This window comes from Artibeus jamaicensis, unplaced genomic scaffold (assembly GCF_021234435.1).
Source record: "Artibeus jamaicensis isolate MK-2021 breed Jamaican fruit bat unplaced genomic scaffold, CSHL_Jam_final contig_924, whole genome shotgun sequence".
In the NCBI taxonomy this organism is placed as follows: Eukaryota; Metazoa; Chordata; class Mammalia; order Chiroptera; family Phyllostomidae; genus Artibeus; species Artibeus jamaicensis.
In genome coordinates this window covers 1,077,233-1,149,321 of record NW_026522015.1, presented here as the reverse complement: position 1 = coordinate 1,149,321, position 72,089 = coordinate 1,077,233, and the positions used below count along the sequence as shown (strand labels likewise).

Genomic DNA, 72,089 nt, shown 5'->3' with positions numbered 1-72,089 from the left:
GAGAGGAAAAAACTTCAACAAAAACTAAAAATAGATGGAGAAAGAATCTGAGATTACCTGGTGATGGTAAGCTCCCCCAGCATATCCACAATAAGAAAAACAACATGAACAGTGGAAGGCATTTACGAAGGTGAGCCCATACCAGCACTGCTTTCCCGACAGCTTCATGTGTAGCAGACCCTAATGCCTCTTGGGTCTCTAAGAGGGTGAGAAGTGCTAAGGGGAGCAGGCCATGCAGCACCCAAGATTTGAATGAGAAGCTGCAGGGTGAGACCTTTGTACCCAAAGGCATAGTGTGGAGTCAGTAGCAGTAGGTTCAGATCTCGTTATTACCCCAGCCCTTCAGAGGAAGAGGCCAAATCCTAGAGATAAGCAGAGCAAAGAGCTGGAAGTTTGAGAGGATGTGGAGGGTGGCAGACACTCCCATTCCTCCCAGGTGCATTGATGCCACCCTGGGAACAAGACAAGGAAGAGTGAGAAACACACACAAAAAATGTACCAATAGAGACTGAATTAACTGTAAGAGACTATTCTAAACTGAAGAAAACTATTTCATTATATATGATGGATAGTATCTTGTTTAACAACATGAATTCCAGTGTTAAACCCTGTGTTGCAAATTATTTTTCTCCACATACACCCATCAGGCTTGAGACAAGATGCCTGCTATGTCAAAGCCTCCGTTTCTCATCTAAAAAAAAGAAGAGCAATATTAACAACACCCACTTAATAGTTTCTTTGAAGATTAAATTAGATAATGGGACCAAAATGTTTATAGTACATTGCCTGCCACATTGAATGTTTTAATTATCATGAGCTATAAATGTTATAAGAAGGAAATGCAATAAAATACTTATTTCCTGAAAGCATTTAAAGTAATAAGTAAAAGATAAATTCTAACTTTGTTTACCTCCTTTTTTGAAAGTTTTTTTCCCCCAAGAATGTTTCTAAAATGGCCACTTATGTTTCCTTTTGTCTCATAATGTTTAAAACCTTGTCCTCAGTTTAGGGAATTTCCCACCTTATAAGTGTTGATGAAAGAATAATTCCATATCCCACTATAGAAATGAAAAATATCAGGTAGTTTTTCTCAGGCTTCTTTGAAGCTAAAATCAACCAATTTAGTGTGAACTCAACCAATTAGAAACATATACAACAGCTGCCTGCCACCCACACATGGATGCTGAAGTTGTTGGATCCGGAAGGAAACATCTGGCAGTGATGGAGGAGTGAGAGACTTATATCAGGGGTGACCATGGCTTCCTAAGCAGTGGCATCACCCAGGCCCCAGAGCAAGCCCTTGCAGCAGCACTGGCTTGGACTGCAGTATTGGTGTCCTGCTCCTCCTCCTTCTCATTCCCAGGATGCACCTCTGTGCAGGAAAAGAGCCACAAGCTTTCTGGTCTACAGCCCTCTACGTTCTTGACATTCAACTTTCCAGTGCTGTTGTCCCAAGAGGGAAAATAGGGCAGCTGCCTCAGAAAAAAATCTAGCCATAGTGAGCTAGCTTCTTCCTCTCTTTTCTTCTTGAAAACACCCAAACTACTCTGAGTTCACACCTGCTCCACACAGTATATTACAGGGCTGGACAGAAATTTCAGGGACAACTGCTGTCCAAGGTTCAAGAAGCTCCAATACATTCAATGATTTCAGAGAAAACCATAAAGAATGAGTTGACAGTAGAGGGAAGTTGAATTCTCAAAAAATGATAGTCGCATTAACAGTAATGTCTAACAATCACTGAAAATGCACTATATGCCAAAATCTGTCCAAGGTACTCAATTATTTCATCTGCATAACCTTTTGAGATAGGCATTATTACTGCATCCTTTTTCAGGTGACAAATCTGAAGCACAAAGAGATTAAGAAATTTGCAAAGGGTCAGGCAACTTCTAGGTGACAGAGATGAACAGTGATTAGCTGCAGACATTAAAAAATGTTTCAGTGGCATGGACAGTGGCTCAGAATATAAGGTGAACTAAAAGAAAGAGAATGCAAAACCCTGTACACATTTCATATGTAACTTAAATATATTTATTATCCACAAAAATCATACTGCTATCCTTATATATGCACAGAAGAAATCTACACACTATCACAATAATGATATAGATTTGGTCTTGATGATATAAATACAGTTATGTTTATTTCTATCTTAACTTGTTTCTTAGAGTCTCATTTTTTATTGTTATTCAAGTACAATTGTCACCATTTTCCCACCACCACTCTGCCCACCCCAGCCACCCCTACTTCTCACCCTTGATTCTATCCTCCCTTTGGCTTTGTTTATGTATCCTTTATGCATATTTCTGACAAACCTTCCCTGCTTTCCCCTGATTATCCCGTCCCACCACCCCTCTGCTTACTGTCAGTTTATTCTTAATTTCAATATTGCTGAGTTTCTGCAATAAGCATCTATAGCACCATATCCCAAGGTGCCTCCAAAAACCCCTCACATTCATGTCAAAGAGCCCTACAGAGGCCAGCTGTATCTTGAGATCATAAGGCCCACAGAAAGGAGTAACCTGTGACCAGCAGCTGGCACTAAAGGCCCATGGTCCTGCTGAGCCACCACTTCCTTCCCTGTCCCCAGTCTAGGCTACACCCAATTACTCCTTACTTGAGTTGCCCTGCCTCCAGATCTCCACCTACATGCTTCTCTTTTTCATGCAGTCTCTTCACAGGATGCCCTCAGTGGAAGCATTTACCTTCTTGTCCTTCTGGGCATGTGAGTAACAGTTCTTGACCATTTCAGTCTAGGTTAGTAAGTAAAGAAATTCTTTAATGTTTCTTATATTATCAGAATTTCATTGGAAATTCTCTTCTCTTACATACAGTCAGACTTGGGTTATCAAAATTGGAGCAGTCTTTTATACCTGTTTCCACAGAAGTAAAGTGCTTTCATACTTTGCAAGGTACCAAGCACATATTTTGAAAACAACATCATTCACTAGTACCAGCAAAAACCCAATTAAACTTTGAAGCATCTCACTTAATATGACCTCAACATTTTTCCCAACAGTGGCAACCACAACCAGCAGCCCCCTCTCTAGCTGGGCTTCTGGCCTCAGCCTCACCTTATCTGTAGCATTTCCTGAGCTCTCCGGAAAGCCATCTTCAGTTATACTTGCACAGAGCTCCCAGTTAGTCCATGGATTGTGCTTCTAAATCTTTTTTTTGAAATATTTTCTTTATTTATTTTTCGAGAGAGGGGAAGGGAAGGAGAAAGAGTGGGAGAGAAATATCAATGTGTGGTTGCCTCTCATGTGTCCCCTGCCGGGAACTGGCCTGCAACCCAGGCATGTGCCCTGACTGGGAATCGAACCGCGATACTCTGGTTCGCAGGCCCGCGCTCAATCCACTGAGCTACGCCAGCCAGGGCTGCTTCTAAATCTTTATTTGACAATGCATCCCCAAGATTTAAGTCTTGTGTGGGGATGGAGAGCCCAGGCTGTGTCACTCTCCACCATCTCACCACCCAGTGACTCTCAGTAAGTGGTCAAAGTTTCAGGCTGAGAGAGGGAATGGATAAAACCATTACTATTATGAATACTCAAGACAACCCCTTTTGCAATAAAACTATTATTGGTCCATTTTACAACAAAAATTAAACTTATAGAATTTCGGCTTAAGGATCAGGCAAAGACAAGAAGTCTGTGTTTTTTGAACTGGACTGTGGGACCACAATAATAAGTTCAAGGATTCAATATTTTAAGTGAACATTAGGGTGTCTGGAGTAAATTAGGGATGGAGCAATGTCATTTTGGGGGGAGGTGTGAGGAACATATTTCCACCAGCATGATGTCACCAGACCAGAACTCTGAAATCACTGGAGATGTTAGATGAACCCACTATTTCTGATAACCCTAGATTTTGCCAACAAAAATGGAGAGAACCTGTCATGATCCACAGAACTAACAGTATGTATTGTGGATGGGTTTGGAGTGGTCATGGGGTGTGTGTGTGTGTGTGTGTGTAAGTTGCTAGCTTATGGTCTCAATTCTTCAAATATATTAGCTGCTTTAACTCATACTACATATACATCTGTTCTGTTACCAAGTATGTTTGACTCAGGAGGTAAGGGAAGTACTAAGTGATTCAGTCATTTGTTTAAGTCAAGCAGCTGACTTGTAGACAAGTTGGCAGAGCAGGGTAAAGACCAGATAATATGGTTCCTCTTGACTGTTACACTGAAATCTTTCCAACTGCAAGATAATAAAAGGAAGAATACACTATTCCCATCCCCATAGAGGAGACAGAACTAATCATTATGAGACATTAACTGACACAGTTTATCAACGTCTGCTGAAACATGTGCCCAGGATTTGAGTGACTGTGTTTCCTTACAGAATAAATTAAATGTAAGCAAATTATCAATTGACTTTTAAATATAAAACAATAAAAAGATCCTTATTTTCAATTTCTAAAAGTAGTGTCTGTAGTGGGCTTCTTTAATGCTATGTCCCTTAAGTTTCCTATACTTACTCCTCACCTTGTTAAATATTACCCAAATAAAATCAATGTGCCTATTCTCTCTAGTCCCTATTTCAATGACTCATAGTCTACTATTTAATTTTGAGATGTACCTGAAAGGAAATAAGGTAATTTTCAGGTAAGGCCAACTCAAGAGATGGAATTAGACATGTGATCTATCAGCCCTCTCCCACCTCTGGTGGGCTCATATTTCATTGATTTACATGGAGACCAACACTATTTATGACCAGAACAGTATCTTAGTAGAAGTAGTGTTACCTTTTTAAGCCTAAATAAAACCTCCCTAGTTCTTTATATATTTTAGGCAAGGAAATTAGAAAACAATCTTGAGTGGCAACATCACATGTGAGAAGAACCATTTCCAAAAGGAATTCATGGAAGGTATAGATCTTCTCAAAATATCTTTGCTAACACATAGATAGCACTGTTCTTTGGCATATATTGTCTTCAGAGAAACACATAACAGGAAGCAAATGTTATAATAGCTTTTCAGTATGACTCAGAAAAAAATTAGTGATAAGTTTCCTCAATAAAGTAAAGACGGCAAATAATTTATGGTGCATTCAAAAAATAGAATATTACAAAGCTATCAAATAGCAATTTGAAGATTTATTAAAAATGAAATAGTTCACATTTACCTATGAAAACATACAATATATGACTGAGAATACATTAAATCTCAAATATGTAAATGTTTAATTGGTAGAAGAAATCAAATGAGGGAAATATATCTTTTTTTCTGTTTTAAGATAAAATTTTTTCTTGATAGAGTAGATGAGTTATTTTCTTCTTAATACTTTCACTGATTTTTACACACTTAAAGAAAGACTACAAGAATTTTATAATTAAAATATTATTTATAAGTTAATTTTCTCTGATTTTTCAACAATAATAAAAACACAACTTGAAAACATCAGAATAGGGTTACTATGTGCCAGACACTATGTATACTTTATATTCATTCTCATTTTTAGTTTGATAAAGTATCCTTCTTAAGTCTGTGAAAAATATTTATTTAGGCTGTTAGAGATGTAGAACCTGAGACACAGAGAGATTAAATAATTCAGTCAATGCTAGAAATGGTAGGTAAGTAGTGGAGCAGGGTGCTTATTTTCATAGATCATTTATAATAATAGTCACATAAACTTTAAGAACCTGACATGTTTTCAAAATATAAAATTAACTGGGAAAGATGGCAGAGGAGTTCATGGAAGCCACACTAACTTCCTCCCAGGACCAATCTGGAATTACAACTAAACTGTAGAGAAATCACCCAGAACAAATAACTTAGCAATAGTGAGAGGGAAGCCTTATAAGCTTGGACAGACAGAAGAATCAGCTTAAGCACAGCCTGACTGGTAAGGAGTGGAGTGGAGACTTGAGAGGGCTGGCTGGGCAACCACAGGTGGCAGTGCTGGAGGGGTAATTAAGCAGCCAGTTGGATCCCCCTGAGAAGAATGGGGTCTAAATCCTTAGCTAGGATCCCACCTTCTAACACCAGAGCACAAAAGTACATGATACCAACTGGAGGTGAAAAATGGTAGCGTTGTTCTCTGCCAGATAGCTGGAGATGCAAAGAGCCATTTATAGGGCCAATGCACAAATTTTCATTTGCTATCACTTGCCTGGGGTTCTGGCAAATGTGGGAGCAGAATGGCTAGAAATGCCTGAAGAGAGCCTGGGGAAGGCAACTTTGGGGAGAGAGCTGAGACAGTAGCCACAGGGATCCCAGTGCTGAGTTATCTGCCGCATGGCAGCGGCCACCATGTTCAGGCAGACCATACCCCTCAGAGCAGCTAAGGGTAAACAATAGCTCCAATCCCAAGAGAGACTCTTGTGGTACTTAGGCCTGACTGCTAAGTTCAGGGCGACTAGGTTAACAACTGAAGGAGACAACCATAGACAGTACAGTCTTGACAGTCTCAGAGCAGGCTGCCTAAAGTCTGAGGGGGTCAACATCTGACGTCACCAGAGGCAGATCTAGAAATAAAAAACAGTGACAAATACTACAGGCTATGGAGATGAAATCTACTATGGTATTCTCCAAGATTAATGATATTTTCTTTCTTGCATACATTTTTAGCATTCATTTCATGTCCAACAAGTTTGTGTATTTTAAATCACTAGAATTTATAACAAAGTTTGTTTCTCTCTCTTTTTTATCATAGTCTTAATCTCTTTACACCCTTATTAATACTGGTTTACTTGCTTTTGATATTGAGATGGGGGGGTATTTTTGTGGGTGTGGGTTTGTTCCATGGGCTTTATGGTTTTCTTCTGGAAGCACCTGCATAACAGCACACAAGATGTGGTGGGTGAAGTGACCTTCAGTCAACCAGCTAGAAGAAAGGATTCACGAAAGAATCATCTAACAACAATTAAAGCCCAGTTAAATTCAGAGAGCCAACATAGATGACATTCCATAAGCATCAATTTCAGGAGAGGCATCCCTGAATGATGCTTAAAGGGTATCCAATAAGCATTAATTTCAGGAGATCAATGAAATTTCGCCACTGAATCTCACAGGTCTCCTACCATAGATGTTCACACCACAAACTCAGGGAATCAGAATAGGTCAATTTAAGAAGCAGAGGAAAACAAGGAGAGTCTCATAAATAAAGGGAAGACAAAGAAACAACCCCCAATCAAAGGAAAGGAAGAATCTTTAGGAAGAGTACTAAATGAAATAGAGACTAGTCAATTACCAGATATTGAGTTCAAAACACTGGTTATGAGGAAGCTCAATGAGCTCAGTGAGAATTACCAAAAACTATAGGGAAGCTACAAGGAACTTACTGTGAATTACACCAGTATGAAGAAGGACATAGATGCTATCAACAAGAGTGAAAAGGAAATGAAGAATACAATTTCTGAATGGAAAAACACAGTACAAGGAATTAAAAGCAGGCTAGATGAAGCACAGGGTCAAGTCAGTAAGCTGGAGGACAAGTTAGAAAAAAAACTCCCAGAAAGAGCAAAAGAAGGAAAAAGAAACTTAAAAAAAAAAGAAAAAAGAAAAAACCAAGGAGGAACTAAGGGAACAGCAGGAAAACATGAAACACAACAACATTTAAATCATAGAAATACCAGAAAGAGAAGAAAAAGAGCAAGGGATAGAAAACCTGTTTGAAAAAATGACAGAAAACTTTCTGAACTTGGAGAGGGGAAAAACCATGCAAGTTCAGAAAGCACAAAGGGTCCCAATGAAGATGAACCCAGAGAGGCCTACTCCAAGACTCACCATAATTAAAACGCCAAGTTTTAAAGATAAGAGAGAATTTTAAAAACCAGCAAGGGAGAAATAAGAAATACCATACAAAGGAGAAGACTAGCAGCTGACTTCTCAACAGAAACACTTCAACCCAGGAGAGGATGCCAAGAAATGTCCCAAGTAATGAAAAGCAAAGGTCTGCAACCAAGACAATTCTACCCAATGAGGCTATCCATTAAAATGGAAGGCAAAATAAGAAGTCCCCAGGCAAAAGAAGACTGAAAGAATACACCTTCAGCACACCAGCACTGCAAGGTGTGCTAAAGAGACTGCTATAAGATGAAGAAGGAAAAGTAAAAAAAAAAGTGCAAAACAGGTACAAAGGGGTAAAAATTAATCAGTAACTATCAATAAATTAATCAGTAACTATCAATATAACCTTAAATTATAATGGCTTAAATGCTCCAAGCAAAAGATATAGGGTAACTGAATGAGTAAGAAAACGTGACCTGGTAGATGCTGCCTACAAGAAATCTACCTAATAACAAAAGACCTACACAGACTGAACGTGAAGGGTTGGAAAAGAATATTCAAAGCCAAGGGACAGGAAAAAATACTGGGGTAACAATACTCATATCAGACAAAATACACTTAAAAAAAACTGCCACAAAAAGAGACCCAGAAGGTCACTTCATAATACTCAAAGGAATCCATCAAGAAGACATAAACAGATTGGGAACATGGCGATGGAGTAGGATGGAGCAGATTCCACTTCCCCACACATGGGAGAAAAACCTGGCTGATCTATGGAGGAAAAGAGCAAACAGCCAATAGTACCCCCAGCATATATGAAAATAAAAAATTGTAGCAGACACTGAAAAACCAGATAGTAAGAAGACTGCTGCAGGACAATAAGGTCCCAGGGACCAGCGCAGAGACAGGGGTAGGGCAGGGCAGCCTGGTGCTACGCCAGGTGCCCGGCACTAGATCTACCACAGACTCTTTGGCAGCCATGGGCCTGCCACAGAGTCCTTGGAAGAAAGCTGGGTCAACTGGTCCCTCCCTCCAAGGCCAAGCAGGGTTTGAGCAGCACCAGGAAGACCTGGTTGCTTGAAGTTGCAGAGAGGGAAATAAGGACAAAGAGGCAAACACACAAGGGACATGATCACCCATAGAGTCTGTGGTTGCGGGCTTGGGAGAGTTGAGAGTCACAGTGTCAGGTTCTGACCCCAATAGTCACTGATCTGGCTGGAGAATTGGGCTGTACTGAGCTGCACGCTTGAGTAGGAGAAATTTCTCAAAAAGTAAAACTGGTTGGGGGATTCTCCTGTGACAGCTGCTTGGCCTACTCTGAACTCAGTGAAGCAAAAGGCCCTGTTTTCCCCCATAGCACTGAGAAGGGTTCCCACCCAAGCCCTTGGGACCCAAGCAGCTTGGCCAGGTACATACCCCCTCACCCCAGCCCACAGTGATGACCTCCAGGGAAAGAGTGCTCTGAAGAAGACCTGTATACCCGGCACAGGGCGCTAGAGAGAGGAACCAGACTAGCTCTTGGGACAGTGCTCACAAGATTGGCTGAGTACACAGCTGGAAGGGAGAAAGGCCACACCAATCACCCCTCAGCCCAGCAAGGGGGCTACAGCCAGCAAGACCAGAAAAACCAGTTTGGCCAGTTTGAAACTGATACAGGGTGCAGACAGGGGGGCCCCCCAAAAAGATTTAGAAAAGTGTCCAGAATTCAAAGTGTATAGGAATATTGGAGAGACATATAAGATGTCCTCACCCCCCCCGCCCCCACAGGGGGAAGAAAGAATGGAGCCAGGCCATTGAGAGCTATTTTGCATAGCAACAGTTTTGGAGCTAACCTCCGGAGGAATGGTTATTTAACATATCTATAACCTTTAACTGGTTTCAGAGATATGTTAAATAGCTGTGGCCAGGTTTGGAGCCAAGGAGGAGGGAGAAGGAACTAGCAGGGCCAGAGAGAAGGAACTAGCGAGGGACTCAGGATGGAACTAGGAGGACTCAAGATGGGAACTGAGAGGCTGCTCTCCTGAGTGAGGAGGGCTTGGACTCAGAATGTAACTAGGGGCTGCGCTCCTGAGTGAGAAGGCCTGTGTGAGAGCTTGGAAAAGACTGGCTCCAGTACATGAAGGGTCCCCGCTTGGCCAGATGAGAGAGAGAGAGCCACGCGGTTTCAGCAGAGTGAGGACCCCCTGTTGGTGGGGTGAAAGAGGGAGCCACGTGGTTTTGGCGGAGTGTGGACCCCCTCTTTCCCAGGTGAAAGGGAAAAACCACGCAGCTTGGCCAGAATGGAGATCCCTGCAGCCAGGTGAAGAAGACAGCCACATGCTTTTGGTGGAGTGCGGACTCCTGCAGCTTTGGTAGAAGAGGCCCACGCGGCTTTGGGGTGCCCCCTTTGGCCGCGGGGCCTGAAAAGCAACAGAGACTTTGACTGGAACTGGGTACAAAGGACTCTTGCCAGTGGACCATGAGAGGGTACCACAGTACTTTGGATTAACTCGAGATCCTGCACAGTGACACAGCTGACGGTGCCAGCGGCCTGCAACACAGACGTGTGCTCTTTTCCTGATTTACGGTACCCGGAGTTGGGACAAGAGGGAAGGGAGCGCTGTGTGGGTGTAGGTGTATAACCTAAAGGACTTTGATATTTTAGTGGTGGCATTAGGCCTGAATAGCATTAAATAAACATTTTGTTTCCTTTTCACAAATCTCTGGCATTAAGAGATGTGTTTCCAATTGGCGGCGGACAGAAGGGCCCAGTAGATTTTAGTATTTTGGTTTTTGGGAGGGGCCCCTGTTGTACAGCAGTTTTGGGCATCCCTAGGTGGGCCAAATATTGTATTGCCCCTCCCTCGGACGACCTCCTCTTGTTCGGTAACAAAACCACCAACAGGTATTTTTTTAAGTAATCTTTTATTTTTTTAATTTTATTATTTTTTATCTTTCAATACCTTTTTCCTCTCTTTCCTTCTTTCTCATTCTATTCCTTCTTATTCTATTCCTTCTTCCTTTCTTTCCAATCTTATTTCTTCTTCCTCCCTTCTCCTGCCCTTTTTTTTTTACCCACAAATGAGACAAAAAACTTGGAACTGTGAAAGACCAGTGTTGAACCCAAAGAGGGGGCATCCCAACAGTAGAGAAAGAGAGACAAATTTCACTTTGCTATAGCAGAGAAACAACAAGTTACTGCATATTCGTATTATTATTTTTTCATTATCATTATATCTTTCATTTTAATAGTATCTTTGTATTCCTTTTCTTTCTTTATAATCTTCTTTGCCTTGACTGGTTACATTGTATCATTTGAGAGGTTTCCCCTGTCCTCTCATTCATTAGTGTATTGCTGATTTACTGTCCCTTACTTCACCTGTGCTCCATTAGCACACTATTGAAAGTCCAATCCTCCCTATTCTTGGTATCTCATAGATTCTGTTATATGATTGCGGCACTAATATTATTGTAAAAATAGCTGTTCCATACAATTGTAAATACTTCCCAACACCCCTCCGAGATCTTAGCCCATTTCACAGTTTCCTGAACTTTATTACTGTAGTGGTTAACTCTATTCTCTCACACACTACACCTATTTACTATCCTTTACTCTAACCTTACCTCAGAATCTGACCTCCCACAACCTCATTGCTTTCAAGATTCAACTCACAATCCTTCCCTCACCAACAAGAGTCTTATCTTCTGTCCATCCTTTCTTAAAAGTGGCTAGTTGCGTTGAAGATTATGGTTAACACTATACATAGCGAAAACATCTCCTATCCCTTCTCTATAAATATCATAGAATACTCTCCTGCTGTCATAAACCATTTTGCCTTTCCCCCTCCAACTGCTCACAAAAATGAGTAGGAGGAAGCTGTGAATACCAGGATACCTGCTGGAAGAGGAAACCCAACAACAAAGGAACCACCAACAGATAACAACAGAAGAAGGTGAAGGAGGGAGTGGAAGCCACACTAACTCAACCCAGGACCTATCCAGAAATACAACTAAATGGTGGAGAAACAACCCAGTACAAACAACTGAAAAAGAGCAACAGAGAATCCTCAAAACCTTGTGCACATGGAAGAACCAGCTTCAACACAACCTGCCCACACCTGCACAATAGAATACAAAAGATAGTGGACAGAGTGACCCTCAGTTAACCAGCTGGTGGAAAGGACCCACAAAAGAAAGACCCTGAAACAATCAAAACCCAAAGACAAACACAGAGCCAACTTAAAGGACAGCCCAAGACCAGTGAGCTTGGGAGATCAAGGAGACTACACCACTGAATCTCACAGGTATTATACCACAGAAGTTCACACCATAAATCCAGAAAGCCAGAACAAATCAATTTAAGAATTTGAAGCTAACAAGAAGAGTCTCACAAACAATAGGAAGACAATGAAACATTCCCCAAATAAAGGAAAGGAGTAAGCCTCAGAAAGAATGCTACATGAAATAGAGGCAAGTCAGCTATCACATACTGAATTCAAAGCACTGGTTATAAGGAAGTTCAAAGAGCTCACAATGAGCTACAGGAAACCACAGGGGGAACTACAATGAACACACTGCAAATTATATCAACATGAAAAAGAAAATAGAAAGTATCAGCAAGGGCCAAGAGGAAATGCAGAATACAATTTCTGAATTGAAGAACACAGTGGAAAGAATCAAAAGCAGGATCAATGAAACAGAAGATCAGATCAGCAAATTGGAGGACAAAGTAGAAATGAACACACAGAAAGAGCAAGAAAAAGAAGAGAGTCTCAGAAAGAATGAAGAGGGATGAAGAGAAATGCAAGACAATATGAAACATAATAATATATGTATAATAGAGATACCAGAAGGAGAAGGGGAAGAGCGAGTGATAGAAGACCTTTTTGAAAAAGTAATGATGGAAAACTTCCCTAATTTGATGAGAGAAAAAGTCACACAAATCCAGAAAACACAGCGTCCCAATCAAGAAGAAACCAAAGAGGCCCATGTCAAGACACATTATAATTAAAATGGCAAAATTTCAAGACAAAGAGAGAATCTTAAAGGCAGCAAGGGAGAAAAAGGAGTAACATACAAGGGAGCCCCAGTAAGGTTAGCTGATGACTTCTCAATGGAAACGCTCCAAGCAAGAAGAGAATGGCAAGAAATATTCCAAGTAACAAGAATCAGAGGCCTCCAACCAAGGCTAATTTACCCAGAAAGGTTCTCAATCAGGATTAAAGGCAAAATAAAGAGCTTCCAAGAAAGGAGAGGTCTACAAGAATACACCTCCATCAAACCAGCTCTCCAAGAGATGATAAAGGGACTTCTCTAAGGAAAGGTAGGAAAAGAGAAAAACAGAAATGAACACAGGCACAAAAATGGCAATAAATAAGTACCTATCAATAATAACCTTAAACATAAGTGAATTAAATACTTGAATCAAAAGACATACAATAGCTGAATGGATAAGAAAGCATGATCCACACATTTGCTGACTACAACGACCCACCTGAAAACAAACAATCTACACAGACTGAAAGTGAAGGGCTAGAAATAATTTTTCCAAGCAAACAGACAGAAAAAAAAGCCAGAACAGCAAAACTCATATCAGACAAAACAGACTTCCAAAAAAGGGCCATAAAGAGAGACCCAGAAGGTCACTTCATAATACTTAAGGAAAGAATCTACCAAGACGACATAAACATTATAAATATATTATGCACCCAACATAGGAGCACCCAAATATATAAGGAAAATCTTGGAGGACTTCAAGAAAGATATTGACAGCAACACAATTTTAGTAGAGGATTTTAATACCCCACTGTCAAAAATGGACAGATCTTCCAAACAAAACATCAACAAAGATATTATGGTATTGAACAACACCCTAGATTAAATGGACTTAACTGATATATAGAGAGCCCTTCATCCCAAAGAAGCTAAATACACATTCTTTTCAAAAGCACATGGAACATTTTCAAAGGTAGACCATATGATAGGACACAAAACGAGCCTCAACAAATTCAAGAAAATGGAAATCATACCAAACATTTTCTCTGACCACTAGGGACTGAAACTACAAACCAACCTCAAGGAAAAAACCAAAACACACTAACTCATGGAGATTGACTAGCATGCTATTAAACAATGAATGAGTCAAGAATGAGATTAGGGAAGAAATAAAAAAGTTTCTGGAAACCAATGAAAATGAACTCACAGCAACCCAAAACTTATGGGACACAGCAAAGGCAGTCCTCAGAGGAAAGATCATAGTGATACAGGCCAACCTAAAAATGATAGAAACATTTCAAATAAAAAACCTAACCTTATGACTGCAAGAACTTGAGGAACAACAACAAAGACAGCCCAGAGCTAGTAGAAGGAAGGAAATAACCAAGATAAAAGCAGAATTAAATGACACAGAGACTAAAAGCACAATTCTAAGGATCAGTGAATCCAAGGGTTTGTTCTTTGAAAAGATAAGCAAAATGGACAAGCCTTTAAGCTGGCTCATCAAGAAAGAAAGAGAGAGGACCCAAATAAACACAATCAGAAATGAAAGAGGAGAGATTAAAACTGATACCTAAGAAGTACAAAGAATTGTAAGAAATTACTACAAATAACTGTATGACAAAAATTTGAAAACCAAGGTGAAATGGACACATTTCTAGAAGAATACAATCTACCAAAACTCAACAAAGAAGAAGCAGAAAGTCTGAACAGATCAATAAGAGCTGATGAAATTGAAGCAGTAATCAAAAAGCTTCCAACACACAAAAGCCCTGGACCACATGGGTTCACAGGAGAATTTTACAAACATTTAAGGAAGAGCTAACTCCTATTCTTCACAGATTATTTCAAAAAATTCAAGAAGTCAGAAGACTCCCAAACTCTTTTTATGAAGCCAGAATCATCCTAATTCCCAAAGCAGATAAAGACATAACTAAGAAAGAAAACTTCAGGCCAATATCGCTGATCAACATAGATGCTAAAATCCTCAACAAGATATCGGCAAATCGCATCCAACAATACATTAAAAAGATCATACACCATGACCAAGTGGGATTCATCTGAGGGAAGCAAGGATGATAAAATATTCACAAATCAAAAAATGTACTACACCACATAAACAAAATGAAAGACAAAAATCACATGATCATAGCAATAGGTGTGGAACAAGAACTTGATAAAGTACATCACCCATTTGTGATAAAAAACACTTAGCAAAGTGAGAATACAGGGAGAATTCCTCAACCTAATAAAGACCATATATGAGAGACCTACAGCCAACATCATACTCAATGGACAAAAAGTTAGAGCTTTCCCACTAAGATCAGGAACAAGACAAGGTTGTCCACTTTCACCACTTGTATTCAATATAGTACTGGAAGTCCTAGCCACAGCAATCAGACAAGAAAAAGAAATAAAAGATATACAAATTGGAAAGGAAGAAACAAAACTGTCCTTGTTTACAGATGACATGATAGTGTACATAGAAAACCCTATAGACTCCACCCAAAAACTGCTTGACCTAATAAGTGAATTTGGCAGAACAGTGGGATACAAAGTCAATATTCAGAAATCAAAAGCATTTTTGCACACCAACAATGAAACATCAGAAACAGAAATCCGGGGAAAATTTTCATTTGATACACTAACAAGAAAAATAAAATAGCTAGGAGTCAACCTAACCAAGGAGGTAAAAAAACAAAACAAAAAAAACAAACAAAAAACAAACCTGTACTCAGAAAGCTATACAACACTGAAAAAAGAAATTAAGGAAGACACAAACAAATGGAAGCATGTACAATGCTCATGCACTGGAATAATTAACATTATCCAAATGGCCATAGTACATTAAGCAATTTACAGATTTTATGCAATACCTATTAAAGTTCCAATGACATCTTTCATAGATATAGAATAAACATTTCAGATATTTATGCGGAACCATAAATGACCCTGAATAGCTGCAGCAATTTTTAGGAAGAAGAACAAAGCAGGAGGGATCGCAATACCTGATATCACATTGTATTAAAAGGCCACTGTAATCAAAACAGCCTGGTACTGGCATAAAAACAGACACATAGACCAATGGAACAGAAGAGAATGCCCAGAAATAAACCCAAGTCTCTACAGTCAATTAATATTTGACAAAGATGGGAGCAGCATAAAATGGAGTAAAAAGAGCCTCTTCAACAAATAGTGTTGGAAGAACTGGACAGCTATGTGCACAAAAATGAAACTTGAGCACCAACTTACACCATACACTAGAATAAATTCAAGGTGGATAAAAGACTTAAATATAAGTAGTAACAATATAAAAGTCCCAGAGGAAAACATTGGCAGGAAAATCTCAGAGATTCCACACAGCAACATCTTCACGGATATGTCCCCTGGAGCAAGGGACATAAAGGAAAGAATAAAAAAATGGGACCTCATCAAATTAAAAAGCCTCTACATGGCTAAAGAAAACAGCATGAAAATGAAAAGGGAGCCACCAGTATGGGAAAACATATTTGCCAATGACATGTCAGACAAGGGCTTGATCTCCAAAATATATAAAGAACTCACGTGAATCCACTCCAGGAAGATAAAAAACAATTATAAAATGGGCAAAAGTCTTGAACAGACCATTTTTTTATAATTAATTTTATTTAGTTATTTTTCAAGTACAGTTTTTTTGTCTATTTTTCCCATCCCAGCCTCCCCCGCCCCTTGCTCCCCACCTCCCTCCCATTTCCACCCCCCTTAGTTCTCGTCCCTGTGTTGAACAGACAATTTTTAAGGACATATAAAAGGCCCAGAGACACATGAAAAAATGCTCAGCATCACTAGCTATCTGAGAGATGCAAATTAAAACCACAGTGAGATACCATCCTCATACCAGTCAGAATGGCCAACATAAACAAATCAACAAACAAATGCCACCGAGGATGCAGAGAAAAGGGAAACCTAGTGCACTATTGGTGGGAATGCAGACTAGTGCAGCCACTGTGGAAAGCAGTATGAAATTTCCTAAGAAAACTAAAAATTGAACTGCCTTTTGACCCAGCAATTACACTGCTGGGATTATACCCTAAGAGCCCTGAAACACCAATCCAAAAGAACCTATGCACCCCAATATTCATAGCAGCACAATTTACAATAGCTAAGTGCTGGAAGCAACCTAAGTGCCCATCAGCAAATGAGTGGATCAAAAAACTATGGCACATTTACACAATGGAATACTAAGACCAAAGAGAAAGAAGGAGTTTATACCCTTTGCAGCAGCAACATAGATGAAACTGGAGAACATTATGCTAAGTGAAATAAGCCAGGTGGTGAGGGACAAATACCATATGAGCTCACCTTTAACTGGAACATAATCAACAAAAGAAAAAAGCAAACAAAATATAACCAGAGTAATTGAAATTAAGAACAATCTAACAATAGCCAGAAGGGAAGAGGGAGGGGACAGTGGAAAGAAGAATTTTCAGGAACTACTATGAAGGACACAGGGACAAAAGCAAGGGGGAAGGGGGAAGCAAGGAAAGCAGGTGGGTTTGGAGGGAGTGGAGAGGGGTAGGAAGAATATATGGAGAAGTGTAATTGAACAACAATAAAATAATTTAAATTAAAAAATTTTCTTAGCTTTTCAGAATTAATGTTTTATTGTTGTTTGGAGGACACTGTAAGATCTGATTTCTAAAGGTTTCCTGAGCTGGCTCAGGGAAGTGTTTAATGATAATGGGAAAGGACATTGTGATTTGTTGATCAAAGTGTAAAAACTTTCATATATGAAAACCCGTTCAGTCCTCAGCATCCTTACAAGGGAGTTAACCCCATGAACACATAAAATTGAGAAAAAAGAGTGAGCTCAATTTAGTAAATTTCCTGGATTATGCTGTCAGTAACAGGATGAGCAGAAATTTGAAACCAAGGTCTACGTCACCCAAAAGGCCTTGTATCTTCCACCACTTATTTATTCATTCATTGAAAGTCAACAGACCATATTGAGCACGGGACTGTGGCTTCCTTTCAAGCAGGCTCCCTTCCCAAAGATGGTGAAGCAGAGATAATTTAGGACAATTAGAAACCCAGAGTAGGCCCCAGAGGGGTGAGGATAGATGATAAAGTGACATTACTGAAAGGACCATCATAAATTGGCTCCTTGGGCTCTAGCTTAGACCTTGCTCAGGACACATGCCCTGGAGAAAAGTCCACCAATTAGTAGTCAGGTCCCTCTGGGTGGCAGAAAGGAGGAAGGGTGTGCTTTTGTACAGATGAAACAGCATGGGAGGGTTTTTGTTCAGTGACAGTGAGTATTTCCATGCAGTGTATTCCATCCAGCAGGCACAGTAGTACAGTCCAGCATCTGCCTTCTTAACTTGGTGTATCCTGAGGCTGGCCAACAAATTACTCTGCTGTTTCCTTGCTTCATATCTTTCCTCACTAATACCTTGTTCATGGATAACATTGTCATTTGAAGAAATATACAGAATTTGTTTGAGTGGCTGGTCCAGCTTCTGTCGGTACCAATGTATATATACATTCTTCCTTGAGCTATCTCTTATTTGGCATTCAAGGAAGGCTGTGTTTCCTTCTTTCTTGGTAATGGATGTTATAGCTTGTGTTATTTGAGTGTCTGCAGTTGTATCTGCAAGAAAAAAGCAAAGATTAGTGAAATTTTGACATTCATTAAAATAGCATGTATTTGTTCTTTGGTAATGAAAATCTTGGGGTCTGCAGTTTCTCCCTGAAGAAGTCAAAGTGTGGTGGAATCTGTCAGTTTAGTTTGAATGACCATGTGGCTTTTTTCCACCTACATGGGCTACTTTGACAGTCCAGGCTTTCCATTGCCTTCCTTCAAATGAATAAGATGTCTATTGGGTAAAGCCACTCACAAGTCCAAAGGTAGGTCACCACGATGACCTGGAGCAAGAGCAGCATTCTGCCAGCACTTGCCAGTTGAGGCGATTGAATAATGGGATGCTTGCAGAGCAAATCCAAGGGCTGATTTTGTAAGAGGATGTGGCACCCTGAACACACAGCTAAGACCCAGAAACTGCAGGAAAAGGGGTTTGTGGTATTTCCCCAAAACATCCTGTGGAAATGGGTCTGCTAATGAAATTTATTAGCAAATTTTTGTCATTACTGTGTGACTGTTACCATCCAATATTACTGTAAAGAAACCATTTTTGTTGTTGTTCATTAAAGAACTAAAGTCCTTTATTGGTCCAAAACAGAGATGGGGAGATGGAGGGAAGGAGGAAAGAAGGGGAGAGGGGGAGATAAAGAAGGATATTTTCGTTGGGTTGCCAGGTTTTGTTTTTTTCAATACTTTGGAGATTTCACTCCAATGTCTCCTTGCTTGCTTGTTTCTGATGGAAGTCTGTATTTTTTCTCCTATAGCTGCCTTCAAAATTTTTTCTTTGTCCTTATCTTTGGTCCCTACACTAATTCTGGAGACCTTCAACTGTTATTTCTTAAAATATTTCTTTTCCTCGATTTTGTCTTTCTTCTACTTCTGGGATTCTAATTACAAATGTGTTTGAAAACGGGACATTGTCCATAGTTCTGTACTTTTAGGATGTATGTTTATCTGCTGTATCTCTATCTCTACCTCATCACCTCAAAGCATTGCGCTGTGGGGGATTTCTAGTGGCCTATCCTCACATTACCAAATTCTTTCCTTATCTCTACTGAGCCTACTGATTGATGAGTCCTTCAGAGGCATTTTGCATTTATGTTACTTATTTCTAGCATTTTCTTTTTTTTAAATAATTTTCATCTCTCTGTTGAAATCACCTACCTGATATTGCTTGTTGCTTTACCTTTTCCATTAGAATCTTTAGTATATTAATCAAACTTATTTCTGATTCCCCATCTGTTAGTTCCAACATCTGTGTCATGTGTCAGCCTGGTTCCAATGATTGCTTTGTGTCCTTACACTGATTTTCCTCTTGCCTTTTGTATGCCTCTGAAATTGTTGGTTGAAATATGGACGTGTATGGTACATTAGATATTGGGGTAAATATATTTTATACATGGGAATGACCATACTGTTCCTTCCACTAGGGCTTTAGTGTGCAGATTTGTGTTATTATAGTCAGTAATTACACTCAGTTTGAAGTTTGATAGATGAACAGTGTTGGAGTTTATTGTTTTAGGATGCAGAGATTTACAATTTGTGTAATCATAGTTTGTTTTTGTCTTCTCACTTTTTAAGTCCTACATTTGTACTGTTCCCAGAGAAAGTCTGTCTCTTGAAGCACTGTTAGCTATATCCCAGTTATTTTTGTTTAAGGATTGCTGCATGCTAGTGAGAGGTGAGAAAAGTGTACATTTTCTGACTCAGTTGTAAACAGGTGCAGTAATACTGAGTGTTGAAAACGTGGACTTCATGAGTGTTCATGCTCCTTCTCCAGAGGAGCACAATCTGACCCCTGTTCCTTCCGCCAATAGCAGCAGGTACCTACCCACTTCAGGCTATATTTTTTCACTTTTTCTCATTAAAAATTATTTTTATGTATTTATTTATTTATATTTTTAGCTGTTTTTATTGTATTTTACAATTACCATTTTGATGCCCATTCTTCTGCAGATGAAAACTTACTACTTTGTGGAATTAGAGAAGATGGTTCCAGGCAAAGTTGTGGTTGTGCCTTTCCCTGCAGATTAGGTCTTTTTTTTTTCCTGCAGCGGAGATGGAGTGAGTTAAGTCTGGATGGACTGCAGCAGTAGCTGTATCCCCCTCCTGCAGCCAATACTATGGGGGAAATTTTCTCCAGATTCACCCCGATCTCTGTAGACATCATATGGGCTTCCTGGAGAAAGATTTTCCTGCACTAAAATATTTGTCTAACCCATGGTCACAAGAAGTTTCTTGTGTATTTTCATCTAGAAGTTTTATCATTTTCAGTTTTATATTTAATCTTGTAATTCATTTCAAGTTCATTCTTATTTATGGGGTTGGTATGGATTGAGGGTTTTTTTCACATAGATGAATAATTATTCCAATACTCTATTTTGTAAAGTGTATATATTATTCATTTTTGTATTTACCTGGCACCTTTGATAAAAATCAGTTAACCATGTATGTGTAGGCCTATTTCTGGATTCTCTTTTCTGATGCTGTTGTCTATGTATTTATTCTTTCAGCAATATTCTAATGCCTTGATTATTATAGCTTGAGAGTATGTCTAAGATTTTAATCTTTTCAAAAGCATTTTGGATATTCTATATTTTTTCCTTTCTATATATATTTTACAACCAGTGTCTTGATATCTACCAAAAGTCTCCTTGAGCTTTCGATTGGTATTACATTAAGTTTATCATTTTGGGGAAAGTTTGATATTTTAAATATATTGTGCCTTCCAATCCATTAGCATGACATATCTCTCCATTTATTTAGTTGTTCCTCAACTTCTGCCATCAATGTTTTGTAGTTTTCAGCATATACATCTTTTATATTTGTGGTTAAACTTACTTCTAAATATTATGTAAGTTGTTGTTGCTATTGTAAATAGTGCTATTTTCAAAATTTAAATTTCCAACTGTTAACTGCCAGGACTGTTGACCCTTCAACAACACAGATTTGAACTGCATAGGCCCATTTACATGAGGATATTTTTTCAATAAATACTCTTGTTCCTCCATATCCATGGGATTTGTATCCACAGATTCAACCAATAGGTAATCAATAATAGCATTTTCAGCCCACAGTTGGGGAGTTGGCAGATGCAGAAGGCTGGCTCTATGCATTGTTCTATGCTATTTTAAATAAGGAACTTGAGTACCTGCAGATTAGGTATTGCAGGGAGTCCTGGAACCAATGCCCCACAGATACTGAGGGCAGACTGTAATTAAGTTTGGGGGGACTCAAATTTTACTCATGCATTTTTTACTGTGTAGATTTCTTTTTACTGTGTAGATTTTTTAACTGTGTGATTCCCCTAACTCCTATGCTGTTTGAGGGTCAACGCTATATAGAATAATGAATAATTTTGCATTTCTCATTCTATTTTAGAGCTGTATATAGGAGACTGTTCTGTGTGGTGTGGGTCCAGCTCCCACTTGGAGATGCACAGGACCCACAACCATGGATAGGTTCTCCTGTGGGGAATCAGGCCTGCAATGTTCCTAGGCCCCTTTGAGTCTTACTTTTGCTAAAAACTCCCTCACCCAGATTTGTGGCAAACATTTACTGCAAAACAACTTCCTAAAATTCATGCTAAACCTTCCAAGGATTAGTGTAACCAGTTCAACCACTTTTGCCCTTTTCATTTGCAAATATCCCTCTTCTTTGATGTGATTAGCAGCATTGGCTCCTTTGTTTTCTGTAAAAAGTAACCACCTAAAGCAACCTGTGCATAGTAAATGAGGACCATCATGTAATATGCTAGGAAACCCAATAAAGGCTGGTCTGGCAAGGGCCGAGGCTTGTGCTCCCCTTGAGAGAAAAGCCATGCTCACTCTTTTCCTCCACAGGACTCAATAGTCTGTGTGAATGTCTCTCCCCCATCCACAATGTTGTGAACCCCATGAGCCAGGGTCTGCATCAGCTGTATATACTCCATTTTGCATGTGCCATCATTTATTCAATCAATCTCCTATGAGTTTTTTTTTACATTTTTAAGTATACTTCATTGATTATGCTATTACAGTTGTCCCATTTTTTCTCCCCTTTATTCACATCCACCCTGCACCCCTCCTCCCACCAGTATTTCCCCACCTTAGTTTATGTCCTTGGGTCATTCATATAACTTCTTGGGCTTCTCTATTCCCTATACTATTCTTAACTTCCACCTGTCTGTTTTGTGCCTACCATTTATGCTTCTTATTCCATGTACCTTTTCCCCTGTTCTCCTCCATCCCCACTAATAACCCTTCATGTGATCTCCATTTCTGTGATTCCTGTTCTAGTTGTTACCTTAATTTTTTTTTTAGGTTCAGTTGTTGAGAGTTGTGAGTTTGTCATCATTTTATTGTTCACATTTTTTTATCATTTTGGAGCTTTGATCTGTTCTTTCACTTGACCCATATTTCTTTGGATGCACCTGTTACACTGTAAGGGGTGGAGCCTTAAGTATTCACCAGGGCAGGGTAACTCATGTAGCTGCGTTGTGGTGTCATCTATGGGGAGGTGTCAGAGAAGGAACAATGGCGCTTCCTCAGCTCTCTTCTAGCTTTCAGTCACTTCCCCTACTACCCACAAGCAAATTGGGCCCTCTGGTACTGATTACTAGTGGGAGGGGCATACTTCCTGGGACTCTCTCCAAGAAACTCTCCTATGAGGCTGGGAGTTTCTCCCACCCACAACCCCCAAAGATTTTCACAGCCATAGGTTTTGAGGCTTTCTTTCCCACGCTGGAAACCTGGATTGCATGGTCTGTCTCACTTCCCAGTTGTTCCTCCTGGTTTATCCACACTCAAATGTGGGAAAACCTGATCAGCCAGTCGCTACCTTGCTCATCCGGTCCTCCAGCTGCTGCCTTGCCTGGCATCCTCTCTTCCCTGGATTCCTGTCTCTGCCCTTCCTACCAGTCTGAATGAATGTTTCTTTTTTAACTCTTTGGTTGTTGGACTTCCATATAGTTTGACTTTCTTGCAGTTCTGGTTATTTTTTGTTTTTAAATTGGTTGTTCTCTTTCTTTTGGTTGTGTGAGGAAGCAAAGTGTATCTACCTATACCTCCATCTCTCCTATGTTTATATATTATTGTATTCCAATATTTTTCAGTTACACAATGGTTAACATTTTTCAATTCCAAAATTTTTAAAAATTGGAATTTTTCAATTCCAAATATTCCAATATTTTGCAGTTACACAATGATTAATATTAGCATATGTATTTATGTATTGATGAAAGTTGTGCCTTTGGAATACATTTTAAAAGATTTTTTGCTTGGTGAAAAAGTAAATGCATTGAATTTTTGTTAGATATATCCAAATTTCTCTACGAAAGGTTGTATTTGGCATTTTTGTCAGAAATATATATTATTCCCCTCATTGATTAACCAGCAGAGCATATTGTCAATTTTTTTTAATTCTTGTCCATCTCATGGGTGAGATATACTATCTCAAAATATTACTGATTTGTATTTAACTTACTACAAGTGAGGTAGAGCATTTTTATATGCTTAAGAAGTATTTTTACATCCTTCTTCATGAATTGGCTTTTTATGTCTTTTCCCATATTTATATAGGATATTTTCAATGTTTTTTATCCATTTTCAAAAAATACATATACTGATATGTATTTTTCATATCAGTGATAGTAAGGTCTATCTGCTAAACAGGTTGCAAATATTTTCTATAGTTTCTGATTTACTCTTTGACTCAGCTTATGTTGCTTTTCAGCATGCAAACTTTGCTTTCATTTTCATACAATAAATGTTATCAATATTCTTTTTGCATCTTGAATTTTAGTTATGAATACAGATTCATTCCTCAACCCTATGTTAAACAACAGAGGCTGACAAATTTCTTCTGCACATGATCAGATAACAAATGTTTTTACCTTTGTGAACCATAAGGTCTGTTCTCTGATTACTCGTCTCTCCTCCTGCAGCTCCTTAAGCAGTCAGAGACAGTGTGTAAATGCGTGAGTATGCCTGGGTTCCAGGAATGTCAGGGACAGGTATTCAATTAAAAAATGTCGTAAAAGAAGGGTGTTCTTTTTTCATTTATTTCTATTAACTCAAAAAAATACAATAATGTTATGTTTTATATTTCACTATTCTATATTTTGAAAGTCTAATAAGCCATAGTATTTACACTATCTAGAAAGACAACACTTAAACTTAGACTCAGCTTAGAATAGTAACCTCTTTGTTTCAGTAATTATTTTGTGAAAGAGTTTGTTTTCTCTTTAGCTGTGGGAACTACAGACTAGATGTCATTTCTACTGCCTGTGTTTCAGAGTCAGGCAGCATTCTGGATGCAAGGACTGTCACTGAAGACAGAAGTTCAGCCTTCCATCTGCACTTCATTTCTCAGTGACCACAAAGTAAATAATATCTCTATGCTTCTGTTTCTTCATGTATAAAGAGTGAACCATGACAGTATCTCAAAAGATTGTTACAAATATGTGATGAATTAGAAAGGTGCCTGAGAAAGTGCAGCAGCTCTGAGTGAACAAACACTATGCACTCCCAGGATGTTAGCAGGATCCCAGGGAAAGGGATCCTGATGAGTATCCACTCTCTTGTGTGATCATCTAATGATCCCGGGGATCTGAGGCTTGTGCAGAAGGAAGTGAGTTGGTCAGGCTGTTGAATGAATAATCCTCCTCCTGGAGGAGAGTGCAAGTGCTCCATCCCACACCCACCCCAAAATGTATGGAGTAAACAAACACCTGAGCAACTTCAGAATGGCCTGACAGGATTGAACCTTTCAGGTTCAGAAAGTAATTTTTATCTAACTTCAAATTATTAAATGTAAAGTGGAAAAATTATTATTGCCTTGCAAATGTGTTGTGGTGGTTACATAAGATATAATGACACAAGCATGTTTTCTGGCACTCGATGATTTCTTTTTTGAGTATGAGCCATATCTTTTACATCAGGAGTAATCTCTAATCAAAAAAGTAGTACACAAGTCAAGACCTGTATGGACGAAGGCTCAGGCTGGGTTCCCAGCTGTGCAGCCTCTGTGGTCGCCCATGTTGAGGAGGATGTGTGTGGGCACAGACTGAAAATGGTTCTTGTGCAGGAGTCTTGGCAATTCTAATGTTGTGGGCATCAGTCCAGCAGGCACAGTACTTGGCCTCATCTTTTTTCTCTAAGAAATTTATTTTCAAAGTGGAAGTGAAAGTGCGAGGACTTTTACTTGCCTCAAATTTATTGTTCTTATGACTAGCAGGTGTTGTGGAGTCAGTGTACATTGAGTGTTCTATACCTTGATCTGGTTTCTGCTGGTACCAGTGTATGTAGTCTGTACTAAAGGTGCTAGAAGACACCTTACAAGATATACGGGCACTCTTGTCTCTTGACCTGTAAACTCATATTTCAGGTTGCTCCAACTTTAACTGCCCAAGGCCAACTACAAGCAAAAAATTAATTAATTAATTAACTCCCATAAATAAATAACACATAAAGAGGTAACAATAAAAAAGTTCTGTCTCCCTTTTAGAGTAAAATGATGGGGGGAACTCGCAGGCCCAGATGGAGAAGAAGATGAATGCTTCCAGCAGCAACACCCTGAAAGCCAGGTTGGCTCCCCGGGAAGAAGGTAAGAAAGTGAGGTCCCTGTTAGCAGACCAGAGTTAGGAGGGTGGGGCTGGTCTTGTTTCTAAGAGGAAGTAGTGGCTCAGACAGTTCCCTGGGGTTTTTCATGATCTTCTGCAAATAGAAACAGTTGTAAGGCTTCCTGTGTCCCATGAGTGCTGGGAGGATGGGGTAAGAGTATTTGTGATCTGGAAAGAAAATCTTGAGATGAATGTGTCTCTCTTGAGGTGGGGCAAGGATCATTCTCACACTCACTCAGCCATTTCCCTGTGAAATACCATGGCATAGAAACACTAACTTCAGAAATGTGAAGACTCTATGACAATCTTTCTGTGGATTCAGGAGTGCATATGAAATCTGGCCTTTATTTTTCTTTAGCACAATAACACAAAAATCACACACTGAAATATCTCATCGACATTATTTATCATGTTGTATGCACAAGCACTGAAGAACTTCTGTGTGTGTGTTTTTAAATTAATCACAAACTATGACTGAAGACAACCAAACTTCATTTATAATCTGGGTCCTTATAGAAGGGACTGGACTGCAGTTGTTGTCAAGTAAAGAAGACAGAGCAATCTGGGGACCCGACTTCCCATTCTGGATTTTGGAACTGTCTCATGAACACTATGCCACATGCAGGAGTATTTTCAAAGCCATGCTATATTTAATATGTAATGATAAGTTTTTAAATTAATATAGCATCTAATATCTATTGAGAAATGCTTTATTATCTTATTTAATCCTCTCAACAACACTCCTGTGAGGTAGCTGTTATGATATTCTCCTTCTGGCAATGAGAACATTGACAATGAGAAATGACTCAAATACCCAGATCTGGGAAATATGAGAACTCAATAGTTGTTCATTAAAGAATGTTTGAGTAAAATGAGATATAAAAATGACAGTAAAGAGTTCCCGTAATTTACTGCTCCTTTGAATTTTTCTCTACATATTTATGAATAGAAATAGGGATGCTTGGTATTATATATAAATAAACATTTTAAGTGGAATTTGAATATTTGGCTTTATATTCTCTTTTTTTGGTTAACTTATTAGCAAGCAATATTGAGGTCTTTCACCTGTGCGAGTACTATTTAATGACAAAAGTAATAATTAAACACCTTCCTATACCACTTAACCCGATCTGACATTTGCTTTATTACTTAAGCTTCTTGTGCCTCACTTTTCACAAATGCATGTTGCCTACGTAGGTATCTTTCAAAGTAATAAGAGGCTTACATGATCACATTACATGGGGGCAATGCACAAAACACTCAAATATTAGTACCTGTCACATCACAAGTCTTCAATGATGTTATAAATTCTCATTATTAATATTATTTTCAAACAAGACCAAATTACTTTCTTAAAAGTTGGTGTTTTTTACCCTTTTTATTGATGTTCAAATACAATTGTCTCCATTTTCCCACCACCACTTTCCCTCGCCGTACCCATGCCCACTTCCCACCCTCAATCCCACCCCCCTTGGTTCCTTCCATGGGTCCCTCATTCATGTTCATTTACTTTCCCCTTCTTTCCCATGTTATTTCCCTCTCCCTTCCCCTCTGGTTGCTGTCAGTTTGTTGTGGATTTCAGTGTCTCTGGTTATATTTTGCTTGCCAGTTTGTTTTGTTAATTAGGTTCCACTTATAGGTGAGATCATATGGTATTTGTCTTTACTGCCTGGCTTACTTCACTTAGCATAATACTTTCCTGTTCCATCCATGGTGTAATGAAGGGTAGGAGCTCCTTCTTTCTTTCTGCTCAGTAGTATTCCATCATGTAAATGTACCAGAGTTTATTGATACACTCATTTACAGATGAGCAAGGCTGCTTCCAGCACTTGGCTATTGTACATTGTTGCTATTGCTATAAACATCGGGGTGGGGTGCATAGGTTCTTTTTAATTAGTGTTTCAGGATTCCTAGGGTAGAAACCCAGCAGTAGAATTGCTGGGTCAAAAGGCAGTTCTATTTTTACTTTACTGAGGAAATTCCCTACTGTTTTCCACAGTAGTTCACCAGTTTGCATTCCCACCAACAGTGTACTAGGATTCCCTTTTCTCCACAAGCTCACCAGCACTTTTTGTTTGTTGATTTGTTTATGATGGCCATTCTGGCTGGTGTGAAGTGATATCTCACCATGATTTTAATTTTCATCTCTCTGATGTTTAGTGATGCTGAGCATCTTTTCATGTGTCTCTGGGCCCTCAATATATCCTCATTGAAGAATCATCTGTTCAAGACGTTTGCCCATTTTTAATTGATTTTTGTTGTTTTCCTGGAGTGGTGTCATGTGAATACATTATATATTTTGAAGACAAAACCGTTGTCTGAGATATCATTGACAAATATGTTTTTCTATATGGCTGGCACCCTTTTCATTTTAATGCTGTTTTTTTTAACCATGCAGAAACTTTTTAATTTCATGAGGTCCCATTTGTTTATTCTTTCCTTTATTTCCCTTGCTCTAGGGGACACATCAGTGAAGATGTTGCAGCACAAAATATCTGAGATTTTCCTGCTTATGTTCTCCTGTAGGACTTTTATGGTATGACAACCTATATTTAAGTCTTTTATCCACCTTAAATTTATTTTTGTACGGTTCAATTTGTTGATCGAGTTTCATTTTCTTGTATGTAGCTGTCCAGATTTCCTAACACTGTTTGTTGAAGATGTATTTTCCCTCCATTTTATGCTGTTGTCCCCTTTTTCGAATATTAATGGACTGTAGAGACCTGGGTTTATTTCTGGGCTCTCTATTCTGTTCCATTGGTCTATGTGCCTCTTTATATGCCAGTACCAGGTTGTTTTGATTACAGTGGCCTTGTAATACAATGTGATATCAGGTATTGTGATCCCACCTGCTTTGTTCTTCTTTCTGAGAATTGCTGCAGCTATTCAGGTTCCATATGAATTTCTGAAATTTTTATTCTATACCTGTGAAATATGTCACTGGTACTTTAATAAGCATTTCATTGAATCTATAAATTGCTTTCTATAGTATGGCCATTTTGATAATGTTAATTCTTCCAATCCATGAGAATTGTACATGCTTCCATTTGTTTGTGTCTTCCTTAATTTCTTTTTTCAGTGTTGTATAGCTTTCTGAGTACAGGTTTGTTTTTTGTTTTTTTTGTTTTTTTTTGTTTTTTTTTTTTTACCTCCTTGGTTAGGTTGACTCCTAGCTATTTTATTTTTCTTGTTAGTGTATCAAATGAAAATTTTCCCTGGACTTCTGTTTCTGATGTTTCATTGTTGGTGTGCAAAAATGCTTTTGATTTCTGAATATTGACTTTGTACCCACTGTTCTGCCAAATTCACTTATTAGGTCAAGCAGTTTTTGGGTGGAGTCTATAGGGTTTTCTATGTACACTATCATGTCATCTGTAAACAAGGACAGTTTTGTTTCTTCCTTTCCAATTTGTATATCTTTTATTTCTTTTTCTTGTCTGATTGCTGTGGCTAGGACTTCCAGTACTATATTGAATACAAGTGGTGAAAGTGGACAACCTTGTCTTGTTCCTGATCTTAGTGGGAAAGCTCTAACTTTTTGTCCATTGAGTATGATGTTGGCTGTAGGTCTCTCATACATGGCCTTTATTAGGTTGAGGAATTCTCCCTGTATTCTCACTTTGCTAAGTGTTTTTTATCACAAATGGGTGATGTACTTTATCAAGTTCTTGTTCCACACCTATTGCTATGATCATGTGATTTTTGTCTTTCATTTTGTTTATGTGGTGTAGTACATTTTTTGATTTGTGAATATTTTATCATCCTTGCATCCCTCAGATGAATCCCACTTGGTCATGGTGTATGATCTTTTTAATGTATTGCTGGATGCGATTTGCCGATATCTTGTTGAGGATTTTAGCATCTATGTTCATCAGCGATATTGGCCTGATGTTTTCTTTCTTAGTTATGTCTTTATCTGCTTTGGGAATTAGGATGATGCTGGCTTCATAAAAAGAGTTTGGGAGTCTACTGACTTCTTGAATTTTTTGAAATAATGTGTGAAGAATAGGAGTTAGCTCTTCCTTAAATGTTTGTAAAATTCTCCTGTGAACCCATGTGGTCCAGAGCTTTTGTGTGTTAGAAGCTTTTTGATTACTGCTTCAATTTCATCAGCTCTTATTGATCTGTTCAGACTTTCTGCTTCTTCTTTGTTGAGTTTTGGTAGATTGTATTCTTCTAGAAATGTGTCCATTTCACCTCGGTTTTCAAATTTTTTGGCATACAGTTCTTTATAGTAATTTCTTACAATTCTTTGTACTTCTTAGGTATCAGTTTTAATCTCTCCTCTTTCATTTCTGATTGTGTTTATTTGGGTCCTCTCTCTTTCTTTCTTGATGAGCCAGCTTAAAGGCTTGTCCATTTTGCTTATCTTTTCAAAGAACAAACCCTTGGATTCACTGATCCTTAGAATTGTGCTTTTAGTCTCTGTGTCATTTAATTCTGCTTTTATCTTGGTTATTTCCTTCCTTCTACTAGCTCTGGGCTGTCTTTGTTGTTGTTCCTCAAGTTCTTGCAGTCATAAGGTTAGGTTTTTTATTTGAAATGTTTCTATCATTTTTAGGTTGGCCTGTATCACTATGATCTTTCCTCTGAGGACTGCCTTTGCTGTGTCCCATAAGTTTTGGGTTGCTGTGAGTTCATTTTCATTGGTTTCCAGAAACTTTTTTATTTCTTCCCTAATCTCATTCTTGACTCATTCATTGTTTAATAGCATGCTAGTCAATCTCCATGAGTTAGTGTGTTTTGGTTTTTTCCTTGAGGTTGGTTTGTAGTTTCAGTCCCTAGTGGTCAGAGAAAATGTTTGGTATGATTTCCATTTTTTTGAATTTGTTGAGGCTCGTTTTGTGTCCTATCATATGGTCTACCTTTGAAAATGTTCCATGTGCTTTTGAAAAGCATGTGTATTTAGCTTCTTTGGGATGAAGGGCTCTCTATATATCAGTTAAGTCCATTTAATCTAGGGTGTTGTTCAATACCACAATATCTTTGTTGATATTTTGTTTGGAAGATCTGTCCATTTTTGACAGTGGGGTATTAAAATCCTCTACTAAAATTGTGTTGCTGTCAATATCTTTCTTGAAGTCCTCCAAGATTTTCCTTATATATTTGGGTGCTCCTATGTTGGGTGCATAATATATTTATAATGTTTATGTCTTCTTGGTAGATTCTTCCCTTGAGTATTATGAAGTAATCTTCTGGGTCTCTTTTTATAGAAGGTTTTTTGAAGTCTGTTTTGTCTGATATGATTATTGCTACCCTGGTTTTTTCCTGTCCATTTTCTTTGAATATATGTTTCCAACTCTTCACTTTCTGTCTGTGTAGGTCTTTTTTTCTGAGGTAAATCTCCTGTAGGCAATATATGTATATGTCATGTTTTCTTATCCATTCCACTATTCTGTGTCTTTTTTAGGGGGGATATTTTTTTATTTTTTATTTTTTGGGTTTTTAAAATATATACTTTATTGATTATGCCATCACAGTTGCTCTATTTCCCCCTTCATTTCCCTCCACCCTGCACACCCCCTCCTCCACCATTCCCCCTCTTTAGTTTATGACCACATGTCTCAAGTTCTTTAGATTCTATATTTTCCCTACTATTCTTGTCCTGCCCCCTATCTATTTTCTACCCCTCTGTCTATGCTACTTATTTTCTGTACCTTCTCCCCCCTTCTCCTTCTCCCACTCCCCTGTTGCTAACCCTTCATGTGATCTTCATTTCTATGGTTCCACTCCTCATCTAGCTGTGCTCATTTTAATCTTGGCTAATGTAATTATGATGTGCCTTAGTGTGTTCCTTCTTGGGTCCCAATTCTTTGGAACTCTCTGAGCTTCCTGGATTTCCTAGAAGTCTATTGCCTTTGCCAGATTGGGGAAATTCTCCTTTATTATTTGTTCAAATAAGTTTTCCACTTGTGGTTATTCTGTGTCTTTTCATTGGGGCATTTATTTCATTTACATTTAAGGTTAGTATTGATAGGTGCTTATTCATTGCCATTTTTTCATGCCTGTGTTCCTCTTACTTTAACTGCTTTTATTCCTGTTCTTAAATCAAATCTCCTGCAGAGACAGTTTTTAGAAGGTATATTATTTGTGGCTTCTTTTGTCCAGGAAGCTTCATATTTACCCTTCAATTTTAATTGATAGCCTTGGCGGATAAAGTAGTCTTGATTGCAGTCCTCTGGTTTTCATTACCTGGAGTATTTCATGCCATTTTGTTCTGGTTTAGACCATTTCCATTGAGAAGTCAACTGCTAGTCTTATTGAGGCTCCAATTTGTTACTTCCTGTTTTTCCCTTGCTGCCTTTAAGATTCTCTCTATCTGGGAATTTTGCCATTTTTATTGTGATATGTCTTGAAGTGGGCCTCTTTGGATTCCTCTTGATTGAGACTCTCTGTGTTTCCTGAATTTGTGTAACTTTTTCTCTCATCATATTAGGGAAGTTTTCCATCATTACTTTTTCAAAAAGGTCTTCTATCACTTGCTCTTCTCCTTCTCCTTCTGGTATCCCTATTATATGGATTTGATTATGTTTCATATAGTCCTGCATTTCCCATAACCCTTCTTCATTCTTTCTGAGCCTCTTCTTCTTGTCTCCCTGATTCTGAGTGCTTTTTTCTACCTTGTCCTCCAACTCGCTGATCCGATCCTCTGCATCATTAATCCTGCTTTTGATTCCTTCTACTGTGTTCTTCAGTTCAGAAATTGTATTCTTCATTTCATCTTGGCCCTTGTTTATCATTTCTATTTTCTTTTTCATGTTGATATAATTTGCAGTGTGTTCATTGTAGTTCCCCCTGTGGTTTCTTGTAGCTCATTGTGAGCCCTTTGAACTTCCTAATAACCAATGCTTTGAATTCAATATGTGATTGCTGACTTGCCTCTATTTCATGTAGCATTCTTTCTGAGGCTTACTCCTTTCCTTTATTTGGGGAATGTTTCTTTGTCTTCCCATTGTTTGTGAGACTCTTCTTGTTAGCTTCAAATTCTTAAATTGATTTGTTCTGGCTTTCTGGATTTATGGTGTGAACTTCTGTGGTATAATGCCTGTGAGATTCAGTGGTGTAGTCTCCTTGATCTCCCAAGCTCACTGGTCTTGGGCTGTCCTTTAAGTTGGCTCTGTGTTTGTCTTTGGGTTTTGATTGTTTCAGGGTCTTTCTTTTGTGGGTCCTTTCCACCAGCTGGTTAACTGAGGGTCACTCTGTCCACTATCTTTTGTATTCTATTGAGCAGGTGTGGGCAGGTTGTGTTGAAGCTGGTTCTTCCATGTGCACAAGGTTTTGAGGATTCTCTGTTGCTCTTTTTCAGTTGTTTGTACTGGGTTGTTTCTCCACCATTTAGTTGTATTTCTGGATAGGTCCTGGGTTGAGTTAGTGTGGCTTCCACTCCCTCCTTCACCTTTTTCCATTGCTATCTGTTGGTGGTTCCTTTGTTGTTGGGTTTCCTCTTCCAGCAGGTATCCTGGTATTCACAGCTTCCTCCTACTCATTTTTGTGAGCAGTTGGAGGGGGAAAGGCAAAAATGGTTTAAGACAGGAAGAGTGGGTTTTATGATATTTACAGTACCAGCCCATAGAGAAGAGATAGGAAATCCTTTGAATATGTATAGTGTTAACCATGATATTTCACCTGTCTAGCCACTTTTTAGAAATGGTGGAATGAAAATAAGACTCTTGTTTGTGGGGGAAGGAATGTGAGTTTGATCTAGTAAGCAGTGAGGTTGTAGAAGTTCAAGTTATGAGACAAAGTGAGAGTAAAGGATAGAAAATAGGTGTAATGTGTGAGAGAATAAAGTTAACCATAATAGCAATCGAGTTCAGGAAACCATGAAGTGACTAAGATTTGGGAGGGGTGCTGTGTAGTATTTACAATAGTATGGAACAGCTATTATTTACAATAATAATGGAGTAACAATCATATGACAGAATTTATGTGATGTGGATAACCAGAATAGGAAGTATAGGGCCTAGAGGAGTGTGCTAATAGAACACAAATGAAGTGAAAGAAAGTAAATTAACAACACACTATGAAAGAGAGAACAAGGGAAACCAGTCAAGCAATGCAATTTAACCAGCTAAGAGAGGGACTAATCAGAAAGAAAACAATACTAATACTAATTAGTACGATACAAACGATACTATTAACGATTAACGATACAAAAGTACTAATAAAATAAAAGATGTAAGAATAATGAAAAAATATAATACAAATATGCAATACCTTGCAAATTGTCTGTAGTAGCAAAGTAAAATTTGTCTCACTGTCTCAGCTGTTGGGATGCCCCTTCCTTGGGTCCATTTCTGGTCTTTGCATAGTTCCACGTTTTTTTGTCTCACTTGTGGGAATTGTATTTTTTTAAAAAGGAAGGAAGAAGAGACAAAAAAGGGAAAGAAAGAAAGAAGGAATAAAACAAGGAAGAAGGAAAAAGAGGAAGAAGGAATTTAAAGATAAAAAATTAAAAAATAAAGAATTTTTAAAAAGCCTCGTGCTGATTTCAAACTGGCCAACCCAGTTTTGCTGTTCTTCCTGGCTGCAGCAGGCTGAGGGGTGATTGATTTCACTTTTCTCCCCTCCTGATCAGCAATCAGCCTTTAGCCCAGTTCCCCAGTAACCTCTAGTCTGAGCTGGCATTCTCCCTGGGGCTTTTCGTGTGGGCTTGAGGCCTTTATCAGAACATACTCTCCCTGGTTTGCAGGCCAGTGTGCTTGGCTTGGCTGCCTCTGGTCCCTCAGGTTCAGACATGCACTCTTCCCAGGGCTATGGAAGTGTGTGCGGGGCCTTCTGTGCCACCTTGGTAGTGCTGCACTGCTGGGTGTGGAGAAGGCCAGAGTAGCTGCTGCAGGAGAATTCCCTAAACAGTCGCCAAGTGTCTCTTTTTTCACTTTTTCTTTTTGAGAAATCCCTCCTATTCAAGCTTGCCTCTCCATACAGAGGCCCGGCCTCTCACACAGCCCACCTCTCCAACCAGACCAGGGACTATCCAGATCTGGACCATCACAGCCCAACTCTCAACTCTCAACTGCCCCAGCCGCCATCCACAGACTCTGTAGGTGATCACAGCCCCTGTGTGTTTGTCACTTAGTTATTATTCCCCTCTTTGTGACTTCAAGCAACCTAGTCTCTCTTGGTGCTGCTCAAACCTCATTTGGCCAGTGAGGGAGCCATTGACCCAGCCCTTTCCCAAGAGCCCTGTGGCAGACCCAGTGGGTGCCGGACCTGGGGCTACAGCTGCCCCAGGAATCTTATTGTCCTGAAATACTCTCCTTACAGTCTGATTTTTCAATGTCCTCTATAATTTTTGGTCTCTAATCTTCATATATGCTGGGGTACTTTTGGCTGTTTGCTCAGTTCCTTAGTAGATCAGCTAGGTATTTCACCTGTGTGCAGGGAGTAGTGGGCTCTGCTCCCACCTACCTGGCCTCCATCTTCCTCAGGCAGAATTCTGAATAGGAATAGAGTAGACGGAAACACTATTTTTTCTCTCCAACATCTTTCTTCATTCACAGCACAGTATAGTAACATCATAGCATTTAAAGCAATGCCTACAATAATTGTTAATATTTACTAAACTTTATAAAATTTCTGTAAGCAATTAATCTATAAAATATACATAGTTCTACATACATTTGTGGAAAAATGATCTTGTTAGTGATTATAAAGTAATGATACTTTCTATTTTCATGCTACCCATATATAGCTACACACATTCTCACAAAATATGGTAAAATATTTATAACTGAGCTCAATAATTGGTATATGTGAGAAATATTTTAAGAAAAAATGGGAGAAAATGGCTCTCAAGAGGAAGTTATCATTGAATTATTGTAACACGGGCATTTTGATGTGGTATTCCGGGATCTGAGAGTTCCTGAATACCAGGAACATGATAAAATAACACTGTGACAAATTTTACCAGGAAGGACTTGTATGGGTCATAAAGCAAACCTTCCACCCCTGTCACTGCCTCTGCAGAACAAGGGTTGTCACTGCATTTCTGGTGCTGATTAACACCCCTCAGAGTGTCCATTCTGACTAGTCACTGGCAATGCAAAGCCAATGGATTTTTCTTGTGTCTTTGGCTTGGGTTTGTAAGTTGACTTCCCCCTTACTTATCTTTTCATTGTTTTTATCTCCAGAGTCAACTTTTTCAAGTGCCTCTGAATTCCCTCCCTTGCATTTCAGATGGAGACACCAAAATAAGAATATCTCAGGATCAACTCTCCTTTACCCGGTCACCAGACAAAACAGTGCACATAACCTGCAAGCTGTCTGGGGTTCCCCTTGAGAATGCCATTGTGCACTGGTATCAACAAAAAGAAGGGGAGCCCTTGAGACGAATCCTTTATGGCTCAACCAAGAATAATAAGGATGACCAGCTAAATCCCCGCTTGGAGACATATAGGAAAGATGATGGAATCTTTTACCTGATAATCAATAATGTTGTCAAGTCTGATGAAGCCACCTACTACTGTGCCTGCTGGGATCTCACAATGCCACAGAATCAAAAGAACCTGTAAAAAAACCTTCTCTGTTACTAACTCTCAACTCTGGTTACACTGAGCAACCACAAGAGACCCTTTAATGCCCTTAATCTTAAATTCAGAAACTGTTGAGACAGGCAGGGCTCTTAGGACGTGTTCAGCACAGTGTTGACACTTGAAATGAGGAAGCTGGGGCCAGCTCATAAATGGTAAACAATTTGTCCAAAGCCTGTTAAACCACAGAAACAGGGCTCCTACTTATGTTTCAGATTTGCAGTCCAGTGCCTTTTCCTGTCTCTCTGATGGTCAGTGTCGAATTTCTTTTAGCAAAATTGTATTTTTTTCAAAAGGAAGCTACAGCAACTAACTACACCTTGTCTTCAAAGTGAGGTCCCTAGAATGTGATAAGGTCTGATATGTAGGCAAAGTGACTTCCCACTGTTAAGAGATGACAGTCAGCAGGGGATGGACTCCAAGCTCCATCTGTCCCTATGTTATTTCCCCATGACTATGTACTACCCTCTACCTCTGTAGTTTCCTATCAATTCTGAAATACCCAATAGTTGAATAGTTTCCTGGCATAAACATCAATTATGTGAGAGGTGAAGATTAGTTTATCATGAATATACTTGTAAATGTTTGCCAGTTACAGAACAACCTGCTGAACCAAGGTTCAAATTCCCTGCTCTTTACTCTGACCTGACACCTAACCTAACTGCATGATTGTGCACTTGGTTCCTAATTTGATAGCCCTGACCTGCTTTCTGTATTGTTAGTCTAGGGACCTTTTCATGTCCAAGGTCTTAGCAGCCACAGCTTGAAAACAAGTGCAACAGTAGGAACAACAACGTAACCATAACATTACAGCTAAAAACCTCTCTTCTTGGATGTCTAATAAGTATCCAGAACGCAATTATTGATGCTAATATCCTTCCCTCACCTCAACCCCCACAATTTGTATTATTTTTCTCCATGAACTTTCCTGTCTCAGGAAAGTACAAAGGTATATTGTATCACTGAACACAATACCAGGGATGTTTTGTCAAGCAGATGGTGTTTTCTTAATTTTCCTATGTCTTTTACTTTATCTAGTAATGAGAGAAAAATAGATGACAAAACCTGAGAATTCTTTAAGTTTTCCCCATGATACGAAATCTGATAAAAGAGACAGAAGACCCTGGGAACTGTGGTTTCCGCAGCCAGAATGTAAACCACAAACCCAGCCAACCCCAGGGGCACCACCTAAGTCTAGAACTGGCTTTCCAGACAGAGCTCCCAGAGTAAACCCTTAGATCCAGTGCAGAGAACTGCCACTCCTCTCTCTCTCTCAAATTTAATGTAAGTTTAGAAACTCTATTTATTTTCTAGCTGACAAGTGCAGGACAATCAACAAACTCATGAGAGAAATAACCACTTAATCCAAACAATATGTATAATTTGAACTGTGTGGCCCAATTGTTCTCATGGACATTTTAATCTCCTAGTGTAACTCATGGACAAGTGAAAAGAAGCTAACTTGTAGAATTTAATTCAAAATTCCAATTAAACTAGAACCAGTCCTCACATTTGCAAAAATATAATCTCATTAGTGAGATGCTTGTATTGACTGTACATTGCTATTAGAATAATCAAATCGAACATTTCACCTACTTTCTACTTAGGATGCTATTCCCTGTAATTCTCAGAAAACAATTATCCAATATGTCATAATTCGCCATTTGAGATACAGATCCTCTAATTATAGACCCTAAATAGGGCCTGGAAACTGTCCCTGCCACACACATCTTTCCAACTCTACCCAAGAAGTGTGAAGTACTTGAAAAAACAGTGTTAGGTACTTTGAACCTTGAACTCAAATTCCTGCTCAGTTTGAAATCCCTGGCTTTCAGTTCCCTCTCTGCCTTTTAACAGTGATAACAATTACATATGTAAAGCTGAGCAATTTATATGCATGTCTAACTCAGAGCAGATCCCATATGTATGAATTTCCCTTTCTTTTACTACTAGAGAACACAGAGCCATGTCTTGTCATGTCAGAGCAAGGAGAAAGAAGGGAAGGCAGATTTCGGCCTAAGGTACAGTGTTCCTTCTCAAAAAAAATTTTTTTTACACAAGTGTGCCTTTCATGAATAGCTGTTCAGAACAGACAAGCATATCTTGTTTGCAAAATAGAAACAAGTGCTTCACCAAACATGTTTTCCTGTAAGTGCTGTATGAATTAAGAGGTATTCGAATTGCATATAAGGCCATGTGAAGTAAACAAAGTGCAAGGAGCCCTAGGAGACTAAAAATTCACGAAGTTCAGGATGAAGACAGTTGGTAAAAATGCTAAAGGGAAGAAGCTGCTGAAATGTGAAATATCCTGGTTTCTGCTGAACACGGTCCTGAGTTTTAATAAAAAAGTAAACACAGTACTTTCCAATAATCTATTGTGCTATACAGAAACGAATCTAATATGATGTAAGTCATGTGTAAAATCAAAATTATCTCAAATTGTGAGAGCTAGTGGGTCACAGATAGTAGTGGTTTTATCTCTTGTACAAGTAACATATTATATTAATTTTGCTTTAAGTAGCCTTCTGGACATCTTTCTTACGGAAGTTTCCGTAACTTACTCATGTACCAAATTTAATTAAAAGACATTAAAATTTCTAGAAGATAAACCAATGTGGAAAACATGTGTGAATTTTTTTGTTTTTCAAGATATTCACCACATCCTTGAATAAAACATGAAATGTATCTTCATAACATTTTAACAAATATTTTATTGTTTATGCTTTTACAGTTGTCCCAATTTCCCTCTTTTGTCCCCTTTCACCCAGCCCCCAACTCCCTCAGGCAATCCCCACACTATTGTTCATTTCCATGGGTCACACATACTTATTCTTTGGTAAATCTTTCCACCTTCTTTAAACCAACCCCTCACCATCTCCCTTCTTGCAGATCTCAGTCTGTTCACTGTTTCTATGCCTCTGATTCTATTTTATTTGTTAGTTTACTTTGCTCATTACATGCCACATATAAGTGAGATCATATTGTGTTTGTCTTTGACTGGCTTATTTCACTTAGTAGTCTCTGGGTTCACCTGTAACTGTCACAAAAGGTAAGAGTTCCTTCACTTTTACTGTTGTATACTATTCCATTGTGTAATTAACCACATCTCTTTTATCCACTCATCTTCTAATGGGCACTTAGACTATTTCCAGATATCTTGGTGATTATAAATAATGCTGATATGAACACAAGGTTGCATATATTCTTCTGAATTTGTGTTTTGAGATTCTTTGGATATATTCCCAGAAGTAGAATCAAACTCTGGATCAGAAGGCAGTTCCATTTATAATTTTTTGAGAAAACTTCGCACTGTTTTCCATAGTGGCTGCACCAGTCTGCATTCCCAACAGTGAATTAGGGTCCCTTTTTCTCCGCATTTTCACCAGTTCTTATTGTTTGATAGTTTATTAAATTGTAGCTATTTTTGCAGGTGTGAGGTGATAGTTCATTGAGGATTAATTTGCACTTCTCTTATGATTAGCGATGTTGAGAATTTTCTCACATATCTATGGGCTATCTCATTGTCCTCCTTGGAGAAGTGTGTATTGTGGTCCTTTGCCCCCTTTTTAAATTAGATTGTATGTGTCCTGGTTTTGAGTGCTATAAGTTCTTTATATAATTTGGAGATTAAACATTTATTTGATATATTATTGACATATATATATTCTCCCACACAGTGGGTTCCCTTTTCATTTTGATTATAGTTTCTTTAGCTATGTAAAAGCCTTTTAATTTGATGTGGTCCCATTTTTTTTTTTTTGCCTTAGTGTTCCTTGTGCTGGGAGACATGGGCAAGGATATTGCTATGCAACATATCTGAAACTTTACTGCCTTTGGAATTTTCCATCCTTTAGAACTTACTGCCTCTAGGAATTTTATGGTATTGTGATTTATATTTAAGTCTTTTAACCATTTTGGGTTTATTCCAATATATTTGAGTTGGGGGTCTACATTTTTCTTTGTTGTATGTACTAGTACAGTTTTCTCAACAGCATTTATTAAAGAGATTGTCTTTATTCCAATGTATGCTCTTGCCTCCTTAGTCAAATATTAACTGACCACAAAGGTATGGGTTTATTTCTGGGCTCTTTGTTCTGTTTCATTTATCTATATGTGTGTTCTTATGCCAGTACCAGGTTATTCTAAATAGAATGTCCTTCTAGTATAGTTTGATATCAGGTATTGTGATCCCTTCAACTTTGTTCTTCTTTCTCAAGATTTCTGAGGCTATTCTGGGTCTTTTGCTTTCATTAAATTTTTAGAATACTTGTTAAGATCTGTGAAATAAGCAATTGGTGTTTTAATAGAAATTGCACTAAATCTAGATTGCTTTGGGTAGTATGGCCATTTTAATGATGTTAATTCTTTCCATCTATAAACACAATATATGCTTTCACTTACTTATATCTTCCTTTATTTTTTTTCTTCCATGCCCTGTAGTTTTCCAAATACAGTGCTTTTGCTACCTTGGTTAAATTTATTTTTAGATACCTTTTGTTGCAATAGTAAATGGGATTGTTTTCTTGTTTTTTTCTTTCTAATAGTTTATTACTGGTGTATAAAAATATAATAAATTTCTGAGTATTGATTTTATATTCAACCAAATTTCTGAATTGATTTATTAAGTTGAGTAGGTTTTTGTGGGGTCTCTAGAGTTTTCTATGTACAATATCATGTGAGCTAGTGTTTCCAGGACTGTGTTGAATAAGAATGGAGAGTGGACATCCCTGTCTTATTCGTGTACTCAAGGGAAACACTTTAAGTTTTGGCCTGTGGAGTATGATATTGGCTGTATTTTTTATATAGGGCCTTTATTTTGTTGAGGTATGATCCATTTATTCAAAATTTGCTGAGAATTTTTTTTATCATAAATGGGTGCTGGATTTTATCAAATGTTTTTTCTGCATCTATTGGTATGATCATGTGATTTTTATCTATCATTTTGTTTATGTGATATATCACATTTATAGATTTGTGAATATTATACCAACTTTGCATCCTTGGTATAAATCCCATTTGATCATGGTGTATGATATTTGTAATATATTGCTGGATCAACATTGCCAATATTTTGTTGAGGATTTTAACATCCATGTTCCTCAGGGATATTGGCCTATAATTTTCTTTTTTTGCTGTTGTGTCTTTATCCGATTTTGAAACTTAGATAATAATGGCTTTGTATAAAGAGCTTGGAAGAGTTCTCTCCTCTGGATTTATTTTGAAATAGTTTGAGAGGGATAGATGTTAGTTGTTCATTGAATGATTGGTAAAATTTGTCTGTGAACCCATCTTATATAGGACTTTTTGTTTGCTGGGAGTTTTTTTTATTACTGTTTCAGTTCTATTAGTTGCTATGGGTCTATTTGTTTTCATCTTCTTCCTGATTCTTCTTTGGAATATTGTATGTTTCTAGAAATGTATTCAGTTAGCTCAGGTTGTCCAATTTCTTGGCATATAGGTGTTCATACTGTTTTCTTACCATCTTTTGTATTTCTGTGATATTAGTTGTTACTTCCCCTCTTTCCCTTCTGATTTTGTTTATTTGGGTCCTCTATCTTTCTCTCTTGATGAGTCTGGATAAAGATTTATCAGTTTTATCTTTACAAGAAAGGAGCCCCTGGATTTCTTGATCTTTTGAATTGTTTTTCTAGTATCTAGGTAATTTTTTTCACTCTGATCTTTTTTTAAAATTAATTTTATTTAGTTATTTTTCAAGTACAGTTTTTTGTCTATTTTTCCCTTCCCAGGCTCCCCTGCCCCTTGCTACCCACCTCCCTCCCATTTCCACCCCCCTTAGTTCTCGTCCCTGTGTCCTTCCTATTTGTTCCTCCAAATCCCTCCCTCTTTTTCCCCTTAACTTCCCTTCCTTCTCCCCTCTGGTCACTATCCCCTTGTTCTCTATTTCAGTATCTTTGTTTTTTTTTTTCTGCTTGCTTGTTTGTTTTGTTGTTTAGCTTCCTGTTAAAGGTGAGATCATATGGTATTTGTCTTTCAGCACCTGGCCTATTTCACTCAGCATAGTGCTTTCCAGTTCCATCCATGTTGTTGCAAAAGGTAGTAGCTCCTTCTTTCTCTCTGCAGCATAGAATTCCATTGTGTATATGTACCACAATTTTTGGATCCATTCATTTACTGATGGGCACCTAGGTTGCTTCCAGCACTTGGCTATTGTAAATTGTGCTGCTATGAACATTGTGGTGCATAGGTTCTTTGATATTGATGTTTTAGGATTCTTAGGATATAATCCCAGCAGTGGAATTGTTGGGTCAAAAGGCAGGTCGATTTTTATTTTTCTGAGAAAATTCCATACTGTTTCCCATAATGGTTGTACCAGTCTGCACTCCCACCAACAGTGAACTAAGGACCCCTTTTCCCCACACTCTCTCCAACATTTGTTGTTTGTTGCTTTGTTTATGATAGCCATCCTAACTGGTATAAAGTGGTATGTCATTGTGGTTTTAATTTGCATCTCTCTGATAGCTAACGATATTGAGCATCTCTTCATGTGTCTCTGAATGTTCTGTATGTCCTCCTTGGAGAAGTGTTTGTTCAAGTCCTTTTCCCATTTTTTAATTGGGTTGGGTGTCCTCTTAGAGTGGAGTTGTGTAAGTTCTTTGTATATTTTGGAGATTAAAACTTTGTCTGAGGTATCATTGGTAAATATGTTTTCCCAAAAAGTTGGTTGTCTTGCTAATTTAATACTGTTTTCTTTAGCCACGCAGAAGCTTTTTATTTTGATGAGATCCCATTTGTTTATTCTTTCCTTTACATTCCTTGCACTAGGGGACATATCAGTAAAAAAGTTGCTGCGTGAAATATCTGAGATTTTCTTGCCAATGTTCTCCTCTAGGACTTTAATGGTGTCACGACTTACATTTTAGTCTTTTATCCACCTTGAATTTATTTTGGCGTATGGTATAAGTATGTGCTCAAGTTTCATTTTTTTGCACGTAGCTGTCCAGTTCTCCCACCACCATTTCTTGAAGAGGCTATCTTTACTCCATTTTATGTTATTGCCCCCTTTGTCGAATACTAATTGACTGTAGAGAGTTGGGTTGATTTCTGGGCTCTCTGTTCTGTTCCATTGGTCTATGTGCCTGTTTTTATGCCAGTACCAGGCTGTTTTGATTACAGTGGCCTTGTAATACAGTTTGATATCAGGTATTGTGATCCCCCCTACTTTGTTCTTCTTTCTCAAAAGAGCAGCTGCTATTCAGGCTTGTTTATGGTTCCATATAAATTTTTGAAGTGTTTGTTCTTTGTCTGTGAAATATGCCATTGGTACTTTAATAGGTATTGCATTGAATTTGTATATTGCTTTGGGTAGTATGGACATTTTGATGATGTTAATTCTTCCAATCCATGAACAAGGTATATGTTTCCATATGTTTGTGTCTTCCTTGATTTCATTCTTCAGGGCTGTGTAGTTTTCTGCATACAGGTTTCTTACCTCCTTAGTTAGGTTTATTCCCAGATATTTTATTTTTGTTTTGCTATATCGAATGGGATTTTTTCCTTGATTCCTGCTTCTGCTGATTCACTGTTGGTATACAAAAATGCCTTTGATTTCTGGATATTGACTTTGTAACCAGCTGTTTTTACCAAATTCATTAATTAGTTCAAGCAGTTTTTGGGTAGAGTCTATAGGATTTTCCATGTACACTCTCATGTCATCTGCAAACAGTGACAGTTTTGGTTCCTCCTTTCCTATTTGGATGCCTTTTATTTCCTTTTCTTGCCTGATTGCTGTGGCTAAAATTCCAATACTATATTGAATAGAAGTGATGAAAGTGGACAACCTTGTCTTGTTCCTGATCTTAGTGGAAAAGCTTTTAGTTTTTTCCCATTGAGTATGATATTGGCTGTAGGTCTCTCATATATGGCCTTTATTATTTTGAGAAATGCTCCCTGTATTTCCACTTTGCTGAGTGTTTTTATCATAAAAGGGTGCTGTACCTTATCGAAAGCTTTTTCCACATCTATTGATATGATCATGTGATTTTTGTCTTTGCTTTTGTTTATGTGATGTATTACATTTACTGATTTGCGAATATTGAACCATCCTTGCATCCCTGGGATGAATCCCACTTGGTCATGGTGTATGATCTTTTTGATATATTGTTGGATGCGATTTGCCAATATTTTGTTGAGGATTTTAGCATGTATGTTCATCAGTGATATTGGCCTGAAGTTTTCTTTCTTTGTTGTGTCTCTATCTGGTTTTGGAATTAAGATGATGCTGGCTTCATAAAAAGAATTTGGGAGTTTTCCATCCTTCTGGATTTTTTGGAATAGTCTGTGGAGAATAGGGGTTAGCTCTTCCTTAAATGCTTTGTAGAATTCTCCTGTGAAAGCATCTGGTCCAAGGCTTTTGTGTGATGGGAATTTTTTGATTACTGCTTCAATTTCTTTTGCTGTTATTGGTGTACTTAGATTTTCTGCTTCTTTTTCACTGAGTTTTGGAAGATTGTATTTTTCTAGAAATGTGTCCATTTCCCCTAGGTTTTCAAATTTCTTGGCATACAGTTCTTCATAGTAATTTCTTACAATCCCTTCTATTTCTGTGGTATCAGTTGTAATCTCTCCTCTTTCATTTCTGATTGTGTTTATTTGTGTCCTCTCTCTTCTTTTCTTGATGAGCCTACTGAAAGGCTTGTCTATTTTGTTTATCTTCTCAAAGAACCAACTCCTGGATTCATTGATCCTTAAAATTGTGCTTTTAGTTTCTATGTCATTTAATTCTGCTCTAATCTTGGTTATTTCCTTCCTTCTGCTTGCTCTGGGCTGTCTTTGTTGTTGTCCCTTGAGTTCTTGCAGACATAGGGTTAGGTTGTTTGTTTGAAATGTTTCTATCTTCCTTAGGTAGGCCTGTATTGCTATAAACTTCCCTCTCAGGAATGCCTTGGCTGTGTCCCATAAGTTTTGGGTTGTTGTGAATTCGTTTTCATTTGTTTCCAGAAACGTTTTGATTTCTTCCCTAATTTCATTCTTGACCCATTCATTGTTTAATAGCATACCATTCAGTCTCCATCATTTTGGGTGCTTTGGGTTTTTTCTTTGGGGTTGGTTTCTAATTTCAGTGCCTTGTGGTCAGAGAAGATGCTTGGTATGATTTCAATTTTCTTGAATTTGTTGAGACTCGTCTTGTGTCCTATCATGTGGTCTATCTTTGAAAATGTTCCATGTGCATTTGAAAAGAATGTGTATTTAGCTTCTTTGGGATGAAGGGCTCTATATATATATCAGTTAAGTCCATTTCGTCTATGGTGTTGTTTAATGCCACGATATCTTTGTTGATAATTTGTTTGGAAGATCTGTCATTTTTGATAGTGGGGTGTTAAAATCCCCTACTATAACTGTCAATATCTTTCTTGAAGTCCTCTAAGATTTTCTTGATGTATTTGGGTGCCCCTATGTTTGGTGCATATATGTTTACAATGGTAATGTCTTCTTGGTGGATTCTTCCCTTGAGTATAATGAAGTGACATTCTGGGTCTCTCTTTATGGCCTTGTTTTTGAAGTCTATTTTGTCCGATATGAGAATTGCTACCCCAGCTTTTTTTTCTTGTCCGTTTGCTTGGAAAACTTGTTTCCAGCCTTTCACTTTTAGTCTGTGATGGTCTTTTGTCCTGAGGTGGGTCTCTTGTAGGCAGCATATGTGTGGGTCATGCTTTCTTATCCATTGAGCTATTCTGTGTCTTTTGATTGGAGCATTTAATCCATTTCCGTTTAAGGTTATTATTGATCGGTACTTATTCATTGCCATTTTTGTACCTGTGTTCCTCTCTCTCTCCCTCTTATCCTTCCTGCCCTTAAAGCAGTCCTTTTAGTATTTCTTGTAGAGCTGGTTTGGTGGAGGCGTATTCTTTTAGGCTTCTTTTGTCTTGGAAGCTCTTTATTTGGCCATCTATCTTGATTGAGAGCCTTGCTGGGTAAAGTAGCCTTGGTTGTAGGCCTCTGGTTCTCATTACTTGGAATATTTCTTGCCATTCTCTTCTTGCTTGAAGTGTTTCCATTGAGAAGTCAGTAGCTAACCTTATTGGGGCTCCCTTGGATGTTATTTCTTTTTTGTCCCTTGCTGCCTTTAAGATTCTCTCTTTGTCTTGGAATTTTGCCATTTTGATGATGATGTGTCTTGAAGTGGGCCTCCTTGGGTTCCTCTTGATTGGGACTCTCTGTGATTCCTGGATTTGTGAGACTTTTTCTCTTATCAAATTAGGGAAATTTTCTCTCATTACTCATTCAAATACGTTTTCTATCCCTTGCTCTTCTTCTTCTCCTTCTGGTATTGCTATTATTTGGATATTATTACATTTCATATTGTCTTGCATTTCTCTTAATCCCTCTTCATTCTTTCTGAGCCTCTTTTCATTTTCTTGCTCTTTCTGTGAGATGCTTTCTACCTTGTCCTCCAACTCACTAATCCTATCCTCCACTTCATCTATCCTACTTTGGAAACTCTCTACTGTGTTCTTCAATTCAAAAATTGTATTCCTTATTTCCTCTTGTCTCTTGCTGATAGTTTCCATTTCCTTTTTCATGTTGCTGTAGTTTTCAGAGAGATCATTGTAGTTCCCCTGTAGTTTCTGGTAGTTCACTGTGAGTTCTTTGAACTTTGTAATAACCAGTGCTTTGAATTCACTATTTGATAGTTGATCAGCCTCTATTTCATCTAACATTCTTTCTGAAGTTTCTGCTTTTTCTTCCATTTGGGGATTGTTTCTTTTTCTTCCCATTGTTTGAAACTCTTCTTGTTAGCCTCTGCTTCTAAAATTGATCTGTTCTGAAACCCTGGTTTTATGGTGTAAACTTCTGTGGTATGATCCTTGTGAAGTTCAGTGGTGCAGACTCCTTGAAGTTTCTTGATGTTCTTTGTCTCCACCTACACTCACACTGGTCCTTGCGCTGGTCCCTGTGTTGGTTGCCTACCACTGCTGAATGTCCTGGCTCTAGTAGCTGCCTCCTCAAGCACCCAGGCCTGTTACTACGGCAGCGGCACAGAGGCTGGGAATGTCCTGGCTCCCGTATCTGGCTCATCTGCCGCCCAGGGCCGTCACAGGGGTTTGGAGTGTCCCGGTTTCCGTACCTGACTCCCCGGCGTCTAGTCCTGTCTCTATGGCAGTGGCACAGAGGCTTAGAATGTCCCAACTCCCATACCTGGTTCCCCAGTGTCCAGTCAAGTCGCTATGGCAGCAGCAAGGAGCTGAGAACATCCCGGCTCCCATAGCCGGGTCCTCTGCTACGTCACAGGGGTTTGGAGGGTCCCTGCCTCCATAACTGAGGGCTTCTGTACCTCACTCCCCAGCGGCCAGTCCTGTCGCTATGGCAGCAGCACAGGGGCTGAGAACGTCCCGGCTCTGGTAGCTGGCTCCTCAGGGCCCAGGGTTGTCTCTATGGCGCTGTCACAAGGGCCTTTGGTGTCCCAGCTCCTTCAGCTGACCCTTCTGTTTCCCAGGCCGGTAGCTATGGCATTGGCACAGGGGCCAAGAATGTCCCAGCTCCAGTTCCTAACTCCTCTGTCTCCAAGGACCGTCACAGGGGCTTGGAGTGTCCGGCTCCCATACCTGACTCCCCGGCTCCCAGGCCTGTTTCTCTGGTGGCAGCACAGGGGCTGTGTGAGACCCAGATCCAGTAGCTGACTCTGCCACCGTCTGGTGTTTCAGCGTCGGTCACAATCTCTGGTCTTTTAATTTCATAAATGCTGGATAACCGATGGTTTATTGTGCTGTTTCTCTATAGATCTGCCAGGATTTTCACCCATGAGTACAGGAGCTAGCATCAGCTCCATCTTACTCCATCGCCATCTTCCCAGCATCCCACTCTGATCTTGATTATTTCCTTCCTTCTACCCATTACAGGCCTTTACTTGTTGTTTTTATATTTTTACTAGATGTAGGGTCAGACTCTTTATTTGATATTTTCCTTGCTTCTTAATATAAGCGTGTAATGCTATGAACTTCCCTTTCGGGACAGCTTTCACTGTGTCCCATAGGCTTTGGGTTGTATGTTCATTTTAATTTGTTTCCAGGTAATTTTCTAGTTCTTCCTTGGTCTCATTGATAACCCATTCACTATATCATAGCATGCTATTTAGGCTCCATGTGAATATTTTTTAGTTTTTTTTAATTGAGGTTGATTTCTAGGGCCATGCCATTGTGTTCTGAAAAAAATTTATATGATTTCAATGTTCTTGAATTTCTTAAGACTTATTTTGTGTCCTGACATGTAATCTGCCTTTCAGAATGATCCATGTGCACTTGAGAAAAATGTATTTTGCTGCTTTGGGATGGAATACTCTATAAATGTTAATTACATCCATTCAATCTAGCATGTTGTTTAAGGTCACTGTTTCTTTTCTTTTAATTTTTTTTGTCAGGAAGATTTATCTGTTGGTAAAAGTGGGTTGTTTATATTCCTTACAATGACTGTATTGCTGTTGTCTCTTCCTTTAAGTCCACTAAGAATTTCTTTATATATCTAGGTGCTCCTATAATAGGCACATATATGTTTACCATGGTTATGGACTTCTGTTAGATATATCCCTTTAATATTATATAGTGACCTTCTTTGTCTCATAATGGCCTTTGTTTTGAAGTTTATTTTGTCATATGTAAGTAATACTACCCCAGCTTTTTTTTCATCTCCATTTACATGGAATATTTTTTCCATCCCTTCACTTTTTAGCCTGTGCAAATCTTTTGTTTTGAAAAGGATCTTTTGTATACAGCATATATATAGATCATGTTTTCTTATCCACTCAGCTACCCTATGTCATTTAACTGGAGTATTTAATCCATTTACATTTGAGGTTATTGTCAAAAGATACTTATTTATTACCTTTTTTCTTTATACCTGTATTACTCTATTTCTTTTTCTTCTTAGACTGTCCCTTTAATACCTCTTACAGTGCAGGTTTGCTGGTAATGAACTCCTTTAGCCTTTTTGGGGGGGGGCTGAGAATCTATTTCATCTTTAATTTTAACTGTTAGCCTGCTGGAGATGGTAGTTTTGTTTGCAGGTCCTTGCTTTTTATTACTCTGAATACTTTCTGTCAATCCCTTCTGGCCTAAAGTGTTTCTATTGAGAAATCAGCTGACAGACTTATAGGGATTCCTTGTAGGTAACTAACTGTTTCTCTCTTGCTGCCTTTAAGATTCTCTCTTTGTCTTTAAACTTGGCCATTTTAATTATGATGTATTTTGGTATGTTCTGTTTGAGTGTGTGTTGATTGGAACTGTTTGCACTTCTTAAACTTGTGTGACTTTTTCCTTCAGCCAGTTGGAGGAGTTTTTTGTCATTATTTCATCAGTCAGGTTTTCTCTTTCTTGCTCCCTCTTTTATTATTCTGGTACCTCTATGATGCAGATATTGTTATGTTTTACAGTGACCCAAACTTCTCTTAAACTATCCTCATTATTTAAATGTCTTTTTTTGTTTTCTGATTGGGTGTTTTATTTTTTATCTTGTCTTCCACATTGTTAATTTTATCCTTTGCTTCATCTAGCCTGTTTTTAACTCCTAGTAAATTCTTCATTTCCAACTCATCCTTATTCATAAATTCTATGTCCTTTTTTATGCCGATGTAATTCTCACTAAGTTCCTAGTAGTTCCCACTGAAGTTCCTTGTAGTTCTCACTAAGTTCCTTGAGCATCCTTATAACCATTGCTGTAAACTCCAGGCCTGATAAATTGCTTGTTTTAATTGGTTCTTTTTCTGAGAATTTCCTCCAGTTCATTATTTGGGGCTGTTTCTTTATACCCTCACTTTAGCTTCCTCTTTGTATTTGCTTCTATGTATTATATACATGCATTTTGACTACCAGTCTTTGTGGTATGGAGTCCTGTGTGACTCAGTAGTATAATCTACTTGATCTCTCCTGAAGTGAATGTTTTAGGAATGTCCTTGTATGTGCTATGTGGGCTCTCCTGTTGTAATTGTGTTTTATTGTTATTGGCCCATTTGTTTGTTGGATCTTCCCTTTGGCTGGCTGGCTGAGAGGCTCAACCACAACTCCATCTTGCAAGCTGTTGTATAAGTGCTAACAAAACAAAACAACTTAAAAAAAACAAAGCAAATACTAGGAAAAAATCAACAGCAAAATCAACAACAAAAGAGCAAAGAATAAGAAACAAGTAAAGAGAAATAGAATAGTAAAATTTTAAAAGTATGAGAAGACCAAAGGAAGTAAATAATGATTATGAAAGGAGGGAAGGAAGAGAAATAAAAATAAGGAATAGAAAAATGAAAATGGCAAAATACAAATAAAGATTAAAAAATTGTGAAAAGGAAAGAAGAAAATATAGTAAGAAGAGTAAAATGAAAGATTTAAAAGAAAAACCAGAGAAAAGAAAAATAATAATTAAATAATAAAAATTAAAAAGCTGTGAAAAAGGAAAAGTAAAAAAATGAAAAAGAACAAATTAGAATTCATCTCACTAGACTTTCAACCTACATCCTAGGATTTCCATTTCAAAACCAGTTGGATGTTGTCTGATGCTGGTGTAAACTGATGTCAAATACTGTCCATGTCTGGCTCTTGGTAGTCTGTTCAAAGCTACAAGCAATCCATAGTTTGTGGCATCCTCCACTAAGCTTGACTACACATAGGAAGGACCAGCTTGTACTTGAAGGCCAGCTTTTACTAACACAGGGACCAGGAGTGGTTCACCAAACATCCCAAGGCACCGCAGGATCTGCCTTTGCCTGCTTCTTCCTGCTAGCCTAACACTGACTGTTTCTGCAAAGACTTCCCATAAAATTGGGAGGATCTCCCAAAGGGAGAGATACCACTGATACTCAGGAAAGATGGTGAGTATGTCCCCCTGTCCCTGAACCACATGCCTGAGCCTGTTCTGGATTATTTCTCTGAATTTAGGAGGGTAAGTATCTTCATAACTTTTGATGGTCTTTCAAATTTGGTTGAAATTGGTTAACCATGAAATCATCATCAAACCTGAAAAAGTGATACAAAACTTCAAACAATTCAGTTGAAACTTGAGTTGACTACACTCGACTTGCTTAGTACTTATATATTTATTGATCCACTATCACGTTTGAAGGAAAATTTTTGTTGCCTTAGCTAGTCACCTCAGGATGTGGAGAGTGAGTTGTGAATGTGTTTGTTACATAAGGCAGAATTAGAGACAAAATTATTTATTTTTGTATACAAGATTAAGATGTTTCCATTGTTTCTTAGAAAGTGAATTCTCTGTAGGTGAACTTTCCTGTCATCTGTTCTAAACCCATTAGACAAAAGTCCTGAGAAGTAGATACTATTATCTCCATTTTAAAGATAAGGAAACAGACTCTAAGAAGGGCCTAAGGACACATCACCAGGAGTCAAAGACCTGGAACCAGAACCTGATCTTTCACTTAAAAATGCTTTTTCCTTCTCTTTCAATTTCCTTAATGGTAATTTGATTTATCTCATGTGAGTTCTTTTACTTCTCTAATAAATCTATTAACATTGATTGCTTCAGCACTTCTGTCTTCCCCACTTTCACTATAATAACATGGATCCTCAAAGTCCTCTTACTGGCTTAGGGTCATTATCTTTGAAATATCCCTTGACCAACCTATCTTCCTGCTCATACATTTATCTTCCTAAAGCACAGACCTGATACATCCCTTTCCTTAAGTCATCATCTGTGGGTGAACTCTGTCCTGCAGAGCTCTCCTGGCTGCTGCAGATGAGAATCAATCTACCAAGATATGATCTGCTTGGGGAGAAAAGGCTGGCAAATCTCTCAGAGGAGAAGATCCTCAAGCACCTCTTTCCCTGTGCTTTTATTGAGTTTAGTTTACATAGGAATACAGGGCATATACATTAAAGCTCATAAATTATTAGGCAGTAATGATCAAGAACAAGATAGCATTAAAAGAACTAGAAGGGCTTATTCTGAGTCAGGGTCAGATAGATAGAATGACACCAAAGGGCCATAAAACTTTGGAAAATATTCATTTTATGTTTGAAGCCTAAACAGCTAACATAGATTAACCTAAGGGTATTCTTAACAAAGCACAATTCACAGGACTTCATTAATTCTTTTTCAGGCTTGATTGCCCCCAGGGAACAGCCTACAATAGTATAGGCCTGTGCCCCCATTATCTGGCCTTCTTTCAGGCTTGAGTCAGGCCAGAAAAACAAAGTAGACAAGACAGTAAGAGACTTCCTGTAGTGGAATGAAGACTCGGGCTATAACAAAGCCGAGGGATGAAGATCCATCACCCTTTTTCTATAGTGCCCTAAGTCCTTCCCTAGTGGTCCCTTCACTACTGTGTAGGACACTACTGTGTCTTAGTTATTCCTTCCTTGAAGAATCTTACCCATCATTGGTCATTGGATAACCCGGTCATCTGCCCAGGACATGCATGAGGATATGAGAGAGGGGATAAGTTTTTGTCTCCTTGGCAGCTTATGTGACTAAAGCCTTTTTTCTCAGCCTCAGCCATGTTGGGGGGCAGTGGGTTACAGCTTCTGAAACCAGGCAGGGCAGTTCCCAACACTCATCATTTATTTTTTTTTAATGTTCATTTGAAAATACTATAGAATAAAAATTCTCTATCATTTCTCTTTCTCAAAAATTAACTATAAAACAAAAGTATCTCTTGTCCATTTTCCATGTCAACTTCTGCTGACAATGGAAACAAAGAGTCTTCTACTTGTTTTTTCTAGCTCATATCTCTAGGTACTTTCTAATTTAAATACTAATCTACTAGGAAGCTATTTTATATGGTATGAGGAAGAGAGCTATTTTCAATTTCACAGCAAATCATCAATAGTGCAAAGTCAAATTTTAAGTAATCTATCATATCCATACAATTTCAATGTTCTGTATCATATTATAATATCAGCATATACTTGGAACATTTTGTGGAGAATCTCTGTTTTATTTTGCTTCATATTCTACACCATTATCATGTTATATCAGTGGCTTTGTAAGTGCCCAATGTCTATTCACTAATATCTTACAAAAATTATTTTTAAATTATTTCATATTTATTCTCCACAATACCATTTAAAATCAAATTACCTTGCCCACCCTAACTCTACATCATAGAACAAAATATAAAATGTCATAATTCTGATTGTATTAGCAGTCAATTCATATGTTTAAATTTAAAAAGGATTTGTATTGCCCTGGCTGGTGTAGCTCAGTGGATTGAGCACGGCCTGTGACGCAAAGGGTCGCTGGTTAGATTCCCAATCAGGGCACATGCCTGGGTTGCAGGCCAGGTCCCCAGTGGGGGAAACATGAGAGGCAACCATGCATTGCTGTTTCTCTCCCACTCATTCTCCTTCCCTTCCCCTCTCTCTAAAAATAAATAAATAAAATATTTATAAAAACATAAAATAAAATAAAGAGGGTTAGTATTATTTTTATTTTGGGTTTTTCTTCATGAATATGGTGTATCTATCATTTTTTCAGGTTGTCTTTTATGTCCGTTTGTAAAATCTTATACTGTTTTCTTCATATAGTTCTCATCTTTTCTTGTAAATTTAGTAAAAGATTTTTAACTCCTTACTTACTTTCTCACATTTTATTACTTAAATTCCTCATGGATCATGAAATACAGACAACTCTTAAAGCTCCAAATAATTTTGCTATTGTCTTAGAATAAGGAAATAAAGAGGACAAATTATTAGAAAGAAATTGGGTGGGTATTATTTACAACTACAATAGGTGCAAAATGTATTTGATAGCTCTAAGTAATAATAACTTGACATGCTCAGATAAAAAAATAACCTTTAAAACATATTTTTTAGCCAACTCCCACATCCTCTCCCATTGTGTTGGGTTTAGGTTGTGCTACAAATGTACAGTTTCCCACCAGGACCATGTCACAGCTTCATTCTCAGGGACAGAGGCAAAGTTTGCTCATGGAACCCAGGTCTGGACCTGGAACTGATGTGCACATGGGAGTCACCAGGGCCTGTCCTCTCTGGGTCCTGGCAGATGGGCAAATCATCTGTATGCCCAGGAACACTCAGCAGCTTCTCTCCACTTGTTTTCCCCTGATCCAGGATAAGAGGTATAAGATTACAGAACAATTTCCAAGAGGGTTATTTTTTGAATACATCATAGAACTGGATTTTGTTTTTAAATTTTACTTTAAATAAGACATCTGTTATTTCACAGGAGACAGAATTCTACATATTTTTCTTTATTCCAGAAATAGCAATGTCACCAAGAAATAATTTTCTTATTTTGGCCTGGTAAATTATCACAATGTCAAATGATAAATGCAGCTTTATTAAAAATGAAGTTTATTCACATTTATCAAGTATATTTGTGTTGCAAATTTGCTTTTCCAGTTAGTGGAGAGTTTCCTCCTTTCAGAATCACATTCCCAAACTGGTAAAGGAGCAGCCCTGATGATTGTGAGGACAGAGGAAGGGCCTTTCCTTTTGATGCCATCTCTGAGAAGGTTCACACAATTGAACAGATGGAAGTAAAAAAGTCTGAATTCTCTGAATACATTTCCTGGTAATTTAGAAAAGCTGTGGTTGACCAGTTGGGCTTGGTCTCTTTCTTTTCCTGATTATATTCTTTTCATTCTCTTATCATTTCTTTTCAATAATTACTGCCTTGATAGAAAACAAATATCTGGGTCAATTTATATGAGAAAAACGTAAAACCTATATTTAAGGGTTTCCACAGGAACCCAAAAGATCTAATGGCCTTTTTTGTTTTGTTTTGTTTTGCAATGCTGGTCAGAACATGAAGCTTAGGAGAATGGTGAGATTTTTGTAGGAGTTGTAACCAGTGTGATCACTCAGGCTGGATCAAGGTATTTGCAGAAGGGACTAAGCTCATAGTGATCCCCCATGGTAAGTAACTTATTTTTCTGTTTTTTTCAAAATTGGTAGATGGCAATTAGATAAAAACAGTGTAGGGTCACCCTGCTCTTACTGCCACATTCTCAGCCTCAGCATATGAACAGCAATTTTGCAGCTACTAGTCACTGTATATGGAAACAAAACTACTTTATAAACTACTTTATAAATCCTTCTCTGCTTGTAAAAAGATTGAAATTCTTTGTTAGAATATACATACACAAAGAAGGGTGGGCTAGGCTAGAAATTAAAATATGTTAAGTATCATGTTTGTAAACCATTGGTATAGGTCATCTGTTTAAGATATTTTTCTCGTAGGCAGTCTTTTAATTGAGAGACACTATTATTAATTATTTCTATATTTTGTGATAAAATATAGTGCTTCATTCTCTCAATAATTTGACAAATTATTTGCTTTTTATCTCACCCCTAACAGCCATGCAAATACTTAATTCTTACAGTGAATGAGTAAAGAACATCATAATTTATACTATTACAAGTCTTGTTATATTGCCTAAAGATGTACCAGTTTAATGGAATTATTAGTTCAAAAAAACATTTCAGCTCCACAGTCTATGAAAAGAGTTTGCATTGCTTTATATCCTCATTTGCTCATTCACTGTGTCAGCAAGCATTTATAGCAGACAGTTTCTGTTCTGAATGCTGGAGATAAAAGAATGGAAAAGGTATAGTGCCAGCACTCAAAAAGCTTCCAGTCTAGTGTCTAAGTATTCTAGATTCTGGCTTGATTGGGCCCCATGTTCTTTGGCCTGTGGCTACCATAGACTTGGAAGGTCTTGGGTTCATAAGTTATTACCTTTCTTAATTTTTGTAAGAGTTATTGCTTATGCAATACTTGTATTTTGTTTTGTGGAAAAAATTGATAAAATGGCCCCAGACCATTCCATTAAATAAAATTCTATTAGCTAGTATTTATTGAAGGCCTGACACCATGATAAATAATTTTTATTACCTTATCTAATTCCTCAATAGTTCTGCACAGGAGATCCCCTTATTCCCATTTCATAGATAAGAAAACTGAGGCTTTGAGTAATTTGTTTATTTGCTTCAAGTCACATGAAAAGTTATTATGGCAAAGTTTAAGATTCAATTGAGATTTGTCTGTTTTAAATTACATGGTCAGGACTATTACATGATATTAGAAATATTGTTATTTTTTCATTTTGAATGTTTACTTATAGTATGACTGTTGAAATGAACTGTTTAATTGACTACTTAACTAGTAATAGCTCATATTTTAATTACTACTCATGTGATAACAATGCTTCTGCTTTTAATTATGGCAAACCCTCTCTCCTTCCAAAAAAGATCAAGTAAGCCATGTTGAATATGCATTTATTAAATACTTTAAATATGATTTTGAGGGTATTTCTATAGAATGACAAGTCATTTTGACATCATTCTGTTCAATTTTCTGTCTATATTGGCATCAAACTTACTAGAAATATTATAGCTGGAAAAAGAACTACATCAGTGTAGTAAATTGCATTACAAACTAAATTGGATAACTCATCGCTGCCTTTCCACTCAGAAAGGGACAGCTGCAGAAATACCAAACTGAACTAGAGCATCTGATAAGCAGCACAGCAGCTGTAGTAAATGCCCTGGAAACTGTAAGGGTAAGAAGTCCAAAGGAACAGTCTTTCAGCAATAAATAGCTCAATAGATGGTCATTAAGAATTTACATCTGGTCTATCAGTGTGAAATGGATTCTAGAAAGAAGTTACTTTAAAATCAATCCAGATACCCACCTCTTAATATTGATACATATAAATAACAAACACCTGTAAAACATATTGAAATACATCTATTAAATACTCTAATATATTATTTCTATTGTTGTTTCTCTTTGAAAATCTAAGAAATATTAACTCTACATTATACTCTAGGCAAAAACAAATTACACATGAAAACTCTTTCAGGGAGGAGAGGTAGAAGAGTCAGGAAAAATGGTGAGAAAAGATAAAAGGACATAACCCAAGGTGCCCAGGCAGAGAGGGGCCAGTTCTTTAGTTCTGGACTGCATTTATATTTGATGTGTTTTTTCCTGAGCTTCATCTTTGTTTAATGTCACAGGATCAATTTTTATATGTTTATATAACTATTGAAAAATATGTGCACAACTTTACAACAGGTACAAAGGGATGTTTCTTTAAAGATAGGCTTTTCAGATAGTGGGCAAATGGAGTCAAGAGAATCCAAGTATTTGGTCCTGGCACACAGCTCACTGTTTCAGGTAAATTTTCTTTAGGTTCTTCAGCTAGGGTAGGGAGGGGAGGCAGGTAATGCAGACTGGCTGTGGGTGTGGGCTCAGAATTGTTGGGTTCAGTCCCAGTTTTGTTATATATCATGATGATCTCCAGAGAGGCTAATGGCTCCATCCAGGTTTTGGGAGGCAATTTTCTCCTGACCTAGCATGGGCAACAATAAGGAATGAACTAGTAAGAGCAGCTCTGGGAACCTAAATAGTGGAGATGTTCCGTTTGTTTGGTATATTTATGCTAAAAGGGTTTTAAAGACACATATAACTTATGTATCTGATACAAAAATAACCAATAAGAAAATTTGGAAAAAATGCCACATTTGTCACTTGATCAGAGGATAATTAATATGAAAATATTTTATCATATTTGTTTTATTCTAAATTACGTCTAGCAAATTTGTTCATTCTTCATTAGTCTTAAATGAAATTTTGCCTGCCTGAACAAGGAAGTATATTTCACAAGGATGTTCTAGACTACCAGATCTATTCAAATAAAGGTTTTTAATAGACTTTTCAAAGAACTTTCACAAAGTTGATGAAGCATTGAGAAAAAGAAACAATGTATTTGGTTTTCTTAGTGGTTGTGATCCTATGAAATTGAAAAGCCACTTTTCTGGTCCTGTTTTTTTCCAACTGACTACATACTCAGTGTAAATTGTAGAAATATATAGCAGTAACATATAATTCTAGAAGGTCCTGGAAAATGTTATTAGGAGAGCATAAGGCAGGTAAATTCATAGACTTTTATTTTGGATGATTTCTATATAATCATTCTTTAGCAAATAAATTCTGATTCATTGGTTATTGCTTTATTAAAATTATAAACATAGTACATGCCTATCATGGAAAATACAAAAAATAAATAAGAAAAAGAAAACATTTTTCTAATGCTGCTGAGATCTTGCTTTGAGGCATATCCTCTGTTTAGCTCAAATAAATTTTTAATAAAAATTCTCTACAAGTTTTCATGGAGATGTGAAGTACAGCATATGGAATACAGACAATTACATTATAGTAACTATGTATGGTACCAGATGGTTACTAGATTTATCAGGGTGATCAATTTTGAGATTATATATCTGATCACTATGTTGTACAACTGAAACTAATATAATATTGTATGTCAAGTATTTTTAATTATTAAAATATTTTGAATATTGTAAAAATGATAAAATTTTTAAAGATTTTATTTATTTACTTTTAGAGATGAGGAAGGGAGGGAGAAAAAGAGGGACAGAAACATGAATATGTGGTTGCCTCTCACACGCCCCCACTGGGATCCTGGCCCACAACCCAGGCATGTGCTCTAGATTGGGAATCAAACCAGTGACCCCTTGGCTTGGAGGCCCATGCTCAGTCCATTGAACTATACCAGCTAGGGCAATAAAAATTTTTTAAATAAAAGAAAATATAAACTAAAATTTAATATTGACACATCACTTTTACTATTTTGATATATTGCTGTCCACTCATTCTACATATGCAACAACCATCTGAAGTGGATGTTGTGAGGATTAAATGAAATTAAACATGAAAATTACCTACCACAAATGTCGGGACATGGTCAGCGATAAAAATGTCAATTCTCAGAATTCACATTACCACCATTTGGAGTTCTTTATGAAATCAGGAGTACTGCTAAATACATTAATTTTATCTAGTCTGCAGGTTGCTTTAGACAAATGGTCAGTATCTGCAAAATGCTTTCAATTTCCAAGACTAATTGTTACATGCTTCTAAAAATGACTAGATTATGATAAACATTATCTGAAATATAAGGTGATCTCTCATTTTTCAGTAGAAATATTCTAGAAGCTAAAAATGGGGTTGTAACTTGCATATATCAATTTATAGTATCATAAAATCAAATATCCAATTATAACATTTAGCTTCTTAATCAGATTATAGCTACAAAGTTAATAATTATATCAACAAATATCAAGTAAGAAATATTAATACAAATTATATCAATACAAATATCGGGTGATTTTTTTGCCCTCATATTTCACTAAAAATTTTATTCACTCTTCTCATGCATCTAAAACATCTACTTTAGAGAAATTTCTAAGTTACTGATGTTTTGGGATCCCTATATGATGATACCATGGAAATCTCATCTGAAGAGACAATTACCATTTACAAAATGAAAGAAAAGTACTTTTTCATTTATTCAGTTATTTGTTACGTGTGTAATGTAAGCATAAACTGTAGAGGCTTTAGTCTCTAATAATATATCAAATCTATGTTAAATTTCTTTACTGTCCATTATCAGTGCTAGCTCTACAACTAGTATTTTTTTATTTTGTTTTAATTTTTATTATTGTTCAAGTACAGTTGTCTCCATTTTCCCCCACCCCAGCCATCCCTTCCTCCCACCCTCAATCCTACACCCCTTTGGTTTTGTCCATGCATCATTTGTACATGTTCCTGAAAAACATTCCCCCTTTGTCCCCCCATTATCCCCTCCCACCTCCCCTCCGGTTACTGTCAGTTTGTTCTTAATGTCAATGTCTCTGGATATATTTTGCTTGTTTGTTTGTTGTGCTTGTTTGTTTGTTGTGTAGGTTCCACTTATAGGTAAGTTTTTTTAATGAATTAAAATAGAATTTAGTTTGATATCTAAGTAGTATTTTTTAAAAATAAGAAGAGCATTTTTCACTATGAGAGTTTGCACAAGAACTGAAATATAAGGCAGCCCCTGCTTTGTGAGGGATAATTCTGGGAAGGAAGGCCTCACCTTATGTTCTGCCACATTCAGCATGTTTGAATTCCACGTTTTGCATCTACCTCACAGAGCAAGGATTTAGGAACCTGTCTTCTCAGCTCTCCTGTCATCTTTAAATTAAACCTTATTAAATTATCAACCCCATGGCAGAAAAAGAAATAATTTTTCATTTACTGAAATTGCCTGTTTCCAACATCTATTTGAGAAGACTTTAAATCAAAGTTGTAGTTAGACCACTAAATAAGAATAGAAGATCAAAAGCACTACAGAAATCAGAAGAAAAAAGGCCAGTAATTGATTATCCAGTATGAAGCATGGGATAAAATTTTACACTCAAAAGTAGGAGAGTTATGTCAGTTATATCTCAATTTTTCAAATGTAAACTTTAAAAAAAGTGTAGCAAAAACAGTACTGGAGTAATACTTTTTATTAATTAATAAAATAAAGCATTCTACCCAATTTTCAAACAGATTTTTACTATATAATTAGAAAATAATTTCAATGCATGAGTTTATTAGGAGGAAAATGAAGTAAATATTATGTCCAACATCCATTGTATAAAATAGAAGAAATGGTCTTTAATCAAACCTGTCTTACATTGTCATTGCGTCAGTGCTATGAGCATTATAGCATTTGATGTCGTTCACAGTTGGTGACCCTCAGCAGATAAAATCAGATAACATTTTAGCAATCTAACATGACAATATGGAAATTTGAGGACACATGTTTTGCCATTTCTCTTATCATTCTGGCTTGAAGGCCACTGCCAGGGTTTTCAAGCTGAATTTGCAGCATGACCTGGAAAGATGTCAGTAAAAATGAAGAAAATATCAATATGTACGTTTGAAATACCAAAATTTCTATTGAAAATATCGTTGACATTTATGTAAACTTTGTTAAGTTTATATAGAATTTTAGCTGTTGTGTCTGAATAAATATAAGCAAATCAGGCAATTTAACTCAGGTGTATTATTTCATCATGCAAATGACTTTATAGAAATGTATTTGAAGGATTATTTACTTTTTATCTTGTTTCTAATTCATGCATCATGAAAAGGACTTGAACATAAGACACTTTTAATGAGTTAAAAATATTTAAACAGAAAACATGTAATACAATTATCCAGCTATAAGTACTAACCATGTATATAACTAAGTGCACTATTAATACTCAGTAACTATTGCATGGAGAAAGGTATGGAAGTTCAAGACTCATTTTATCTTGAAAAGAATGACACACAAAGAATCTAGCGAAGGAAAAGGGACAGGCAATGAGAACGCTGTGCTACCATGCAGAAATATTACAAGTTTGTCATTTGATTTTCAATTTCTTTACTATAACAAACCAGAAGTATTACTATGACGAAAAAAGTTATTTTTAATGTATTGACTGCAGACTAAAATTATGCAAATATAATGTACAGTTAACATTAATATTATTTTATATAACATGTTTTTAAAATTAAAAAAAGTGTTTGGTTGGAGAAATATACATCTTGCTATTGTAGTCAATAAAGTACTACTTCACTAAAAGAAAGATGCATAAAATAAGCACATTATAAGCACATTATAACTTAATTATGTTTTCAACATGATAGATGAAAACTCAACATTGTTTGCTTACTGATTTTGTATAAAAATTAGGAGCTTTGTCCCACAGGAAGAAATACTTAAAACTTTTTTCCTCTTCTTCTCAAATGAGAAATCCAATTTTTTTTCTTAAAAAAATTTCCCATTGAATTGCTAAACTAACTCCAACCTAGTCCAAAGATAATATAGTAAAGAATTTGTGTTTTAATTAGAAATCAAAGTGGAAAGGGCTCTAACATTTATAATTTCAATCATTAGATTAATAATAAATGTATAAACAAGTAAAATTTCAGGATTCATGGAACCTACTTTTATAAATATATATTCGTTATATATTTTGACATTATACAGGCAAAAAAACTCTAGAATCATAAGTTTTAACATTACTCTAATTATGTATGTGTTTGATTCAGCAGATTAATCAAGCTCTAAAATTAGCTCATCAGCATATAGAGTAGGTATAAATTTTACGGGTGACACACAGTGAGAAAATATGGTGTATTTAAAATATAGTATAATAGTCATGTTTAATCTTCAAGTGACATTTCAGAATAAAACATACTTTTGGTGAACCTTTTCTAAGGCCAAATTAGATTCTGTTAAGGATGTATACTCACTGGATGAATATGAGTGTTTTTTAAAAATAATCAATAAAAATTTTAATAGTAGTATGCAAATTATTGTTTTTTTCTTCTAAATTTAAAAAGTCATAAATAATTTGGAGGTGCAGTCTTAAAGGTTGTTCAAAAATTTTGGAGTGTTTTAGATATAAAATTAAGATATTATGTGGAATTAGAAATCAACAGGGAGAAATCTATTACTTCAGAAGTGGGCAAGAGTTCCTTTTTAAAAGTAAAAAATAATTTAAAGTAGGTTCCCATTAAAACAAATGACAGTATACTGTTTAGAAAAAATAAAAATTTTCCCCAGGCATTTATTTTTATGGAAAAAAGGTAATATATTGCATTCCAGAATTAGCTGAATGGAGAGTGATTTTCCACAGAGTTACAGAACACAAGAATGTGTGGCCAAAGAGAGCTTATGTTACAAAATTCCAGGGGAGAGATAAGTACTTCTAATTTTTTTTATTTTGTTGAACTTATTGGGGTGATACTGGTCAATAAAATTATACAGGTTTCAGGTGCACAATTCTATAATATACTTTATCTGTATACTGTATCATATGTTCACCACCCAAACTCAAGTCTCCTTCCATTACCACTCAGCCTCCCTTGACCCTCTTCTACTGGCCCCCACCCGCTTTCCCTCTGGCAATAATCATACTGTTTCTGTGTCTGGTTTTTTTCTTGCACTTTATAAGCCACTAAATATTCTCATCTGAAGAGAGATAATCTCAGTTACCTCCAGGTCTTTTCTTGTATTCTGATCATCTACCTCCCATCTGTCATAATATCAAACACATTAAAGCAAATTAACAAGTTCGGAAATGTTAGAGTTGTTAAAAGTCACACCCCATTTTAGCATGTGGAAAAAGAACAAAGGTCAAGATGTAATTCAGGCTGTGCCATTTAATAGCTATGGCTTTGGGGGAGTTGCATAATCTCTTGAACTTCTTTTCCCCTCTGAAAATAAGAACAATAATCAATATATCACAATATATCATGGACGAAAAGCCATTATAAGCACTAATTCAATGGCAGCTTTTCTTCCTTTTACTATATGCCAGGTTGTTCCACACCACACAATCCTGCGTTTCTCTAATTCTTAATTACTGTTCCATTTCACCCTACAGAGAGAAGCCTTGATTCATCAGATACTGCTCCTAAACCCACGATTTTTCTTCCTTCAGTTGAGGAAATAAACCTTCATAAGGCTGGGACATATCTTTGTCTCCTTGAGAAGTTTTCCCCTGATGTTATTAAGGTATATTGGAAGGAAAAGAATGGCAATGCAATTCTGGCATCCCAGCAGGGAAATACCATGAAGACTAAGGACACGTACATGAAATTCAGCTGGCTGACCGTGACTGCAAAGTCAATGGGTAAAGAACACAAATGCATCGTCAAACACGAGAATAATAAAAGAGGAGTTGATCAAGAGATTCTTTTTCCTTCAATAAATAAAGGTATGTGTATACACATATCACCTCCCAAAACACTTCTGTTCCCAGAGTGACTGCCCCAAGTGTCTGTCAGATATTAATAAAAGAAGGATATATAAATCTTTCTTAAATGTTGCTACAATTAATAGTAGCAAAATATCCTGCTATTTTCCCACAGAATTAAAATAGTATATGCTTTGGAACATTAAAAGGTAAGGAATTAAATAATTTTACTCCTCTCGGCTTCAAATTTATCATCCAAATATTAAAGTCACGTGATGATTTTTATGGTTGCTGTGTGGTTTAAATGAAGCAACATACATGAAAGTACCTAGCAATTTATCACACAATAAATGTTCAAAAAGAGATTTCACTTTAAAATGTTTTCTTTATTTTTAGAGAGGGGAAGGGAGGGAGAAAGAGAGAAAAATCACTGTATAGTTGCCTCTGGTGAGCTCCCTGCTGGCCCACAACCCAAGCATGAGCCCTGAATGGGAATAGAATTGGTGACCCTTCAGTTTGCAGGCTGGCACTCAATCCACTGAGCCACTAGCCAGGGGAGATTCTGCCTTTGATGATCTCATTTGATCAGAAAATAAGAAGAATTACATATCTTTCAGGAATTTTCTCCTGAGCCACAAAGTCACAATCACTCCAGTGCCACTTATACTCAAAGTAAAATCAATGAATTGTTAGGTAACAGGTGGTATCCTTCTGAAGAAGTCAGATCAAGGTTCAACAAAAACAGAATGATTTAGCCCTGCGGTGGGTGTTTTTCTGCTCCTAGGTTTTTCGGATTTGTATTTCATGTACCACTGTAGGCTGTAGGTAAATTTCCTAATTAAAGATTGGGTGATGCTGACGTGTAGAAACAGATTTCCATCCTGCATAATGCGCACGTGTATCTTGCCATGGGAAACACACAGGCAATGCAGTAGTGGCGGGAGTCAGGCCAGGAAGCCTGTGGACGAACACACTAGGATGAACTGCTGCCCCGAGAAGGTGCACACAGTGAAGAGAATATCCTCTTTCCCTAAACATTCGGGGCCACTCGAGGTTCAGGCATGTTGTCCCAAAGGAGGGCCTTTGACTCAGATTCCGTACATATTTAGACATTGTGGGCAGAATGCTGAATGTGCTCTAGCCCCAGCAGTGGTCTGGGAACTCCCTAGACTCAGAACTTAAAGTGCTGAGTGTTAACAAATCAGACCAAAGGCCCCAGAGTGCCCATAAGAAGGAATCAGTTGGTGCTGTTCCCCATGGTTAACAAGGCCTTTTAAGCAGTGGGGAACAAGCCCATAACAAGGTGTGCTAAGATCTTTGCTGTGTACCAGTCAGAATTTCGGAAGTAAGCTTTTCCTTCTCAGTCCTGAGTTTCCCCAATGATGAAATCAGGTTTGAACCCTGGCCTGGGCTTTCTCCCGGGGCTGTGCTGAAGAGCAAATGAAATCATGTCAGTGAAAATGCTTGCTTTTAGAAATACAACATGGATGTATTTATTCATATACCGGTATTTTTTTACATTTTTGTAAAACAAAAGATTGCCAGAACAGCTCTAATTTATCCCTATTTCTATGGTTAAGAAGCAGAGAGAAAGCAATATGCAGAGCACAAGTTTAATATAATCACAGGGCCTAAGTGTTCTAGTATGTTTTCATTTTTCTAGTGATCAGGGGTGACTATCTTAAAAAAGAGAAGGTTCAGTTTATACGGTGCTTATTTGCCATTTAATTTCTGCAACATGGCAACAAAGCTAATGAGGGTATTTCTTTTAATGTCATCCTATGGCAAATTTCTAGTGCTGTTGTTAGGAAGTTTGTTGTTATTGTTTGACAAAAGCTAAAACTACAACATGGAAGCACAAATCAATGAAACGATTCTGAAGAGACACAAAACTAATCCGGTTGAAGTTTTTGACCATATTAAGAAAAAGTATTAGGTTACACCCATGGATTTTATTACAAACAAATTGATCATGTATTGTTTTTATGTCAAGCAATACATGGTGGTGATAATTTTTATTTATCTTTTAATGAATAAAGTCACTCTAAGGAAAATAAGAGAATTTTAAGAGACAGTAAAGTGAGTTTTGAGGCTATTTTAACATCTAAACATGATTATACTAACATTTTCAATCTTGGCATTTACCCCAAAGGCTATATACCGCACACCCATTTCTTTAGTGCACACCAAGAAAACGTGAGCACATAGAATTGCAAAATGGAACTGTATCTATATGGCCAAGAACACACCTAGTAGAAAAAGGATAAACTAAAGCAACCATTGCGACTGTTTTCCTCCAACAGTCATGAACTGTTAAAGAAATTTGGTCTTTGTATGTACATTTGCTTTTTAAAAAACATTGTAGATAAATTACAACTCTTATCTCAGGTTTTATATATTCAGAGAACTATAAATGTGACTTGGTTTATCTTTTTATTCCTGCATAGTATTTCACGGAAAAGCAGAGTTACTGAAATAAAACAGTCATTTACTAAATATAATTAAGATATCTAGAAGAGATGATGTTTTAGAATCCAATATCTTGGAATTATGTTGTCTCTATGGATTATTTTCTATTTCTATGGATTGTTGTCCGGGGTACTTTCCACATGTTCTCTTCCATTTACTCTCTCACTACAATCTTTTGAATGGTCGCTCTGCCATCAACGGGTATGATTCTCAGCAAGTTACGGGTACTCTCTGCACCTCATCTTCTTGTCTGTAACTTGGACTCCAAAATACAACTCACTTCACTGTTACTGAAAGATTAAATGAGATAACACAACTGAAGCATTTAACATACATTATGCCACACAGTAATAATCACTCGACATTAGCTTTCGTTAATGTTGTTGTCGTGTCCACGAAGACCACAGCTCCAGAAAATTGTGTGCATGAGTTGGGGTCACTGGGGATATGTGTGCATGGGAAAGGTACAGCTTTAGATGGGAAATTTTCCTAAATAAGACTATTTCAAGTATGTAAGATTCTTTTGTGGATTCTGTGATTAAACGAATTAATTTGGGTAGCAACTGCTCATGTCAGCAGTGCATGCTGAAGACTGTAGAGCAGTTCCTTTTTCTGTTTATTTTTTCCATTCAGCAAGTTTTTAGTGAACAGCTGCTTTGTGGTGGACACTGTGCTAGGAGCAATGACTGCAGAGGAAACAGGTAGTCTTGTCCATTCCTGTTATGATTAAAAAGAAAGAATGTACTCTTCATGAGCAGCATCTTCATGTGCAGAAACACAATATGTGAATTCAATTTACTGAATTACACGGAGTCTGAGCATCTCTTCCTCAAATGGGGAACTCATATTTTTAACACTCTCTCCTCTCTGTGGGCAGATTCTACCTCTATCTATCTATCTATCTATCTATCTATCTATCATCTATCTATCTATCTATCTATCTATCTATCTGTCATCTATGTGTCTGTCTTTCTACACACAGACACACGCTGTCAAATAATGATTACAAACAAATTCTTCATAGTTGCTCTCATTTCTTGTAGAGGTTGCTGGTACTAATCCTACAGTAGATGATTGTCTGGAAGATAAAAGTGGTAAGTATCTGCATATATTTTCTTTTAGGTAATGCCATTCCATTGTTCCCTCCTGATCAACATAAGTTTTGAATTTCTATGGCTTAACATGGCATAACGAGAATGGCTGGATTTTGCAGAATAGACCAACTGCTATTTTAAGCCAATCCATCCTTTCCTAGTAGTCATCTTCACACAATGAACATTGGGTTTTGGGGTGAGATGTCAGTGAATCAGAGGGTGCTGTGATATGCTCGAGATTATTTCAACACTGACTTTATTCATTTGTATGGCTTTTGTTTTAATGACTAGGGAACATGGGATATCAACTTGCTTTTAGATTTTTTTTTGTCTTTGGTACTTGCTAGTAGTAATAACCTGAACTGAAATGTTTAATTCTCTTAATACTGTGGAGTGTACAATATATTTTCCCATTTCACAGATGAGAGCAATTATATAAAATGATGTCTGTTACACCAAGTCAAGCAGCTAGATCTGTGGTTTTAATCCAGGCCATCAGAATCAAGAGCTCATACACTTACTCAGTTTTCTATTCTTCCTGAGAGTCAACTCACTGAGTAATAAAGCCCAAAGCCAAGACTCCAAGACACAATGGATGCATGGCAGGGGCAGGGCTTGGGGGCAGTGCCTGGCTTCCCAGTACCATGGACTGTGCTTCAACCCCAGTTTTTTAAAATATATTTTATTTATTTATTTTTAGAGAGGGGGGCAGGGAAGGAGAAAGAGTGAGAAACATCAGTGTGTGGTTGCCTCTCATGTGCCCCCTAGCAGGGACCTGGCCTGCAATCCAGGCATGTACCATAACTGGGAATCCAACCAGGGACCCTTTACTTCACAGGCCCATGCTCAATCCACTGAGCTACACCAGCCAGGTCAACCCCAGTTTTTTTTAATTACTAGTGACATGAGTATGGGTACTTACATTTTCTGAAATACTTTCCTCCCCTGCCAACCAGGAATGATTAGATCAAACCCAGTTATTGTGGAAAGAAGGTTACATATGTGGAATGTCCAGCATAGGCTATCTCATTTAGCTGGCATAGAATATGTACAATTTTCTGGCCTTTTCTCCCTGCATGTGTACAGGGAAATCCCCTAGAAGCACTGGTTCTAGCTCTGCTGAGCTCTCCTCCATTTCCAATATCAAGGAGGCTCTGGACCTCAACTAACACCTTACCTGGTGAACACAAAGGATTTCTAAGCACATCAGCCCTTGAGGTCCCTTTCCACACCAAGTACTAATGATTCTGGAGTTCTGACACTATGGAGATAAAGCTTGTCAAAAGGAAATTTCCAAAGGAAAGGACTTGGCATTGTGGTTTACTGTGTAGCATTTGGGCCCAGCATACTGTCATTATTTCTTGACATCATATATTTCTTGTGAAACTTAAAAGATATTAAGTGCAGTTACCCTATAGTGTCTTAGCCACAATGAAGGATACTCAGGAAAAACAGGTGAAAGAGCTGTGATGTCTTAAAGTTTCAGAGCATTTTCATGAACCACTTTCTTCCCATTAACATAATGTCCTCTGCTAAAACCGGCAGCCACCTGCTGTGACCACCACCATATATGTTCAAGGACTGTACCGTTAGTAGGAATTATATTGCTTGCACATACAACGACTCAGATGCTGATAAACTAGCAAGTCAACTTTATATTAACCCTTAACCCTTTGATGTCAGGGTATTATTCATTGAACTTGGAGATACACAATTACAGAGGGAATAAAAATGTGTTCTGTGAAGTCATGTTGCTGAGATTGAAATCTGGATTCTGGTACTTACTAAATGCATAACATCAAGCAAATTTCTTCTCTTTGTGTCACTCTTTTATTTTTATAATGGAAACTAAAATAATAATTTCATAGATCACTATAAAATTACATAACATTAAAGTTTTTAATAAAAGCTCACAGAGTGTTTGCGATTTGGTTAGTGGCTAATGAAGAACATTAATGAACTTTCATTATTAATTGGAGACAGAGTAGTGGTGAAGAAATGGCAAAATTACTTACCACAAATTCTATATTCTCATTGGACACTCTCATTAAAAACACAATTTTAGTTTTTAATATTTGGAGTGCTGTAAGTGACATGACCTGCAAGTGTCATGGTAAGTTTTCTTGTTTTTGGTGGTGGTGGTAGCAGATGTGTGTATATTTGGGGGTTTGGTGGTGTGGAGGTGTCACCTCAATGTAGATCATAAACTAAATGATTACAGCCCCTCCCATTAATGTCTCCTATCCTTTCAAAAGAACAGATGAAACTAATTAAATTATTTCTCCTAGATTTACTGCGGTTGCAGCTCACCAATACCTCCGCCTACTACACCTACCTCCTCCTCCTCCTCAAGAGCCTGGTCTACTTTGCCATCATTTCCTTCTGTCTGTTTAGGAGAACAGCAGTCTGTGGCCGTGGAAAGACTGCATAACACATGATGGCCCAATTTTTCTTCATTTCTTTTCCCTGGACGTGTCTGCTGAGGGTGTAGCTGGTCTTCCTATCTGGGTTTGGATTATTTCAGTCCCCATGCACTTTTCTATCACATCATTATCCCATACTGGTTTTCAAAACACTGGGTAAAAGACAATTTCTCTCTGTAACAATAACCAATTTGGCCACGCCTCTGGTGCAGGGCCCAAGGGTGCCCTTTAGCACCACCTTTCCTATAATCTCTATCAGCTCCTCTAGCCAAGCCAGGTAACCATGCCTTCTGAGTACAGACAGCATGCAGCTCCTTGTCCCATTCTTCAGTGCTCTTTAACCAGGGACCTGCCTTAAAGCTGTCCATTTCTCACACCCAGAAGCTACCTTTCCAGTTACTTTTATTCTGTATGTTGTGTTTTATAACTGGCACAATAAATTTTTTTTAAATCAAAAGTTTGCTTTGTCTGTTTACTTTAGTTAGATACATTTAGTGAAAGTCCCAGATAAGAGAGAACATGGCAAATGAGCTATCAGATTCAGCAATGTCATCATGGTCAATACTACCCTTGTGTTTCCTTCCCTGGGACTATAGTTATAATCCTTTCTATGGGGCATGGGTCCAAAGGGGGGCCAGGGCCAAAGGAAGGTGGCCAGGTTACTTCTCTCTCAAAGGTCACCATATTCATACTCATACTCACTGGTTTGGGAAATTCCAGTGGTGACAGTGTAACATTTACCATGACTGGCACTCTGTGTTCAGATCTATAGCAGCGTTTCACAAGCTTCAGGTTTCCTGAGCCTCACAATGACCCAGGAGAACTGCTCTGACACTGGAGAGGCAGTGTGGTGGAGGGTTGGCCCCTCCCCTCCGAACCCGAAGTGCCTGGATTTGAATCCTGGGTCTAGTATTGGTATCTGTGTGCCCTCAGACAAACTATTTGGACTCTATGTGACATAACTTTCTCATGTGTAAGATGAAGTAACAGTGTCTGGTCTCCTGGAGTTGTGTCAAATAGATGAGTTAATAATGTTTGGTACATGCAAGTCTTCAACAGCTGCTGTTAGTTGCTTGACTTTACAAAATAATTGATCGGGTACACACACACACACCCTGACAATCATCTCTAATCATATTTCCCTGAAGACAACTTAGACAGGGATGGAATAGGGACTCAGTAAGTTTCTGCTATGCACCAGGCAATCCCATTTAACCCTCTCAGAGCCCTTGGAGGCAGGTGTAGTCCACAGTTAATAGATCGGAGAGATTATGTTATCTGCTCATGGTCACCATTTTGTCCACAATAGTCATTTCAGCCAGGTCTCTCTAAACTCAGAGCCCACATTTGTTGCCTTCTCCTTCACCCACTTTCTCCAGGAAGGAAAAATCATGCACTGCTTTGGAGAACAAAGTCAGTGAGACTTTTCTTAGGGACTTGTGGGTGCGTCTGTATTTTCTCCTCATCTCTGTACTCTGTAGAACCATAATTGTTCCCTTTATTACCAACGGTATGAAATCCTACCTTATTTTATGTGTGTCCTAGATATGCAGCTCCCCTTTGGGGATGTTAACAAAATGAGCTGAGAGTCTCAGGCAAAGCAAGTCCTTGACGGTGCCACTAGGTGCACCATTCTGACATTCCAGCTCCTGTCTTTGACTGAATATGTCCAGAGTCCCTAAGAGTCACCTTGTGGATGCCTCTGGTTATTTGTGGGCATTTCTGAGGTAGGAGGTGAGTGTACTTCCTTTTTGGTCCAGTACTTTTCCATCACAATAACACTGCCACCTGGCGTGGTGGGAGGAACACTGGGCCAGAACTTTCACCTCAAGCTCCATACTTAAAGCCTCATATACTTGGTCTGGCTTGAACTGGCTGTGTCATTTGTTCTTGATCATGTCATAGTGCCTATTTTTACCCATCTGTAGAAGAAAGTGTTCAAATTCTAAAGAATTTCAGATTTCTAGCACAATTTACAAATGCAAGGACCCTAATGAAGTACTAAACAAATGCTTGCATACTGCTTACTAGTACTGGTCTAAGCATGTGTTAACTTGTATCTCACAAGAACCCCATGAAACACGTACAATTATGACTGTTCTACAGATGGAGAAACTGAGGCAAAGAAGGCATAAA

The 72,089-nt window shown here is 37.7% G+C and overlaps 1 long non-coding RNA gene and 1 gene segment (V, D, J or C); one reads left to right on the top strand and one right to left on the bottom strand.

The window, feature by feature from the left end:
- Positions 1 to 31,519: 31,519 nt before the first annotated feature.
- On the bottom strand, positions 31,520 to 36,498 carry LOC119054724 (uncharacterized). Its single transcript, XR_008389662.1, has 3 exons — positions 36,354 to 36,498; positions 34,150 to 34,264; positions 31,520 to 33,411 (listed from the first exon to the last, which is right to left on the bottom strand). It is a non-coding gene; the product is annotated as an uncharacterized LOC119054724 (long non-coding RNA).
- Positions 36,499 to 54,304: 17,806 nt separating this feature from the next.
- Positions 54,305 to 70,404, top strand: LOC119054692 (T-cell receptor gamma chain C region C10.5-like). The segment is given in 5 exon segments: positions 54,305 to 54,437; positions 55,211 to 55,297; positions 63,656 to 63,988; positions 67,480 to 67,530; positions 69,819 to 70,404. Coding segments are annotated over 5 exon segments (747 nt in total).
- Positions 70,405 to 72,089: the final 1,685 nt, after the last annotated feature.